Source organism: Ambystoma mexicanum, chromosome 8 (genome assembly GCF_040938575.1).
Source record: "Ambystoma mexicanum isolate Mex_15411 chromosome 8, UKY_AmexF1_1, whole genome shotgun sequence".
NCBI classification, from domain to species: Eukaryota; Metazoa; Chordata; class Amphibia; order Caudata; family Ambystomatidae; genus Ambystoma; species Ambystoma mexicanum.
This window is the reverse complement of record NC_090929.1, coordinates 1063723464-1063795552: the sequence shown is the minus strand read 5'-3', so window position 1 is coordinate 1063795552 and position 72089 is coordinate 1063723464.

Below are 72089 nucleotides of genomic sequence, written 5' to 3'. Positions count from 1 at the left end.
GAGTTGCGCTCAGAATGATACAAATAACTTCCTGAGCAATCCTTGAGGCCACAGGTTTTTTGAGTGCCGAAGAATGCCAGGAACCAGGAACACCGGTGACCCATCGACCGCTGTAAAGCAAGCAATGGGTCAGTACAATGGCAAACAATATACTGAATAGTGAGATAACAAATATCAAGGGGCTTACCAAGGGTCTGGGGACAGGAAGAACAAAGATGAAAATGGAGGTGTTCCGTGTGGCTGCAGACTGTAGCAAGTGGCAGCGATGAGGCGTAGATTGTTGTAGAAATAGGCACTGCAAAACCTGTATGGAGAGGGTACTCCAAAAGGTAACAGAAGAGGAAAATCCGAAAACAGTCCGTTATGAGTTCCAAGTTCAAAAGCCAGCCAAGTTTGTCGTAACCAGGGGGTAATCCAAAGGAATCCAAGAATACAGTTCAAAGGTCCTGAAGCAGCAGAGCAAAACAATATCCAAGGGCTTGACAGAGGAATCCAAGAACAGTCCATAGTCCAGGTTCAAGATGCGGAGACAGGAAGACGCCGAACAGTGCCTGATTGGGTCAGCTGTGAAGCACTGAATGAGCGTTCCCTCTCCGGTTTTAAAGGGGAATAGGAGTGTCACATGACCCATCATGTGACCGATGGTGTAGCACGTTTCTTCGTCACATGACCCAAGTTTCCAAAACGCTGCTGCCGGGTCTTCCTGAGGGCGTGACGAAGCAAAGGAAAAAGCCGGCGTCTCCGTCGACTGTCTCCAAGACGCCAGGGCAGCTGCCAACGTTGCAATGGGTGAATATAACCATAGCGCGTTAAATGCCCTTATGTGCGCCGCTGTCGTGCTGCTTGAGGGAGTGAGGACATGAGATCAGAAGAGGAAGGCAGAACAGGAACTGAGATGGAGGGCTTAGTGACTGCACGGGTATTCGTGTGCGTAAGGTGACCAGTGGATGGTGTAACAACATAATAATCCCCAGCATCCAACACACACTCACTGCCCCTCTAAACACGGCCATCAGTCACCACATGACATGAAAAAAGACATAAGAAAAGAGTCTCAAAGAACATAGTTTACCAGAATGTTCAAAAGCATAATGCAGAAAACATGGACAAAATTATGCACTGATGAACACACACTAACAACACAACAGACAACATATTCATTCTCTTATGGTAAAACATGGAGTTGTATTGGACAGTTAAATGAACTCCATTTCCACAGAAAGAATGGTAGTTATTGCTGCAGATGTTGAAGTGCCAGGCGTCCTATACTATGTCACCATATATGAAGTGGCACTGGCATTTGGTCTTATTGCAGTGAACCTGGTTAATCTGTGATGTACCCAAGTCCCCTGTCGCCCAAAAAAATGAACAGCATTTCATGACAAAATAATGTGGCACAACGGAACCTGCACCAACAAACACTCCAGATCAGCCCTCATTTGCCAATAAAGGTCCACTCCCTTGGTGTAACCAATGTCCTGGCCACCAAAATGAAGAACACGCACCAGGACTCTAGTTTTAACATAACTTTACTTTACAACTATGTATGCTATGATTTACACCTTACTAAGACTCCTCCTAGCCTTCTTTGACCACAGTACTCTTGCATTTGGTGCATATACCCCTCTTCCAGAGAACTGGCCTGTTCTCTGCAAGCTGCGGGCTCCTATTAAGTACCGCTAGCCCATCATGGCCCCGTTACCACTGGACCCCTTTGGGTCAAACCTACTAAATTCCTGCCTCCCCTTAGACTAACGACTCAGGCCCAGATCATTAAACCTACCATATCCCTGCCCCCATTAAATTTGGAAACTAATTTCTGCAATATAGGTGCATTGGGGCCCACTGTACCTTATCTCCAAAACAATGGATTCAGCGCTTTGTTATTAAACCTGTACAGAGCCTACCCTGCTCTACTCTAGCAAGAAATGCCAGGCTTGGTTCGAGACTCAACATAACCGATTCCCTCTCTGCTAGCAACTGTCACTTATCCAACCCAAAAAAACACTCCCAGAAAGGGCCTAAACCTAAGATTAACAAACTAAAGAAAAATTGCCCCGTCCAGAGGAATATCACTCCTGATTCTAACCCTAGCAGTAACAAACCCCCGCTGATCAAAAGTGTTTTGATCAACACAAGATCTATGGTAGCCCATGCTGTTGAGATTGCCGACCTGATCATTTCTAAACAACTTGATTTCCTAGCTATAACAGAGACGTGGCTCCATGCGGCTGCTGGTCCCTCTCTATCTTTAGCTGTCTCTGATGTATAGACTATCTTGAGGCTTGATAGAAAATTCTCCAAAGGAAGCGGCATTGCCTTCATTGCCAGATAAAGCTTGGGGCTCAGAGTCTCCTCTGATCACCTTGTTACGTCATGCGAAGTGTTGTCTCTGAAAATTCCACTCACCAACTCTCGCACCCTAATTACCCACCTGCTTTATAGACCTCCTGGCCCTGCCGGGTCTTTCGAGGAAGACATCATAACTCTACTATCAGAAAACACCAAACCCACATCAAAACTACTAGTGCTAGGAGATTTCAAACTCGGTCTCTACGACCCAAAAGATCATCACGCTCTGACACTGATGAACTCCCTCATTGACCTAGGCTTCACGCAAAGGGTCAACCTACCCACTCATGTCAAAGGCAGAACCCTTGACTGGGTAGCTGACCTTAATTGCGAGACAGTGCGCCTCATTACAAGATTGGATGTAGCCTGCCTGTAGTACAGGCAGGCTACCTCCAAACTTGCGAAAAAATCTGGCACCCACGAATGGGCAATTACCGGGTCATGCCGAGTTTGGCAGACACGGTAATTGCCCATTTGTGGGTGCCGGTAATAAGGGACTCCCCATCCCCATTCAACCTCATAGGGCTGCACCAGCGTGGGTGCCGCACTGCCCACCATGTCTGATCTGGCGGGCAGAGCAAGACCCACGAGCACAACTTGTAGTATGGTGGTATTGTAGCAACGGTGCTGGTAGCACTACAGGCGCAGCTGTTACTGTACCACCATACTTATAATGAGGCCCAGTATATTGAACCTTATGCATGGATAGACCATTATTTACTGACCTTCGACATCCAAGACAGCCCACCTCCATGCAGGTCAAACCTGATAGCCTCGCCCATCCTCACTAGTAATAAGCATTATATCACAGCAGACAAACTAAGACCCCACCTCTTCCCCATCTTAAATTCCCTACCTGCTACCTCTGACCCAGCTTCACTAGTAGAGCTTTACAATTCTACTATTACCGCTGCCTTAGACAACATTGCACCTCTCAAGATTTGTAAAAACAAACCTAGATCCCAGCTTAACTCTTGGTTTACACCGAAAGTCAAATCCCTCCGGGCAGAAAAAATGGAAAGTTGAAGCCCAGTGGAAAAATTATCCTACAGTAGCCAATAAAACGGAACTACTAAAAATTACAGCTAAATACAAACAAGAACTCCTTCAATCCAAACGTGAGACCTATAAGGATCAGATTAATAAAGCTAGTTCGAGCACCAGAGAACTGTTTGTTATCCTAAGAGAATGGAAGTCTCCCACCCCTTCCTCGGATGCTTGCAACAAAGATAAACTATACTGCACTAACATCCAAAAAGCACTGTCCAATAAAATATCTCTCCTCCAAAACACAATAGCAGCCAAAAAACTCAAACTCCCGTATCCTACCACCCTGCAGAGTATGGGCGCTAATGCTGCTAAAGCTCCTCAGCAATTTAAATTTTCCCCAGTCTCCATTAAAGAAGTGGAAAACATCATAGCTGCGCTGATACCCTCTAGAAGCCAGGGAGATACCTGCCCTGCATCGGTAATTCAAGACGCTGACGGTGACCTAGCCCTGAAAGGGGTCCCTAGGGGTCCCTAACGTCTACATCAGTTGCTATCAAAACACCCTTGTCAGTCCTTTGACTCTAGTTCTGGATAGTCTGGCCATGTCTGCTGTTTCTAAGAGGAATACTCCTGGGAACAGTAGACCTAGGTAACATGTACCTCCCCAGTTTCTGGGCAACCAATGATATGCTTTCTCTCCACATATAAAATAAACTGGATCTCCCACATATACTGGTTCTATTTCCCATTTCAATACCACTGTATTCATGCACCCAGTATATGTTCCGACTGAAAAGGAGCCTTTCTTTTTTAGACAAAAAGGGACCGTTCTTGGGCTATAATTCACTGTGTAATATGGGGGGGATTGCATCTTTGTCCCCTTCTGTTCTTACACAAAACGTCATTACAGATGTTTTTTTTTGGTGGGGACAATCTATCTCGTCTATTTTGTCGTGTTATCTTTCGCGTACTTTTCCTCGTGGGCTCTGGGGCCATTACTTGTGCTTTATGGAATATGGAACAACCCACAGGCTTCATTATTATTTCCTCAAACTCATTCACGTTGGTTCTGTCTAATTGACCCGTTCTACTCTCATTCCATTTCCTATAGAACATTGCACCTAAAGATGCACTACATGCAAACTTAATGATAATGGCTGTACATACCACCCTATTCCTTTCCCAGCATGCCGTGGTAAATGTGCACATACGCAGCAATTTGTTTTCTTCAGAATTGCATGTGTCATGTTCATTATTAATAACAACGTGTTGTTCCCAAAACCTTCCCTGTGTCTTTCTTCCATTGGGGACAGGATATAAGTAATCACCTGAACCGGGCTTTCAGTAGTGGATATATTAACTATTGGTAAAAACATTTCTAATGGGTGTATCGATTCCACATACCATAATATTAGGGCTGTCGTTATTGGTGCTACCACTCTCATAAAGCACATCATTATTGTCAGTGCCAGCATACAATTCGTTTTACCATGCGTTTTTCTTAAGCTTACAGTCTTTATAATTGACTCATTCTCAACAGTGGTGCAGGAGGAGGCTGGAGCCGGTCACGACATGTTTCTCATCATCCTTCTTCTTCCTTATTACAGTTCGTCGTGGATATCTCTCTTCGTCGCGCTTGCTCTGATGTCAATAAGTTCAACGGAATTGTCACAGTTCAATTCTGCCAGTCCTTTATAGCCTTGATTTGCTTATTTATTTTTAGGCAAGATCACTTGTCCTTTCTCATACTGCTCAGAGGACTCTTGATCAGTTTATCTTTTGCCTTAGTACCATGTGCGCCCAGCTTGTCCGCTCTGGTCCCTGACACATGTACTTTTTATGATCGCACCGAGGAGCCACGAGTCTAGAATTGTCCGACTTGCACAATTCTCACGCTTCTCTCCTCTACACCTCTAGTTCCTTCTCCGTCCATGAGCAGAACCAGAGGTTGACATAAACACCAAAAAGAACTGTGGATCACTTTGTCTTTCGAGGCTGCAAGTTGTATCGCCTCACTCTTGGTATCGTGTGATCCGTGAACAGTGCCGGTGCACTTTCAGATTCAGGCTCAACGTCAGCCTGTAGCGCTACTGCAGGCACTGGTGTGCATCGCGCCAGTGATGCAAATTCAGTCTTTGGCGTGCTGGCAAGTGCTGGTGGGTGCCAAAGGGGTACACGGTTTGTTTCTGCTGGTATTTGCAAGGCAGATTTTGTGTCGGCCAACAGTGATGTCGATTCTGATGGGCAACGTTGGGGCACTCTTTACCCTTCCCCCTTTTTGGCAATCGTCTCAGGCTTTGTTTCGAGTTTCACTTCTCGTTTTGGAAGATTTGGTGGCTGCTTACTGGCAACAGTTTCTTCCGTTTCTGGGACCGCTGTCTCCTTCCGGTCATCTGGGTCAGGCAAGTCTTTCAGTGAAGTTGGAATCTTTTTGGCATGAGTGGCATGGATCCACGACTTCCGTCCATCCACCCATATCGCCGTCTGCGTTGCCAAGAGTACTTGATAGGGCCCGCGCCACCTGGGTGCTAACGATGACTTTCTTTCAAAATTCTTTAGCAGCACCCAGTCTCCTGGCTCCAGCGCGTGCCCCGGACCAGTGTATCTCACTGGTAATGCCTCCTGCACCTGCTGATGAATCAAACGCAATTTCTGCATTAAAAGGCCACAAAAAGTACTAAGCACAGGATGTTCTACCTCACTAAGTCGTTTTGGCTGTGGTGCGCACCATACATTTGCCGGCATCCCCATTACGATCTCGTACGGGGAGAGCCCAGTTTTAGCCTGTACAGACGTACGCATGCATAACAGTGCTATTGGTAATGCATCCACCCAACTCAACTTGCTTACCGTACATATTTTACTAATTTTTTATTTGAGAATCCCGTTGTGCCTCTCAACAAGTCCGGCTGAACTTGGATGCCTTGAACTATGGAATCTCTTATCGATCTGAAGGCCTGCACATATCTGTAACACCACTGCGCCCACAAAATGTGGTCCATTATTGGACCATAAGACACGGGGCAAGCCAAATCTGGAAAAGTATTCCTTAGCATTACTTTTTCCGTGCTCATTGCTGTGCAGTCCTTCAAGGGATATGCCTCCACCCACTTACTGAATGCACAGATCACCACTAAGACATATTTTAAGTTTTGGCATCTCTCCATCTCTATGAAATCAAAATGGATCACCTCAAATGGCATAGAGGGCGGGCCAAAACTGCCTATTGGAGTCACTGTTCCCTTTCCTACATTGTGTTGCAAACACATGATACAGTTCTGCACCAATCTCTCTGCATTCTTCTTTATCTTTACATTCTGTTTCCCTCTCCTACTTTGCATGTTACCTTTTTATGTGCCTCGCATTTCACTATTGCCAGGCGTTTTGGAAGTGTGAGTGCAGACAGCAATCGTACAATCAAAGGGCCATTTTGAATTCTGGCACCAAGTGATGTCAAGAAACCTCTCTCAGCCCAGAGTCGACCAAAGTTATGAACCACCCCAAAAGCATACTGGCTATCAGTATATATATTCACATTCAAATTTTCAGAAATCTTGCAGGCTCTTGTTAATCCTATTATCTCTGCGGCTTGTGCCGAATTGTAGGGGATTCTTTTGCTTACTACAACGCTCTCTAGGGTAGTCATAGCATATGCGGCAGTTGTCGTGCCATCTGGTAATTTAAAACATGAGCCGTCACAAAATAACTCTCCATCTGGCTCTATCTGTGGGTATCACTTAAATCAACTCTCCCCTTGGTTTCTTCCTCGGTGACCATTAAGCAATCATGGGGGGGTGATTCATCCTCCGATTCATCCTCCCCAATTTCTTTTATGGGTAGTGGCATTAATTCTGCAGGATTCAAAGCGCTACACCTCATAATTTGGATATGGGGCACGAACAAGATAATCTCATATCTTGTCAATCTAGCAGAGGTGAGGTGTTGCGTCTGTGTCCTATTTAATAGATGTCTATGGCATGTGGCACCATCAGAATTAAAGTGTGCCCCAATACCATCCCTTCCGTTTGTTTCACTGACGCAGCAGCCGCCGTGACAGATCGCAAACATCGTGGTAGTGCGCGCTACAGGGTCCAGCGCAGAAGAAAAATAGCTGCATGGACTACTTCTTCCACCTTGTTCCAAGTGTCAAAACGGCCAATGCACATCCTTCACTTTCACACACAAACAGCCTAAAAACCTTCTCATAATTCGGCGTGCCCAAAACTGGAGCCGAGCATAATGCAGTTTTCAATTGATCAAATGCTTTCTGACATTCCTCATCCCACTGTAACGGCATAACTGCATCTTTTTTAGTCAAATTCACCATCGGTTTCACAATTAACGCAAAATTACCAATCCATTGTCGGCAATATGAAGCCATGCCTATTATGGCTCTGACTCCTTTTTGTGTCTTTGGAATAGGCATACAAGAAATACTTTCTATGCGTTCTGGCGTTAGCCTTCTCCCTTCTTTCGAAAGTAAGTAGCCCAAATAGCCACCTCCTTTCGATTATATTGAAATGTCTTCAAACTAGCTTTATGGCCATGTGCTGCTAGGTGTGACAGTAGTAATACAGTGCTTTCTTTACAAATCTCCTCAGTGTCTGCAGCTAACAATAGATAGTCTATGTATTGCAAGAGTACACACCCACTGGTAATTCTAGCATGTCTAGCTGCTCTTTTAATGCTCTACTGTAAATACTTGGACTTTCTGTGTAACCTTGCGGAATCCGCGTGTATGTAAATGATTGTCCTCCTAATGTGAACGCGAACAAATATCTGCTGTCCTTGTCCACTGGAATGCTGAAGAACGCGTTTTTCAAATCCACTACACTAAAATATTCTGCTGAAACAGGTATCATTGTCAATATTGTAGTGACATCTGGCACTAAAGGAAATTGTGGATCTACTACCTTGTTTAATGCGCGCAAATCAAATATAAAACGGTATGGTACTTCATTGCCTCCTTTTTTATAAACTGGAAGAATCGGGCTGTTGCATGTACTGCCTGTAATTTCTTCAATTACCCCTAATTTCACCAAATCTGTAACAATACTCTTCAATCCTTTCTCACCTTCAGCTGAAATTCTGTATTAGGGAATTCGCGGTAGGGTAACCCCTTCTTTCAAAATGATCTTTACTGGCTCTATTTTCAAGCATCCTACATCATTGTCATGCATTGCCCATATACAGGTTGGCAATTTACTTAGTTCTCCTGGTAAACATTCGGACATGAATTCTGACACAGGGGCATCGTGTGGCCAAATCGTTAGGAACAGCCCATCTGCCATGCAATGTATAACGGAACCTAATTTTTTCAACAAATTTAATCCCAACAGGTTCTCCCCACAATTTTCTGTTAAAAGGAAAGGACAAGTTCAGTAAATGGTCCTATAGTAACTGGGACTGGTCTGGACACTGGGTTTATGACTGGTGTACCTGCGAACCCTACAGAAACATTCTTTTGCCCTGACAGTGGTATATCCGGAACCAAGTGGTGGTCTATTGAACACTTCTGCGCTCCTGTGTCTACAAGAAAGTGGTGCTCCTCATTCCCGACTCTCATTTCTACGTAGGGTCCTCTCTGATTCATGGGAATAGACACTGGTTCCGACCCTTGTCCTGGGCTGTCCTATTGGGGAAATAACACATCGTCCGATGTGTAATCATTGCTGTTACTGTAATACGTGTTTGGCTGTGTATCGAAAACGTTCCCACTCTTTCCTCTATTTTCCCCACTCTGGTTTTCATACTGTTGGTTTTGCTGTCCCTGGCTCTGGTTAGGGGCATTTTGGTTTTGGCTTTGGTTTTGATTACCTCCGTTATTGTGGTGCTGCTGCATACTATTCCTATTTGGTCCATTCGCTCCTTGGGGTCCTCTATGCTGTCTCCTCTGACCAGACCCATTTCTATTCTGTAGATGCGGACATTGCGCTCGCCAATGTCCTTCCTCCTTACAATACGCACACTGATTTGGTCCGACTGTTCCCCCATGCATATTCGAATTACTCCTTCCTTGTGCGTTCTATCTCCCTCTATTGTGTCCTACAACTTGCTGCAGTAGTACCCGTGTTTTCAAATTTACCCTATCCTTCTCCTCTTTCTCTTTCGCCGCAGTCACTCTGTGCTCATAATATTGGGCCATGTGCAGTACTTCGCCCAGCGTTTTGCTTTCAATGCACTCTCTGATGTCATTATTAGATCCTGGATTGGAAGTTTTAACCCCCTCACATATTTGTCAACAAATAATCTTTTTCCCGCTTCCGAGCCCACATCCTGCCCACTGAAGTCTGTGAATACTTCTTCAAATCTGTTAAAATAATCTGTAGCTAACTCATCCTTGCCTTGTACACATGCAGTCAATTTGTCCCATTGAATTTTTTTCTCTGGGACAATTTCTTTTAATTTCTGCACTATACGTGTTGGTAATGCTACCAGGTTCGGTCCCAGTGTTCCTCCAAACGCTTTATTCCTGTCTTCTATTATCAAGCCCGCCCATGTGGCGCCAAAGGCCGTTGCGTCATCCACCTTTCTTATTTGTTTCCATATGTCTGCTGGCAGGATCACTGGGAATATTAGGTCTATGTCACCCATGGTAAGCACGGATGATTGCAGGCAGGACTCTACTTCCTTGTAAAACCCTGCAGGATTCTTTCTTATATCAGGAATCGTCTGCTTTATGTTGTTCACCTCCCGTCTGGAAAAGGGGACATGCACATATTGGGCGGTATAATGGGCTGGTGTTACATGTGCCGCCATATTACCCGCTGTGGGAACCTCTACTTTGGGCACAAAGGTAGGTGGGACCTCTCTCATTGGAAATGCCCCACTTACTGTCCCTCCCCCTTCTCTCAGGTGTAACAATATTCCCAGATCTAGTGATAGGGCTGTTTCTCCTGTCCTCTAGTTCTCGTCTATATACTGCCATTATTTCAGGTGGGCTAGCCTTATTGTTTTTTTATATATGTGTCTAATAAATGTTCAGCCATCGACTGCAGTGCTTTTCTTTTCATGGGCATGGAATATTCATCATATATATCATGTATCTCCATTGTGGGGATACTGGGATCCGACATCCATCTAAACGCTTCTCGTATACATACTTTTAACTTGTCGCCCTCTGTACCGATGACATTGAATGTCGTCGTTGTATGTACGGCTCTACAGTTTCCTTCCTATGTCTCCCGATATCCCTACTTACCCAGGTGTAGTAAACATTTCGGCATAATCATTATCTAATTCATTTTTAAGTTCAAAAAGTCCATATACATGTTCTCTCACTTCTTCATCCGTCTCCCTACAGCGTGCTAATGCATTCAAATCTAACAATCGCTGCGATGGTAATTTCCCGATTAACTGTTTCCATTTCTCCACCAAATATTCATCCATGCTTTCCAACACTACCTGTCTTTCGTTGCTTCTTCGGAAGTCATACATCGAGGCCAATGCTGCCGTCCCATCATTCCCATCTATATACATCTCTGCCTGTTGCTTCAATTCCACCTTTCTTTCTTTGCTGATCACGCTGCGAGTTACCCCCGTGCATCCCCGTTGTTCAGTCCCGCCTCTTGCCCCCGTGGTTTCAACTTCAACCGCGGGAGGAACAGACGGTACCGAGTCTGTGTCTGAGGCAGGAGGTGCGGATGGGACAATGGGAACAGGTAGTGTCTGTTGTGGGCCTCGTTGGCTAATAGGAAGTGTTACGTGCGCGGTCTGTGGCTGTGGGAGGGCTTGAGCTACCGGAGGGAGAGCTTGGGCTACGGGCGGGGTTTGGGCAATAGCTACTGACGTGTCTGGCCTCACTTCTGATCTTGGGCCTTGTTTTGCATGGGTCAATATGTTTTCTATCAATTCATTCACTATGTTTAATTCTCGTTGTGGATATATTTTTTCTATATTCAATTGGACACATCTACCTTCCCTTCTTAGACTCTCAGTCCACTCCTCCACTTCTTTCTCTTCCGCTACTTCACCTTTCGAATTATGCCTGCACGCATGCTTCGCTCTACTTCTAAATCGGAGCATTGCTTCCCTTCTCCAGTCTTTAATAGTCTCAAATGCTGCAGGACGTGCTTTCTTTCTTATCAACACCCTTTCCAAGTTATCTATTCTCGCTACCTCAAAACTACCATTAATCGGCCACTGATGGTCTTGTTTCTTTCTGGTTTGCCTAAGTGAAGTCTCACAGAATATTATCGCACTCACTCCATACTTCACCTACATCTCATACGCTGGCGTTCCCCCAGGTGGTAAAATTTGGCCATCTTCCAAAGATTGTCTACCACAGCGGAAAAACCCTGCTAGGGTGGACAATACCCCAGGCATGTTTCAAACTTCCCCCTGGTTAATCAACCTTATCTAGGGCGTTTAATTTTGCAAAGACAACTCTCAACCAATATCAGGATTACTTTGAATCGGGGAATGACTCATCTGATAAATCAAGTCGTCCGTATACTGACGCACCAAATGACGTTGTGTCTGCGTTTCTTGGCTTCCACCTCGTTTCGGGACCTTGCCTCCTTGTTCTCTAGCCAGGCACGTCGATCAGGGATCAGATGTGTGCAGATCTGCAAAGGAGTCTCTCATCACTTCTACAGGGTTCCCCGAACACCTCTTGATCCCGGCTTGATCGTCCCGTCCTCGCCGTTCTCCGACTTACTCAATTACAACGTTATGCTATGGAACAAGTGAGGGAGGGTCCCTGTTCTGGCGCCATCTTGAAAGGTGCCCCTAGGGGTCCCTATCGTCTATGGAAACAAGGCGAGTCACCACACATGATAGATACGCCAGACACGAAGTTGTATTCCCAAAGCTAGGGTTTATTGCAAAGCAAAAGTCTCAGTTGGCCAACTCGGTCTCACGCCCCGCGACGTGTATCTCTAGACCTCGAGGGACGCAAGAGAGTGAATTATGTACATCAGTTATATATATACAAAATGCATATCAAACAATCAGCTATGACATGTTTAACACCCCCCTTTATTGGGTTTCTTTGAACTTGGTGCTGATGGACATTTTCGACAACTCTGACACCTTCAAACATCTATTCTAGTAACAATTTGCAATTTGTGAGTGCGGAGGCATCTTTCAGTTGTTGAACAGAACACAGCGCTTCTGTTCTTGGAAGCGAGCTATATACGGGTGAGAGAGTTGCATTCCAGACCTTGCTATCTATGAGGTGCTATTCGTGTCCTGGGAGCCAGCACGCTCTAACGGGGCTCAGCAAAGGGGGCCCGTAAGAAGAGCATAATTCAAGCCTTTAGCTGCTTTATTCTAACATATTCTACCATATAACGAGACTGGCTGGCAGCTGCGAAATGATTAAATGCCCTGCAGCTCTGCTTCAAGGCTACATTCGGGAGGGAGCCGGGCATTCTTCCTGGCGCTGCCTACGTTGTGTTTCAACAAACTCTTGTTATCCTCGCGGCCCTGCGGCCTTGTCCTTTTACGTGCAGACAACAATGTTTTACAGTCGAGCAGTGTAAGCGGAAAATAAACTGCGAAGCAATAAGAACAGAAAGCAATGAGCAATGGTTAGAAAACAAAATGGCGATTCTTGTTACATCAAAATGGCCGTTCATTGGCAAACTCGAAAACCTATATTCTGTCATATCGTGCATGAGACGGTTGGCCCACGGCCACCAAAATATGTTTGCGGTCACAAAGTAGAGGTATCCATTTTTCTAGACTGACAGCCCTTATCATCACAACCCTAATCAATTCATCATTCACAACTTGCACTGTCCCCACCAACCTTAAGGATGCCTGGGTTTTACCACTCCTAAAAAAGAACTCTTTGGACCCAAACATACCGTAAACTATAGGCCGATTACAACAGTCCCCTTACTAATGATTATTGACAGAGCAGCCTACCTCTAGATACAATCGTATCTTGAGCTTAACAACCTACTGGGGCTCCGCCAGTCTTGCTTCAGACCCCAACATGGCACAGAAACAGCTTTGATTGATCTGAAGAACCAAATTGATGAATGCAAGGATAATGGGAAACTAGCCCTCCTCCTCCTTTTAGACTTGTTGGCTGCTTTTGATTTGCTACACCATAAAGTCCTTTGTAAGCACCTATCCACCTCAGCCCATTTCTCCCCTGATGCAACAGCCTGGATTCATTCCTTCCTGAACAACAGGTCTATGAGAGTGTTCTCACCCTTGGTCTCGCAGACCCTACACCTATGACATGTGGAGTACAGCAAGGCTCTAGTGTATCGCCCACTATCTACAACATCTTCACTAAGCCTCTGTTTGATAATCTGGACCACCTGGGTGTCACCTACACTAATTATGCAGATGACACCCAGATCCTCATACCATTGACTGGTGACTATGACACAGATTTGGCTTCAGTGAACAAAATCTATCTCATCATTCAGGCCTGGATGGCCACTCATGGACTATGCCTAAATGATGAGAAGACTGAGCTACTGATCCTGGGAGCTTCTACCAGTCTCAACAAAAACTCAGTAATCACTACCTCTCTTTTAACATTGACGGCATCAACATCAAAGTGGCAAAGGAGGTAAAAACCTTGTGTTTTTACCTAGACTCTGCCCCCAGCGACAGCGTATACTTGTAAAATTATCCACGCCTGTAAACCCTTTCTATCTACAGACAGTTGTATTACCCTAGCGAGAGCCTTGATTCTTTCGAAAAATGATTATTGTAATGCCCTCTACCTAGGTGCCAACCAATACATCGTCAGCAAACTCCAAATCCTACAAAACAACACACTTAGAACTGCATTAAATATTCCTAGGAGACAGAACATAACTGAGGCCAGACAAAACAACTGGCTCTCAAGAACAGAATACATCTCAAGGCTGTCTCCCTCACCTATAAATGCTTAAACAATTGAGCAGCTAAATACTTAAAGGCAAAATTCATCAAAAACACATCAACATGCCCCATGAGGACAGAAAACTCCTTTTGCCTCAAAATCCCGAGATACAAACTATGGAACTCCCTGCCTACAATCTAAGAATTGACCAATCCTTCTTTAGTTTTAAAAAAAATACTAAGAACTGGCTTTTTGACAAAGATTCTCAAACCTGCCTCAGACTGCCTCTGTTGGCACCCACGTATATTGCCTATTGTATATATCCTTTGTATAATATTTGTTAAATTCTTCTTTATGCAAACAATGTAACCATTGTACTATGTATGTATCCTTTATGTAACTTATATTCAAAAACATTTGCAAAATTCAACCAGAAACCTCAGGGTGGGGAGCGCTCTATAAATAAATAAATAAACCAATAAACAAACAGGAACACCATCACACATGGCTTTACCAGACCTCACATAGGTTGGTATATCAGCCCATTTAGTCCCACAATGTCAGATCCAATGGAAACTGCAGCTGAGTCTTTTATCCAATGTCACTTCTATATCCTGAAGAAAATACCCCGAGCTGCATGACATATCAACAGCCTAAAAAAGGAACGATGAAACATTATAACTCATTTGAAGACACTCTTTACAAACACCTAAGGAGACCAATAATTGAAACCAGATGTCACCACAACCATTCAAAGGTATCCTTGGAGGCATGTAAATTTTTATGCTCACCACAAGCAACTTAAGAAACAATACCATGTGGTAATCACTGAATGTCTACCTTATGGATTCCCACTCTCAAAACCCGCCGGGTGGGTCCAATGGATGTGCCAAGCATCATGCAACAACAATGGTGAACCCTTCCATAAAACGTACACACCATAAAAAAAACACACGCCCACACCTAGATCCCAAAAGTAACACACACCCCCTATCACAAATAAACCTCTCAAAAGAAAAACTATTCCTGCAAAACCACTCTCGGCACCTCATAAATAGATTGTATGCATAATAAAAAGTCACTTTAATGCTTACTAAATTGAATTCCTCATAACCACCGAGAGCACTTTTAACACACCCAACGCCAACACATCACAAAATCAATATGTAGAAAAAAGAGGGAGGGTGAGGCGTGCACACTAGTTCCCAGCTTTGAATACCTACTGCATTTCAGTTGCTGTTCTCCTCCAAGCGCTTTCATGTCTCTAACAATCTTCAGGTAGGCAGTCTTTTCAGGTGTTACAGATTAGTCTCAATTGGTCTCTAGGAATTCTGGTAGCTGTAATCTATTTTGGTAACCATCATGGGTCTTTCCACCCTACCCCCACCATGGGAAAATATTGTGCTAGGGAGCATGTATAGAGTGTGGAGTATAATTGGAGTGATCATCATTTTGACAGATTCAAGCCTGCCCCTCCAAGATAGATAAAGAAGTAGTGAGATCCTTAACTCTAGCAAGGATATTTGCGGTATTTAATTTTGTAATATCTTTAATGGAGGGAGCTATATGAATGCCAAGATGTTTAATACCAGTGGGCCACCTTTCATTCCTAAACTAGAGCAGTGATGCTTGGTACAGTGTAAATTTAATGGCAACATTTCTTCATTTCTGATATATCTATGTTGAGTTTGTATCCAGAAGCTAAAGATAATTGAGTGATAAGGTAAAGTAGGTGTTGCAGACATGAGTTGGTAATGTTCAGAAGCAGTAAAACACATCTGCATATGCAGCAGTCTATTAATAGCATTAATAACCCCGTAGTGAATACCAGTTATATTTTCTTCTAGTCTGATAGCCTCTAGGAATGGTTCCAAAGTAAGGATAAAAAGGAGGGGGGAAAGGGGACAACCTTGGCAGGTGCCTATGCAAAGAGAGAAGGAGGAGGACATATAACCATTTATAAAAAAAAACTGCTGTCTTGAGGTATGAGTGCAGTATTTTAACCATAGAAATAAAAGACTCAGGCATGCTATGCCATTTAAGAGCCTTAAACATATAACTCCACTCCACCCTATCAAATGCTTTTTTCTGCATCAAGTGCTATAGCTACGTATGGATTAATAGATTTCTGGATAATGTTTAGGATATTAGTGAAGAGTCTGATATTAGCGGAGGACAACCGCCCTTTGAAATAACCCACCTGATCGTTTTTAATTAGATTTGGAAGAAGGGGATTAAGTCTATTAGCATGGATTTTAGCAAAGGCTTTACAATCCGTATTGTCAGGGATATGGGTCTATAGTTTTGGACCAGTTCAGGATCTTTGTTGGGTTTAGGGAACACAATAAGCATAACTTCTGAAGAGGACCCTAGGGCTTTCCCATTGGAGATAAAAGAAGCATAAAGTTCATTGAGCTTGGGTACCAATAGATCATTAAAATGAGTAAAGAAGTCAATTGAAAATCCATCTGGGTCGGGAGCTTTGCATTTTGTAAGGTCTTTCATAGCTTTATATATTTCACTTGCATGCAAGGGGGCATTTAGTGTTTGAAAATCAGTGTTGACATATGAGTCATGATGTATATGTCTAAGGACACTTACGTACTTTCCCTTTCTCTGCTTCCTTCTTCACCCCTTCGCTGCTGCCCTTCGGTCCGCTTCTCTGCTCCTTCCCTGGCATTTCAGCCTTCTCTTTCGCTGCCTCTCTCGGCGCTTACCTTGCTCCGCGATCCTCGTGGTTGTTTATGTTCTGCCTCTCTCGGCGCTTACCTTGCTCCGCGCTCCTCGCAGTTGTTTACATCCTGCCTGCCTCTCCTATTTACCTTCTTCTCAGTACTTTGTGGTCCACTGCTTTCTCGCCATTGGACTCCTGTTACTTCCCCTTTCTTCCTGGGCCGGACGCCTCACCCTCCTTTGGAGCCCACGTTCCACTCGGAATCTACACTGCGGACCTCTGCAGCTGCTATTTTGCCATTGGGGTTTTTTGTGCCGAAAGGCTTTTTCCCCACATTGTCCCTCTCGGAAGAGGGGCCACAGGTAGTGCTTTTCATAGCAGTACACTGTGGCTTCCTTCCGCGAGAAAGACGTTTGCCTAGAAAAACCTCAGATATCTTCAATTGAAGACCGATCTTCAGGTGAGGAGGAGGAAAAGTGGGAAAGGTCGGATTTGGAGGAGGTTCATTCTTCAAAGGCTGACACTCTGTTCCCATTCTGGTCTTTAATCACTGCAATCTTGGCTTTATCCCTTTTCAGTTTGAGATATGAGGCTAGTGATTTGCTAGATTTATTAGAGAACTGGTACATTTTTTATTTATACTTTAGGAGATTAGTGCATGAATATTGTGTAGCCAAGTTATTGTACTGCATCCTAAGTTTAGTTATTTTTGGAAGAATTAAAGAAGAGTTGGTGCGCATCTAATCAGATTCGAAAAGTTTAATTGTTCTAAGGATGTCTTCTGCTTCTTGTCTAAGTATTTTCTTTTTAGTAGCACTGTAAGAAATGGTGTGTAGCGTGTAGTGTCCATTTCACCTTCCGACCAAATACTTTTCACACCGGTCATACCCGGGTGGGATTCCTGATCTTTAACCTATCCGGAAATGCCCTGGCCTGGGCCACTTCACTAGTGTTGGGAACGGATCCGATACTTCAAGATTACGAGGCATTTGTCACCCAACTGAAACAAGAGTTCGAGAGGCCTGAAATTACTTTTGCTGCAGGTGAAGACATGTTAGACATATGTCAAGGCCAGACGGATGTACTCACATATATTACCACTTTCAAACGCTTAGCCACAGAGGCTGGTTGGCAAGAGCAAACACAGTATGTCATATTCAGAAGAGGATTGCGGGAAGAAATCAAAGATGAGTTAGCTAGATCCCCCCGACCCGCATCATTTCTGGAATTGATGGCCGCAACTTTACAGATCGAACATCGACTCCACGAGCGCAGAACAGAAAGGCGACAGAATCGGAATCCGACCTTCCCCGTCAGTTTTCCTCCTGCTTCAGCTTCAGTGTCGACACGAACAGAAGAGCCTATGCAGATCAGAACCACTCGTTCGTCCTTGACCCCAGAAGAGAGAAAGAGAAGAAGAGACTTGGGGTTATGTGCATATTGTGGTTCTGACCAACACCAAATAAAGAATTGTTCAGAGATTCCTTCCCGGCGAGCGGGAAACGAGAACCCTCGGTCCTAGGAGGAACGGGAATCCGAGGGGAAACAGCCAGTCCCTATGTGTCATTATCGGTGGGTCGAGCAAACCCGCTGGAAGATTCGAGACTAATGGTACTAAAGGTTCTATTGATAATAGATCATCGCAAGATTGAAGCACTGGCCTTATTGGATTGTGGGGCCGCAGGTAACTTTGTTGATACCATCTGGGCGATACAGTAGGCTTACGCCGCATGGACCGCAAAGAAGATTCGAAGGTGGAAGGGGTGGATGGAAGTCCCCTCAGTTCGGGCCCCATCACACAGACTACTGAGTTTCTTAAAATGTCCATACAACAACATTCTGAATCAATCTAGTTCGATATTATCCGTGCGGCCCACTTTCTGCTCATTATGGGCATTACCTGGCTGCGCAAACACAACCCGCAGATTAATTTGTCCACCAACAGTATTAACTTTGATTCAGGGTTTTATCGACAGGCTTGTTTAAAGAATGTCATGTTATGTGATTGCCTATTACGCGCCGGTAGCCCGCAGGCATCAGGGCGCGGCAACCAAGAAAAGTCAAAAACACAACGTTCTCCTCATTGAGCTAGATTGAAATCCTGGGGAGGAAGACTCTAATTACTCATTGAAACAAAGAGGTTTTAAGCTGTTTCCTAAAACTCTGATAGTTTACTTCTAACCGTAAGGTCATCGGCAGCTTGTTCCGGAGGTCTACTGCTTTTCGGGAAGGATTTACCTTGCCTAGATATGCTCTTGGCCGCGGGAACATTCACAGTGCCCCTGTCAGCTGATGTTAGGCATCTCCCAGGTGAGTAAAAACAAAAAGTGTTTTTTAAAATAGCTGGGGGCCTCTCCATAAAGGCATCTATGATTTATTGTCATGGCCTTGAACTTGACTCTATCCTCCACTCTTAACCAATGTAGTTCTCTTCTCCTTGTTGACACATGTTCTCGATTTTTTAAATTCTTGACTATCCAAACTGTGTCATTTTGTATGACTTGGCACTTTCGAATTTCTGTTTTTGTGACTCCTAACAAGAGAGCATTGCCATAGTCAAGCCGCGACAGGATGATGGCTCTAGCAATTGTTGCAGCATTAATTTCATTGATATGGGTCTTATTGCTCTCAAAAGATGTAGGTAGTAGGCGTTATTTTACTGCAAGGAACCTACTTGTGCCTCCGAGCCCACCAAAGCTTCCACCATCATCCCGAGAATTTTGACATGCGACATCACCGGGATGATGGCGTCTTTGATAGTGAAGGACTTATATTCGTTCCCCAGCTTGCATCTAGCCTGTCGAGTACCAAATATCAACAGTTCCGTTTTGGTATTGTTTAAACACATCCAATGATGTTGCTTCCAGTGATCTATGATGTGATAGACCTCTGAAATGTTCGCACTGTCAATGGTGTAATCGCCTGTGAGTTCAAAAACGAGCTGCGTATCATTGGCGTAGTTCGTGAAGAATACGCTGATGTGTTCTAAGAGTTTGCAGAGGCTTCTCAGATATAAATTAAACAAAAGAGGTGACAAGCTAGCTCCCTGCGGAACTCCGTAAAGAATTGGAGCAGACTTGGAGAAATTGTCACCCCAATGTATTCTGGCGCTTTGGTCTTTAAGGAAGGATGCTAACCAGGCCAACGCCTTGGGGGAATCTACTGTATATGGAAGCCAAGGCCCAGACTGTACCTCAAGCCAGTACCGTTGGGATCCATTCCCTTGCCATGGACCTCTCATCTTTTGAGGACATTTTTGCAGAAAAGAACCCTTTGGAACTACCTCCCCACAGGCCAGAGGATTGTGCAATCAATCTCCTTCCTAATACCCTGGTCCCTTTTGGCCGTATGTTCTCTTTATCACAAACCGAAAAGAAGGCTCTCAGGACTTATTTGGACGACAACTTACAGAACGGACTCATCCGGCCATCCAAGTCCCCAGCGGGAGACCCCCTTGTTCTTCATACCGAAAAAAGATTCTCTTGACCTTCGACCATGTATCGATTATTGCGGTTTGAACAAAGTTACGGTCCGGGATCGATATCCTATGCCTCTAATATCTGATATTCTAGAGGCGGTTCAAGGAGCCACTATCTTTACCAAATTGGATCTGCGCAGTGCCTACCATGTTTTACGCATCCAGTCGGGGGACGAATGGAAGACGGCATTCCGTACTCCATTTGGGCTATTTGAATACCATGTAATGCCTTTTGGATTGATCAATGTGCCAGCAGTGTTTCAGAGATTTATTGACCGGGTATTTTTGGATCTTATGTTTGTTTCAGTCATCGTCTATTTAGACGATATACTCATATACTCCAAGGATCCCGAGCAGCATCAGAAACACCTCACTGAAGTTTTACTTCGCCTAAAGAAACACAAGCTTTTGGTAAAAAAGGAGAAATGCCAGTTTGGAGTGAGCACAGTACCCTACCTGGGATACGTTCTCTCACCCCAGGGGGTCCTGATGGATCAAGGAAAGGTGGATGCCATTCTTAGCTGGCATTCTCCCAGATCGGTCAAAGAGGTACATTAATTTCTGGGAGGAGCAAATTTCTATAGGCTTTTCATACCCTCTTTTTCTGAGGTGGTGTTACCCATTACTCGGTTGTTGAAAAAGTCCTCTTTACCATTTTGTTGGGATGACCAAGCAGAAAAGAATTTCAAACACTTGAAGGAACTGTTTTGCCAAGCTCCCATATTGCGTTACTTAGATCAAGCAAAACCATTTATACTAGAGATAGATGCCTCTGCGGCCGCGGTGGGAGCCGTCTTACTTCAAGAATATGACGGAAAGGAACATCCCATTGCCTATCTCTCGCGCACTCTTACTCCAAGTCAGCAGAATTATTCGGTCATTGAGAGAGAACTCCTAGCCAGGAAATTAGCGTGTGAAGAATGGAGGTGCTTGCTGCAAGGAAGTAGCTGTCCATTCACCATTCGAACAGTCCATAAGAATTTGCAAGTCCTTCAGACTATGCACTGTGTCAACTCTCGTCATGTCTGATGGGCACATTTTTTTGCCCAGTACGACTTTTGTATTACTTAAATACCTGGAAGTCAGAATCGTCTTGCTGACGCTTTATCATGGAAATGCGGATTGGAAGCTTCCCTTTTACCAACTAGAGAAAGACTTTTTCCCAGAAATCGGGTTTTTTCTCCATGTTACCAATTTTCTCCAGCAAGTAAAAGAGGCCACTATTTTGTCTACCCCCAAGAAGGAAAAGGAAGCTTTAATTGATAAAGAGGGGATTTTGTTTCATGATCGTCGGCTGTTTATACCTTTGGCCCCCCTCCAACCATGGGTCATTCAGTGGTGCCATGATCACAAAACTGCCGGGCATCGAGGACAAACAGGCACACCTGACCTGGTCAAGAGATATTTCTATTGGCCCAGAATGCGGTCCGGGGTCAGACAATATGTCCAATCCTGCAAAATCTGCAACAACAGTAAGAATCGCACAACAAAACCCTTGGGGTTACTCGAACAGAGTGAGGTACCCTTACGTCCATGGAGTCACATCTCCGCTGATTTCATTGTGGATCTGCCGGTTCCTTGTGCTTGTACCTGTATCATTGTAACTGTAGACTATATGTCCAAGATGGCTCATTTCACTCCCCTTCCCGGATTGCCCACTGCATCAGAAATGGCAGAAGTTTTTCTCAAGGATGTTTTCCGTCTTCATGGTCTCCCAGACAAGATTACATTGGATAGAGGTAGCCAATATGTCTCCAAGTTCTGGACAGCCTTATGTCATCAGTTGGGCATCGAAAGGGCATTGTCATCTGGTTTCCACCCTCAGACAAATGGACACACCGAGCGATTGAATGGCATTCTCGAACAATACTTACGCTGTTACAGTGGAATTTGCTTACAATAATACTCGTCATTCTGCTTCTGGTCTCACTCCGTTGTTCTGTACCTATGGGTTTCATCCTCGCACAATTTTCCCCATTCTATCAGCTGAGTCTAACTTGCCGGCCATGGAAGGTGTTTTGTCCAAAATACAAGAGGCTCACAAGACTGCCAGGCGCAGTCTTTCAGAAAGTCAAAGGGCAAATAAAGCACAAGCGGACCGTCACCGGTTGGCGGTGCCGGAGTGCAAAGTGGCCACCCGGGTATGGCTCTCCACCAAATATTTACCCCGGTGGACCCGTCCATCTAATCTCTCCCCCCATTTCATTGGTCCTTATCCGATTGTAGCTAGAGTCAACCCGGTGGCTTTCCGTCTGAAGTTGCCTCCTTGCTTATACAGGGTCCACCCGGTTTTTCATTCCTCTCTTCTGAGGGAGGCTCCCCTGGGTTCCTCCAACCAACCGGTTCCCCTATGTCCACCGTCTCGGGCCGAGGCGGAGTTTGAGGTGTCTCAAATTTGTGATTCCCGCTACAGGCGGGGTCGCCTGGAATATTTGATACACTAGAAGGGATACTCTAGGGCGGAGGATTCGTGGGAGCCCTCTTCTTTTGTTAATGCTCTTGTATTGCTGCGAAAGTTTCATAGGGCTCACCCCGGTAAGCCAGGGGGATGCAGCATTGGCAGGGGGCATACTGCCATGCGCTGCCTTCCTTGGACATTGTGGTCCCGATTGTGGCTGACGGGCCGACATTGCGGCGTCCCATCACATTTCCGGACGTCGCGGTAGTGGCCTAGTTGTTTCAGACGCTGTGAACCGGGAGGCTTATCAGCCACGCCCTCCCTATTCGCAGTGCGTTGCAACGCGCTTGGTCAGCTATCTCGGCTGTGTTTTCTTCCAGTTGCTGTACGCTTACGTACTTTCCCTTTCTCCGCTTCCTTCTTCCCCCCTTCGCTGCTGCCCTTCGGGCCGCTTCTCTGCTTCCGCTGCTCCTTCCCTGGCTCTTTACAGCCTTCTCTTTCGCTGCCTCTCTCGGCGCTTACCTTGCTCGGCGATCCTCACAGTTGTTTATGTTCTGTCTCTCTCAGCGCTTACCTTGCTCCGCGCTCCTCGCAGTTGTTTACATCCTGCCTGTCTCTCCTATTTACCTTCTTCTCAGTACTTTGTGGTCCACTGCTTTCTCGCCATTGGACTCCTGTTACTTCCCCTTTCTTCCTGGGCCAGACACCTCACCCTCCTTCGGAGCCCACCTTCCACTCGGCATCTAAACTGCGGACCTCTGCTGCTGCTAATTTGCCATTGGGGTTTTTTGTGGCAAAAGGCTTTTTCCCCACATTGTCCCTCTCGGGAGAGGGGCCACAGGTAGTGCTTTTCATAGCAGTACACTGTGGCTTCCTTCGGCGAGAAAGACATTTGCCTAGAAAAAAAAAGAAAGAAGAAAAAAGGAAAAGGATTACTGCGCTAGAAGACCTCAGATATATTCAATTCAAGACCAATCTTCAGGTGAGGAGGAGGAAAAGGGGGAAAGGTCGGATTTGGGGGAGGATCATTCTTCAAAGGCTGACACTCTGTTCCCATTCTGGTCTTTAATCACTGCAATCTTGGCTTTATCCCTTTTCAGTTTGAGATATGAGGCTAGTGATTTGCTAGATTTATTAGAGAACTGGTACATTTTTTATTTATACTTTAGGAGATTAGTGCATGAATATTGTGTAGCCAAGTTATTGTACTGCATCCTAAGTTTAGTTATTTTTGGAAGAATTAAAGAAGAGTTGGTGCGCATCTAATCAGATTCGAAAAGTTTAATTGTTCTAAGGATGTCTTCTGCTTCTTGTCTAAGTATTTTCTTTTTAATAGCACTGTAGAAATGGTGTGACCTCTTAATACTGCTTTATAACAACCCCAGTTGTTATTAATGGATGTGTCTTCATTAAGATTTTTGGAGAAGAAATTGGCATGCTGTTGTTCAATACATTTGGTAAATTGTTTATCTTTCAAGAGGGTAGAGTTAAATCTTCATCTATTATGTTGGTGTTATTGTGTGGATTGGAAAGTTGAATGTGTACTGGAGCATGGTCTGATAAAGTTATGGGTTCTATCTTAGCATTAAGCAAGCGATTGGTCATGGATTTGGAAATAGAAACATAATCATTTCTTGAAAAAAGAGTTATGAGGAGGGGAGTAAAAGGTATATTCCATATCGGCAGGATGAACCAACCGCCATGTATCGATAAGGCCTAATTCGGAAACAAAGTTGGTAAATTGAACATGAGAAGAAGTTTTCTTAAAACCTACATTTGATTTCTTATCACGGATGGGATCCATGATCTCATTACAGTGACCACACACAATGAGGTTCTTAGGACTAGATCTGAAGATATGATTTTTTAATTGAATCCAAAAAGTAGAGTCAGCATTGGTAGGACCAAATACATTTAAAATAGTGTATTCAGTAGAATCAATAAGGAGCTTAACATGGACCCATATTCCAACCTCATCAGATTCTGTGGATATAACCTTGTATTGGAGATGCTTATTGATAAGGCTAATAACTTAATTTGTCTTACCAGATGCTGCACTCGAAAAAACTTGTCCTACCCAAAGACATTTCAATTTAGCAGCTTCTGCTTGTGATAGGTGAGATTCTTGCAAACAGGCTATGGACTGCTTGGCTTTGTTAAGATGAGAGAGAATCTTCTGTCATTTTATAGGATTATGAAGTCCTTTAACGTTCCATGAAGTTATGTTAAATGACATTGTGAGCCGTTAAAAAGATAAGCTTATAGTTAATGTTAACACAATGTTGCATGAATAGCCAAAACAGGAAGGAGACAAGGGGAAATGGGGATGTCAAACAAGGTTGACATGGAATTTTGTATTATACATGAATATCCAATAAAAAAGAAACGTGTACTGGCTTACTGGAAACAGCCACTTCAAACCATGTCAGAGTTGAAACAGTGAGAAGTAGGGGTGGAGAGCTAGATCTGGAATGGCACACTGAATGCCCCCTTCGGCGAGAGAATCATGAGTTGAAAGACATTTCTAATAAGCAACCCTCTTCATGTAGGTTGTCCTGATGTGTCCATTTCTTCTCTTCTGTGGCTTTGGATGAATCTACGCAGATCACCCAGATCCTGAAATGTGAACATATGGCCATTGAGAGTGCCTAGCCTGAACATCAAAAGTTCTTTCCTCCTTGCTGCAGTGGCATTAGAATCATCTAGAGATATGAAACTCTTGGTTCCTTCCCACACCAATTGTTTTCTTTGCTTTGCTTTGTCCAAGATGAGAAGGGCATGAGTGTAATCCAATAAAGCAAAACTCATAGTTCTTGGGGCATTGCGAGACTGGGTTCTGGGACCCACAAGATGTGCCCTTTGGAAATTGAGTTCGAGAGGGGTTGGGAAATCTAGAAGCACGGGACGCATATGATATAGAAATTGAGAGGGGTCATCATTTTCAATATTTACCGGAAGACCTACAATACCAAGGTTATCCCTCCTATTCATATTTTCTAGATTTTCAGTTTGTTTCTGGAGGACATAACCAAATGTTGTAGAGTGCCACTCTTCCTGTGACGTCTTCCGCATTGCTGACCCTTCTTTCAACTTCATTTATTCTTGTCTCGAACGTGGACAATTTGTCGTCCAGCATTTGCAATTTGGCAGTTGTAGCTTCCATAAAAGGCTTGAGGGCTTTGATCTCCGCCAAAATGACTTGCATGACAGGGTCTTGTATGCCCTCTGTGGGTGTGGGAGAGTCACTTTTCTGTCTCTTAGGAGCATTGTTAGTCTATGATGAGGAGCCGTCCTTGGGTTGTCCTTTTTTCAAGGTCATGTTAATGCTGGTTATGCACTGCTCAATTAACACAAACATTCTGCCAAAAGATGATTTGATGAATCAGCGGTTACCAATATGGTGCCCCTTATTAAGAGTTATGGTACAAGATAAGACTTGCTGTTATCTTGGTAAATAGTGAGCTAGTTGCTTCAAGAGCAAAGTGTTAGTTGATACACAGTGAGCCACGTTGTAATCCCCTAATATACCATTGCCATTATGCATTTGCAGTTCATTGTACAATTTGTGCAATTATTTGCCAAAAGAGTTATATTATTTTTCTTTCTGTATCCAGGAATCCCTAATAGATGAACTTTCAAAAGGCCAATAGCCTCACATTGCAAACTGCCCCATATCATAATATTCAGATTTCATGGCAAGGAAAGCATCATGACAGAGCAGCATGTTGATAAATAGCACCAAGCAACTATATGCTGAATGAAGTTTTCCCAATATTGTAGCTAATAATCAGCAATATTCCAGGTGGTGTTGTTTTAGTCAGGAAATGTATAAAAATTATCAATAAAATTCTCCAAAAGTGCAAAATATGCAATTTGTAGTTTAATATTGGCAACCTGTGTGTTTAAAAAAGGCTTCTATCCTTATGAATGTGCTTTATTTTACTCACGGGCCTTTGTAGTGAAGGAAATCTGATCCCTTATAGTGAGCGGGTTATCTCACTCGCATAAGCCACATCAGCTGACAGAACACGTCAGCTGTTTTCTTTACGCGATGGCGCTGCTGATGCCGCAGGCCACGCCCACCATATCAGCCGAGCAGTCTGCTTACAGTTCACAGCCAGAGTCAGCCATGAACAAACCACGTCAGAGGCAATAAAAAGCTATTTGTGGCACCGGCTACGCATTAGAGGGAATTTATTTGATCAGAAGAACATCATTTTATATATAATGATTCTTGGATGCTGCCGCATTTGCAATTGAGAAATCCACAAGTAATGCCATGGGCTGTTTCATGACTCTCTACGTGGAGCATGCCTTATTTGCCATTTTAGAGAAACCCAAGTGTACATTGACATCACAAAGAGCTCCAGCTTATGAGGTGATGATTTCTAACCCAGCAATTAAGGTAGTGAGGTGTAAAATAGTGAACCTAGCCACATTTGTAGCTGAACCTGTAGAAGAAGGTGATCATGTGCATGACTGCTCAAATGATGTCGAATTCTATGATGATACACCATGTAAAAGGAAATGTTCTAGCTGGAGGAGAGATTATCTTTATTAATGTTTCTTTAGAAATTGATCAAACAGGTGGGGCGAGACATTCAGACTCCGCAGTTGTAAGACACAGATTAAATGGTGAATTTGAGGTATAGCGAGTGCAAGACTACTGTCTAATTTTTTTGCACTAGCGGTAGCATTAGTTGTGCTTAGTATTGCGCTTGAAAAACATGAAGTGCAGGCAGTGACGTCAACTGTACACGCATGGCTGTCACACTGGAAAAGGAGGTGTTATCTCAATGCAGACGGCACTCCAGTGCAACATGCGTCTTTACTGGACAGGCTCATTAAGGCACTACAGCTCCCATTAGCCATAGCAGTTGTAAAATATGCAGCAAATACTAAATTTACAGACTTTATTTCTTGCGGAAATGAAGCCGCAGAATTGGAAGCCAAAAGAGTTCTGTATTCTTCAGAAATTTCAAGTTTTGATATTGAAAATACTCAAGAAGTATTGAATAGAAGCATGCTAGTATGGGAAGGGTTTAATATGCTGTCAATTACACAACTAATAGAGATTCAGGGTAGAGCCCCACAAGAGGAGCAAGAGCTATGATAACATAGAGGTTGTTCTTTATCCCCCAATGAAGCATTACAGAGACAGGACAGCACTGGAAAGTCAGTTATGACTTGAGCAGCTGCATTACCCCGCACATATAACCAGAGAAAGTCTTGCTGCCACCATTGCAGAAGACTGGTTTGTTCCCAATCTATTGGAACACGTTGCACAGTTCACTGTGAATAGCATCATGTGTCAGACGTTTACTGCTGGGCATACACTGAGAACAATTAGAGGAGTAATACCTCCACCAAATGGTCTGTTTCAACATTTGCATATTGATTATGTTGATATGCTGCAGACATGTAATGGTTACAGGTATCCATTAGTGGTGGTTTGTCCCTTCTCTAGGTGTATCGAAGCTGGTCAATGTACACACCCTGTTGCCACTTGTACTACAAAGTTTCTAGTGTGCAAAGTATTTCCAAGATGGGGTCTGTGTGAAGTACTAAGGTCCAATAATGGGCCACATTTTGACAATGAGCTATTTGAACAAATAGGACCTCTATTGAGTATAAAATGTATGTTTTCTTCTGCGTATCATCCACAAGCCAACGGATATGTGAGAGAATCAACATCCTCCTAAAAGCATGGATAGCTAGATCAAATTAACTTTAAAGAAGGGATTGCAATATTGCCTACCCCTAGCCTTACATGCCCTTCTAAATTAGCCAGGTTCAAACCACCACCTTATGCCCCACAAGTTAGTGACAGGGCATCGCATGAGGACCCCTCTTACACCTCCATCTAGAGTCAGGAGTAATGCCCACAGTGTAGCACAGACTCTATGCAATGAAATGCACGATTATTGGACATGTATGAGAATTAGTGTTTCTTTCATTGCAGATCAAGTCAAGCATCAGAGGGAGGGATCAAGGAACCCAGAAGAGGACAGCCAAATAACCAACCCGAGTCAATTATTGCCACCACTGAAGTTTTATGTTGCTGACCAAATCCTTATTAGAAATGTTACCCGTAGATGGCACAAACCTAGGTTTAATGGTCCCTTTTGTGTTGAGGAGGTCTCCCATAATGCAGTTAAGGTATCGGGAAGAAGAGCTTGCTTGCACTTAGGAAACATAAAAATCTACAAAGGCGAGACTCTCCCTCGAGCACTTGTTAATCAGAAAGCAAGATGAGAAGAAGAGTTTCCGCATGTGCAGGCTTGATCAATGACCAAGAAGAAGGACAACAAAACTGCATCTGGTTAGCACACAGTTCATCTGGACTGAAATTCAATGGACAGGCCTTACACATTTTAGAAGGAAGTGCATGGACTTGCAGAGAATTCCAGAGTCTAAAACATACTTTCTAGAAATTCTTTGAAGGAATAAACATTGCATCAGTACTATGCGAAAACATCAGTTTCTGATTAGAAATTGGAAAAGAGATCAATATCCAGATTCATTTTTAGGAGCATATCTGTTTCAACGATAATATATGATACCCGTCTACAGTGACACACATCGGCTTGTAATTGCTTTCTTTGTGTTTATACTTCAGTCTTACCCTGCTCTTGTTAGGAGTGATGTTAACATTCACACCTTTCTTCATGACACAAAAAATGGTCCAGTCATAAGAAGACTCTTGATTGTTATAATTCAGCAGATTGTGCAACTATGAATGTAAATTGAGCACCTGTATTAAAATGATTCATGAAGAGGTTAATGTGATTATAGACAGAGCACAAGTTCAAAAGGTATTGGGATGGCACACCAAATGTTTCTCCAGACTTCTATGCCTGATCTATATATGCATATGTATTTTATTTTTCTTTGTGTAGCTTACATTTTGAAATCTCTATTATCCAAATGGTCCCATTGAAAAAGCAACACCTATGATTTGTCCTAGTATGAGTACAAATGATGGTAATTTCTTTAACCTCTATGGGCATGTCAGGCGACATAAGAGGGAGTCAGATGAATATAACCAGGGGATAAATACCTATCTTGATAATTCAGCTCTCCTAGGGTATAATATGTGGTACCAACACATGGAAAAGCAGGGTGAGAGAATATCTGATGAGAATGGCTACTCTATCATCCCCTATGCCATGACAACCTTAAGAACCTTTGTTTCAAAAGAGATGTTGGCGCAAGATGCGAAGTGCCTCAGTCATCTAGCAGCATGTACTTCTAGAGCACAGTTTCAAGGGAACAGGGCAACCTTGCGATGGAGATCTTTTCCATACCAGGATGATTATATCAAGAAAACACACATGGATAAAGATCCTTGATGGACAGACGAGATGCTAGTGTATCGTACTGCAGGACAATACAAGGTGATTGTTATTAAGAAATGAAGAGAATGAACTGTTCTGACATGATGGAAAAGACTGGAATGCCTGGATGCTGGGAAACCTCACAGACGCTAATCTATGGATCAGCAAGTACGAAGAAAGGATGGGAACATGGAATGATGTCCCGTGCAGCTCATCTGCTGAGGAAGAAAGTAGTGAAAGACGTACAGAAGGTGAATGATGAGTGCTTAAAATCATTGGGCAAGTACTCTAAACTGCTGACCTGGGTGGTAGACGAAGCAGGCCCAGTAGCTGTAGTCCCATTGGTTAATGAAACACTATGCTTTCGGGGCAAGGGAAAAAATCCTGTTGAATATAATAAAGGGTGCAAGAACATAATTGATAATCCAGGAATGAGGAGAGGGACGGCTGTCTTAATGGATCGATATTGGGCCTGCGGATCTAGAGCATATATAAAACTGCCCAGGAACTGGGGTGTAGTGTGTTCCTTGGTACATATCCATGTTCCAGCATTGGTGATTCCACAAAGTGACCTGAAATTTGAAGAATTTCCAAAAGTGGACAATCACCTAAGAAAAAGGAGGTCACTAGAAGCCCGGCAGATGAAGAGAGGGCATTATTTCTCACAAAAATCACTAATGGTTTATGAAAACATTACTTATGAGCACACATTGTTCAGCAGAACTGCAGTGATGTTCATATCTATGTTCATGCCTGGAATTCAAACAGCAGTGAATACCAAATGGCTACAGATTACCAGGTGGGAGTTGCTGCAAGCAATCAATGGCACTATAAATGGATTTAACGCCATAAAAGAAGAATTGAAGGCCATAAAGTTGATGACCCTCCAGAATACATATATCCTGGACATGATTACAGCGATGGAAGTTGGTGTTTGCACCAAGATCGTGCCATCATGTGGTACATTCACACCATCTCATGACGGCGAGAAACGGCATGTAAAAATAGTGAATGAGATAGTTGTGTCTTCTGTACCTCGAATGGACAATGCAATCATATGACCTGGAGTGTTGACAAACACATTAAAACAGCGGGCACCCTGAGGGGGGTGACGAAGATAAGGACACCCAAGAAACACTTCTTCAAGAGAAGATACAAAAAAGCAGGAAAACTCGAGGACTTGACCTGAGGGGGAAATGTACAGTAGAGGAGACCGCCTTTGTATTGGAGACATGAGACAATACCTTGCCTGACACCAGCTATTGTGCCAATACCGCAGCGGGTATTTGGAAGGAGATATCTGTTGAGACAACCCTATTGAATGTACCTTTGAAGTGATGACAACCTACAGGAGGAACTCCCTGAAGGAACATGAGAAAGAACAAATAAAATTAACTGATGACATCATAGGAAAGTGTGCAGGACGTCCCAAGATACTAACTGAAGACAATGTATGGCTCCTAGAAGACCAATGACGAAGTGACAAATCGAGTGAATTATCAATGTGGAAAAGAAGATTACATGTTAACAAAGTGCTGCAGAAAACAGAAGTTCAATAAATGTACAGACGTTGAAACGGAAGGTTGATCAAATCATCGTATAGGCTAGCTATGAGTAGTGAATAGAATTCAGGCAAAGCCGCCATTGTACAAAAACTGGAAATTGGTATCATGAAATAAATTATCCAGAAACCATGAAGGGGGAAAGAAAAGCTATGTTGCAGCAGAATAGCAGGCTAGTGGAGCTGCGCGGCCAGGCTGTCTGGCCTGTAGTTAAGATCCTAGAAATCGAGGCCAGCGATCTACTCTAAAGAAGAACGAGTGTGCGGAGGTTGAATCTTCTCACATTAAGGTGCAAGAAAGAACACAAAGGGTGCCAAGTTTGAATTAATTTAGAGCATTTAAAAGCTGCAAAATGGACCAGATCGTGATCTCTTGTCACGTGAGGCAAGAATGGAAAAAGAGTTTGAACTTGGAGTTTCAGACACGATAGCGAGTGCCCACACTCGCGTGCATTCCCAAGACAAGAATACACTGCAAGGCCAAGTACAAAAACTATTTCATGGCAGAAGGCATGGGTGATGAGAGATGCTAGGCCAATTGGGTAGTGAGGTAGCTTCAAGTTCTATCTCCCTGCACCTGGGTCTGGGCTTACATGCTGCTAAATGAACCGAATGTTCCAGACATGGCACAAGCATGCAAACCAATTGTATTAGTCCATATAATAAAGGACCTTATAGTTTAGAAGACCAACGAAATACAATGTCACTTTTTTTTCTAAAATGACACATTTGAAGAGGTAGACATAAGTTGTCCACCTGATAAAAGTCAGCCAATATCAATCCTAGTTCCTATATGATTGTATATCTAGATGTTTCCTTTACCCAATCCCGACCCGTGATAGGTTTTTCACTATTGCCACGTAGTATGACATCACTCTGACGTATAATGAAGTATAAGAATTGTATTTTTTGTGGAAATCATTGAGAGACTGAGCGTATGTCCGTTGATGTTTGTTGTAACCTTCCTGTTTTAGATATTTGTTAATAAAAGAGTAACTTGCCATCTTCTTGAGTTTGTCTGGTTATTTGGAGTCAGAATTTTCTGGTGTAATCCCATACATTACATATGCACATTCCAAAGGGCCTTAAGCTCTGAAAGGACTGGGATAGTATCATCCAGTGGGCCTTATTTGCAGTGAGGAAAGCCCCTGAGGCATCCACCAGTTTTTCTCCCTTTAAACTACTTTACCGTACAGAACCAAGAGATGTCCTCGATGTGCTCCGAGAGACCTGGGAAGAAAGGGAAGGGGCACCTATTCCCCTTTCACAAACAACTACCATATTACGAGAGCATATGAACCTTGTTCAAAATTTATTTCACATTCATATGGAAAAAGCTGAGGCCCAACAAAAGTCCACCTATGACAAGAAAGTACATATAAGGATCTTTTCAGTAGGACAAAAGGTATTAGTCCTCTTACCCATGTCTGAAAATAAACTTGTCTCAAAGTGGCATGGGCCCTACGAAGTACTAGAGCAAACGGGGACCATTACTTATAAAATAGCCTAACCTGATAAAAAAGCACAAGACCAACCTACACCATGTAAATCTCTTAAAGGAGTGGAAAGAAAATCCTTCCACTGCCTCCACCTCGATATTGGCTTATTTAATACTGGAGGAGATAGAAAACTCAGAATTTATTCCCCAAGAGCTATCTAGACAGAAGCAAGAAGACTTAAATGATCTAGTCATGACCTTCTCTGATGTATTTCGTGAAAAACCATGGAGAGTACAAGGTACTTATTATTATATCAGAACTCCAAAGGGAAAAGTGGTCCATTTAAAACCTTACAGACTCACAGAAGACTGAAAAAAAATAGTAGTAGAGAAAGTTAAAAAGATGCTGATGGCAAATATTATAGGAACTTATTCTAGCCCATGGTCCTTCCCTATTGTATTGGTAACCACAGTGGATCATTCTTTCTTGGGGGTTTTGCATAGACTTTAGGCAGGTTAAATCCATCTCCGCCTTCAATGCTTATCCCATGCCGCACATCAATTAATCAATTGATAAACTAGGAAGTGCCGTCTTTTAATCAACCCTAGACTTGACCAAGGGATTTTGGCAGGTCCCCGTACATTGACCTGATAAAGAAAAGACAGCCTTCTCAACGCCCCTAGGACTAATCCAGTTTAATGTCCTCCCTTTTAGCATGCATGGGGCCCCAGACACTTTCCAACTGATTATGGACAGGATATTAAAGCCCAATTCCGTTTCTGTGGGGCTTATATTGACGACATAGTTATTTACTGCAAAACTAGGGAAGGCCATCTCTTCCACCTGTATACCATCATGAGAACCCTCAGAGAAGCCGGCTTAACTGCCATTACATCCAAATGTAATCTGCCCCAATCAGCTGTGAAATACCTTGGCTTCTTTGTAGGGAAAGGCAGTGTCCAGCCCCAATGAGAAAAAGTTAAAGCTGTCCTAGATACCCCCACACCTAAGACTAAAAGAGAACTCAGGGCGTTCCTAGGATTGATTGGTTTTTACTGTAGGTTCATTCCTAATTTTTTGGATGAAACAGTTAGATTAACCGACAAATTAAAGAACGCTGGACCCCAGAAACTTCATTGTACTGATGCGGATGACATATGCTACAATCACTGAAAACAAACCTTGTGCCAGAACCCAATCCTAAAGGTGGTAGATTTTTCAAAGGAGTTTGTATTACAAACTGACGCCTCTGTCACATGACTAGGAGCAGTTTTATCACACATTTGTGATGGATTAGAACATCCTATCCTATTCACTAGTCGAAAACTCTTCCCTCCTGAAAACAACTACTCTATATTGGAGTTAGAGGCCCTTGACATCAAATGGGCAATCACTCATCTAAGATACTACCTTTTTGGGAGAAAGTTTACACTTGTCACAGACCATTCACCGTTAGTATTGATAAGCCAACAAAAGGATTCTAACCCTCGCGTCATGCGATTGTTCTCAGACCTGCAACCCTACATTTTCACTGTGGAACACCAAAAAGGCAAAGACCAAGGGAACATCGATTTCATTTCCCAGTTTCCCTGTGAAACAGATGCAGCTGCACCGCATTGGGGTAAGGTGTGTCAGAAATCCGAAGGTGTCTCACCCACTAGTCCCCGTGGATCTCGCTCTCAGGTGTCCAGGGCACAGCCATCTCCTTTGGATTCAGACCCTGGGGGTGGACCAGTGTTGGAGGATCACCTGGGTCAGGGGTCCTCGGGAGTGGGAATGGGACAAAGGATGGTGAGACGCAGTATCCCTCTCTTCCCTCTAACACCTTTATCCCATCTTACCGAATGGGATATTTAGGAAGTCAACCTCTCTGCTCTCTTTTACTGTACAAACAGTTTCCCAGAAACTGCCGCTCTGTGATTTCCATGGAACTTTACAACACGGATAAAAGGCGTAGCATGAGAGCAAGCTCTGATTGAGGCAAAACACATGAAGGTACTGCAGTTTCGAGTACAAGCAGCAACCTTGTAAATTGAGCGCTGGAAGTAACATTGTTAAATGCGTGTGATGGAAGACGGGAGTGCAACTAAATTGCTGATAAATATTTGAACATTAAAAGAAAAGATACAATACTGTTGATAGAGTGGTCCGGCACTGTGAATGTGCTCTATCAAAGTTATTTGTACGGTATCTTGATGAATGGAAACAAAAGCAGAAGTGAAGTGTAAACTGGGTAAAGTGAATCGAGTTGGTCCTACGACAGTTTAAGCAAAACCACTCGCACATTCGAAGATCTTCGATTCTGGTATCAAAAGAGGATCTGAGTCCGGACGAGGGGGATCCATGGTCCGAGTCCGAGCCTGAACGAGGGAGACCACGTTTTGAATCTTGTGGAAACAGGGCTCTGAGCTTGGACGACAGGGATCCAAGTCCTGAGCCGAACTAGGGATAAAAAAATTGTGAACATTGTAGAAAATGGGTCTGAATCCAGGTGATGGAGACCCGTGGTCCGAGCCCAAAGGAGGGAGACTCATTTTGAACTTGTGAAAGTGAAACCTACACAAAGGAAAGGAACTTTTGTGTTTTGTTTGCTGCATCAGGCCCTCTGCATTGAGAGACTGTCATTGCGAGAGAAACTTTTGCGGAAGGCCCTGATGCCTATGTGTTGAACTGTTACCTCGTGGTCAAGAAGCTAGAGTGTGTGTGAAGCCCGCACATGCCGCCTTGTCCCATGTGGAAAACATGGGGAAAGGAAGCTAATTGCACACCTATCCTGTCATATCATTTCTTGAACACTTCTCATTTGCATACATTGTTTTCCCTCACCATTGTGTATTTAGAAGTTAGAATTGACAATAGGTTAATTTGTGTAGGCCCTTTTATTTTGACAGACTCCACTGGGACTGCGTTATTATTATTTGATGGTTGTAGGTTCCTCCCATCCTTAGATTTAGTTTTAGATAGGCTTTTGACCAACCCATTGAAATTCAATAAACACCCTTGAACTGTGATCACTTATGTCTTCACTTAGATTAGGTACAAATCAACATGATGCCAGAGAAATGTAATTTCCACCCAGAAATCTATGCTACGTGTGTTCCACTTTGAAATCTGAATGCACATGTGCAAACCTAGGAAAATATCAACATCGAAGATCCTGTGTTTCTCATTTGTTTCATCATCTCTAACACATTGGGGCTTTTGCACAATCTACGATTCCGCAGTTAAATTGCAAGTTGGTGATGCAGTCCCAATACTTCTCTAGTTGGCACCAAATGTAGTCTAAATCTCAATTACAATTTAAGAAAATTCCTGGATGTGAACCTAATTAAATATGTTGATGAAGACTTTCCAACCTTATGAATTAAAGAAAATGGACTACGTATAGAATAGGTGCTCACTAACTCCATAGTATTAATCCAAATCCATGCAGATAGTTTCTTTTTCATAGCTAATGGGTTACAAAATTGGGAAAACTTGAAAGGACAGTATTATTAGAATCCACAAACATATTCATGATTGGCATGGATTTAACCTGAAGAATTGTTCTTAAATCCTCAAACGTTTCGCAGAGGATCAATTATTTTTGCATAAAGTGTAAGTCTTTTTTTTGCCAAAAAATCTGCATGGACACAATCCCTAGTCCTTATTGCATAGCTAGGCACTGAAAAAAGTAGTCCTAAATGTTTTTCCATATAATACCTTCTCATCACTTCCAAATCTTCCCAATGTTCTCCTGGCTTAATTCCAAGACACTAGCACACTAGGGCTACATGTATGAGCTAGCATGGACTGACCCAAGCTGAATTTATAACACACAAGAATTGGGCAAGTAACCCTGTTCAAATGAAATTGATTACACATACATTCACCCAGTACTAAGCGCTTTGAAACACATTGTGTGGCGTTATATAAATAAACTATCATATCATATCATATAATATCAAATTAGACCTCTCAAAGGATGGAGCGAAGACTAACTGCCCCTCACAACATCACCCTCTATCCATAGGAGTCGATGATGCACTGCCTATCTATGTTAGTGGATATGGAATGAAGGTACACCAACTGTGGATCTTTGGCCTACCTGCAAATAGCTCTCTATCTGTAAAACATGTTTTATACCAAAACAATAGGTGACAAATACACAACATTGCAATACAAACAACACTTTATAACCAGACCACTGTGTTACTCATAAACAATACAATGGTTAAAAACAGAGAACACTCTAGGGGACTCACTCTTTATTTACCATTGATTATAGTTCCCTGCCAGGGTATACAAAGACCCTAATTAAAAGACAATATTCATCATCCACTCAATTTAGAATGATGGGACTTGTTAGGGTACTGGTTATGGAATAATGTATGCCTTTACAGTGTGTTGACCACTTTGGCGACATTTAGTAAATGGGGATCGCTTTCTTCAGGAGTGTCAAACCTAATAATTAAATCAAGCATTTTACTGTCTAGGTCTCAATCGGAATGATTGAGTATTGACACTCCTAACTCATCCGCTGGTGAGTTTTAAGATCTAGTATTACCTGGCAGGTTCCCATGTGGTGACTTACTTTAGTCATTTTTGTATTATTATTATTATTAAATCTGTCCGTCCCTTACCTGGGTGGAATTGTAAAAGGCACAACTAGTTACTCAGTCGCAGATGAATGATTAACACACATAGAAAAACATGAACAACTTAAAGTTAACATCAGTAGATAATGGATTCATACCAAATTGAACATATCCTTACAGTGCAAACAAATGCTTACTTTCATTGTTGAAAACTGTCTCACTTATATTTCCACATGTGTAATTCCAGGCCATACATCAAGACCAGAATAATGTTCATATCATAATCTCTAATTGTGGGAATCAAGGGAAATTTAGAGAATTTAAAATACGTGCTGTAATTGTGCTTGTAATGGCTTCCTCTTAGTTCTATAATTAGGTTCAAATGTCAACACAGATTGATCATGTGTCAACGAAAAACCCAAGTAGTTTAGTTTTTAACTACCTCCATCCTACCAAACACCAATGCCCAGCATATCACGTTGGGATTCCTTATTTTAGAGTATATGCATATTTTTGATGTACTTTAGTTTATCATTAAGTTGATATCCTTTGAATACTCTGCAAATGCTGATAATTTTCTTTGCATACCAATGGGACACTGGTCAAAGAACAGAAAATCCTCTGAGTACGCCAGCCAATTTATACAAAGATGGTCTAGCCTCACAGGAAATGAGCTAATTTTGTTAAAGAGATCTTGAATATCCGCAATGCCTAAATTAAATAAGACTGGTGCCATTAGACAGTCCTTTCGTAAATCAACATCTGTCACAAGCGGCTTTGAAGGCTATCTTTCTGAGACAAACCCAACTTGGATTTTGGTGTCTGTGTGTAGCAACGTTATCCATTTTAATAGTCCTTCAGGCATACTTCAATTCTTTAATTGCACCCACAGTGCTTCTCGTTGCACCCTGTGAAAATCATTTAATACATCAATGCTTGCATAGGCTTACCTTTTTTCCAAAGAGCCTGAGATTTGAGTAAGGTGAGTTTCATCCTACTTAACAGAGTGCCCTTTTTCTTCCTAAATCCCACTTGGAATTTAGAAATAATCCTCCCCTCTCTCAGCTGGTCAAGTGGCACACATCCGTGCAGAGCCTGCTAACGCAGGTTCGAATCCCGGCAGGGCCAAACTCAGCCTTTCATCCTTCCGAGGTCGATAAATGAGCACCACACACCGTGGGTAATAATAAGCAGCGCTCAGATACCTGAGGGTTCGTAGCGCTATATAAATGTGAAATTATTATTATTATCCCACTGTTCGAGTTTCATTAAAAGGACAGAGTGAAAATTGTACACAATACACCCATCAGAGATATAGGCCTATGACTACAAGGATTAGTGTTGTCTCATTTTTTTTAAAAAAATGGACTCCACATAAGCAGTCTGCCAAGGGTGAGGCAATCCAATGGTTTCCAGGATGTTATCAAAGAGAAACTTTAGACACTGGGCCCAAATATTAGTAATGTATTTCCACACCACAGGTAAACCTGTTCCTGGCCCAGCTGCTCCTGAGTTCTTAATCCTAATAATTATTTAGAAAATGTCCTCTCCAGTAATTGATCCTTGCCACTGTTTTAAGACCTTCCAATCTGCCGTGCGGTAAGAGGTTTTCTCAGTAGAAATATACACATTCGTACAACATGTGCAAGATACCTCTCCTCATGGATAATACACAATAAAGAATCACCCCAATTTTTCAGCATCAAACTATTGAGCAGATCCCAGAACATTGCTAGGTTCCTTTCAGACCTTGTTTCTATTACTGGTTGGTTATCCTTAAAAGTGCATGTGAAATGTATACATTTTAATCCAAAGTATGGGCGTCTGTGATATTCTTAATGTTTCTTTCTCAAAACAAGACACATCGTCTTCAAAGATCTAAATGTCTTTTCTCTGTGGTCAATAGCTGCACTTCACACACCCATTCTCTCTGACGACCACTGCATGTGTGTCTTAAAAAAAGGAGTTGGTGTGGGACTGCAAGTGCTAATGAGGCTATGTTGGGGCCAGTCAAATATAGTCTTTTCATCTGAGATATTACGATGGTTGGTGAGTACAGCAGATGTGTTGGTTGTAATGCAGTAGACCTGTCCATTCCTTCATAAGGAAGACTTCTGTGTGGTTAGTGGATATTTCATTGCAGAGCTTCAGAATCAAGTATGTCCTGCATTTATTGAAATTTTATGACAGCTTCATCAAAATCTCATGGATATAGCCTGAAGACTCTCATTTTCTAACCAGTAGCTTGGGAGAGAACTTCCAAAATTGCCTTTGACAGGTGTTATTTTTGGTATGCCATGGTTAAAACAACCTCTATTTGGTGGTTGTAAATTTGGTTCACACCTTTTTGATCAAATCAACAGGGTTTGGCGGGGGCCGAGTGGCGGACAAGCCCGCAAGAGCGATTCCCCAATAAGAGAAAATAATTGAGGCGGTTGACCATGGTCAATCAAAAAATGTCGACCAGATTTACAACAACCACACAGAGGTCATTGTAAACATGTAACACCATTGTTTTTACCACAATAATTTGTATTCATTTTCTAAAATGTACCAATATCCTCCAAGAAAGTTTAATTTTTTTTCATAGCCAGTCTTGACGAATGCATTGTGTGATCCTGGTCAACAATGTCCACAAGATGCTTGAAAAACTCAACGTGGGTGTAGTGATGCCCTTGCTAAGAGAACAACCAGTTCAGTACTGTCCACATGCAGGTCGGCCCTCATGGCCCTTGTGACAACAGGTGATGAAACTTTTTCTGCTTCTGGTACTCCCTTTATCACATCCTTCAGTCAAAGACGACGCCATCTTTTGAAGCACCTTGTAGATATTGCAGTTTCCCAGTAAGTCTTGAGCACCAGCATTTTAGGGAAACATTACGTAAGGGTTATAGGTGCCCTGTCTACACACACACACTGCGAAAAGTTCACGGTCTCCCCTAATTTCTTTAAAGCAACGGTTGCCTGCTTGAATATTTTTCACCCGCTAATAATTCCCCTTCAGAGTGTATGTCAGCTGTGCAGCTTTCTTGTGGAGACAGCCCTGCTGCAAGCTTTCCTTTTAGACTTCTCTTTGGGACCCTTGCCAGCATCCCGTGCCAGCTCACTGATGCAAGCTGAGCCGCCCAATCTCCCCCATCTGGGGCCATATCACTGCTGCGCCCAGGGGGCTAATGTGTCGAGCAGTACGCGCTCTCCGTGGCTCAGCGGCACGCAAATGATATGTATTCTGTAATAGCTGTGGCAGATTTAGCATTTAAAGTTGCTGCTCTATATAAATCCCTTGTCTCAGCAAGCCTACAGCTCCCTCCCTGCCACATGCGTGCATAGACTTAATTGCCTTCCAGAATAGATTGCCACTTGCTATTTAGTGTGGTCTGCCCTGGTCCAGGGTTGGAAGCCCACCTACAATATTTGTAGCTGCCAAGACACATGACTTACAAAGCGTTTTTCAATGGGATTGCACCACTGTAATACACAGTTGGCCTGATTAACAAAAACACTTTTGAATGGGAATAGCCTGTTGAAAAATATTTGGCAATGAGGCCCTTTAAATTCATTAGGTTTCTTCATAAGTTATCCCCTCCATTTGGGTATCCACGTATAATAACAACAATATTAGTATTGATAATTGGTGCTGTGGTGTCCCATTGGTTGATCACAAAAGGACACCCAGGGGTTTGCTCCATCTGCAGCCTGCATGTCAAACAGACATGTCCATCAGCAGCAGGTAGATGATACGATTGTTTCATCTTCTTCTGTACACAAATGACCGTATTCAGGATTTAAAAAAAGAAAGATGTAAATCAGAAACAAGGCTTTAAAATACATGTTCATGTGGCTGCCATCTGATATCTCACGCGGTTAGGGGGCAGAGTTTACACCAGGTGCCAAACAGCCAGGAACATCTCTTTTTTGACACTGTAAAAAAAAATTATAAAAAAAAGATGCCAATTGAGATGGCAGAAACGATATATATATATATTTTTTATTCATGTTTATTGCCATTTTCTTGTACATCAATTTATTGAATAAAAGTACATATTCTGAAATGCAAAGAAGAGCAAAACAGATACACTCAATGATCCAACTCTAAGAAGTACTGCTAAATTGCTTTAAATCATCGTCTTTGTTCATGAGCAGCCGAGAAATCCTTCCCGTATTAGCTGCAGTCCACATTACAGCCAGCCAATCATCTTTTCACATTTGGACATCGATTAACATCCTTGTATAACTAAACCTTTTGGAAACTATCATGCTTTTCAAAAGTCAAAAAAAATCCTGGTTGATGTAGAGTGACCTAAGAATTGATGGCTCCTAAACGTGGAGATTCTACAAGGTAAAATAACATTTCGAAACCCAGCAGGTGGAACCGTCTGTTTTCTATGTCAGAACAAAGTTCTTCTGCCCAGGTGCACTTGATGAGCTGTGCATATCACCAATACCTTAATTTTCTGAATGCAATTGCAAAAGACCCTAATAAGGTGCTTGTCCTGACTTTGATGTATTGCATGATATCATTAGTCTCGAGCTCTGCTCCAACACATGGGAACCCAAAGATCAGGGGTGTGCAACCTGCCGTATTCTGGATGTTATGAACTATGACTCTCATGACCCCGCCACATTGACTATGCAGGGTAGTGCTGTTGGGAGCTATAGTCCAAGACATCTGAAAAGTTCAAAGTTACCAAACCCCAGACATAGACCAAGCGTCGAAGAAAATGGACCCATTGAGGGGAACCTCTGACAGGCGACTGTGTCTATCTACTATGCCTTCTGAACGTTTCACAGTAATGATGTTTGTCTGACAATAAAAATAAATTCCTAACATTTCCTAAGATTATGCACAGTGCCCTTTTCTGACCTGGTTAGAAGTTCGAAAATTAACAAAACCTGCTTTTTTTGGTATTAGTGCTGTGAAATAAAATGATGTTTTTCGTGGCTCAGTCGTAGCCCATAGTTGTTGTCTGCCCTTGTTCTTTGACATCTGTGTCAGAGTATATCGGTTCTTGGTATGGGAGTGCGGGAGCGGGAGAAGGACATGTATGTGTAAACATGTAGGCATTTCTGAACATTGGAATACAATACCAAAATGTATTCCTATGAAAATAAAGATATCGAAACAAATTAATTGTTTTGAGTAAAAAAAAAAAATGTTCTGTGAACTCAAATTGTACTGCTTTTGTATTTGTGCACTTCCTTCTTCATCATGCATACACACATTTCCTACTGTTGGCTCAACACAACTCACTAATTGCTGTCAGTAATAGCTTCGCAAATATCAGTATCCAAGTTAGTGAACATGCATTCCCATCCACTGAGAAAAAGCACATCTCACAAAAGCAGACGCATGGATGCATCTCACTATTTTAGAAGACCCAGAGGGACAGTTGTACATGGGAAGACTTTGAATTCGATCTGATGAATGTTAGGGAGGGCAGAGAAGATCTCATAAGTTGGCGATACTGGCATCGCTTTTGCTGTGTGGGCATACAATTCTTTGTTTAAAAAAAAATAATAATATCTGCACTCCAGGAGGTGAAGTGCTCATAATTTTAGTTGTTTATATTTTCTTTATTTTGGGCATTTACAGGGTCTGATTCACTAAGGTTTCCACTGGAGAAAATAAGGAGGTGCATGTGAGCATCTCATACGTGCACCTGCTACCGTACACCTGATTCACAGACCATACATCTGGAGTCTATCTGGAAATGCATGCACCATCTGGGAGATGCCTTGTGGCAATCTTTATGAGTCACATTTGCCCCTGAACCTCTGCAAGGAAGGTCTTTATCAGACTTGAGATACACCTGGTTTTTGTGTTTTGAATTCCAAGAGAAATTTCAGATTCAGCTTAGATTTCTGAACGGGCAGGTCTTGGGAGATCTTGACATTTCTGATGTTTCTGAATATTAACTCCTCAATATCGTTATTGTTTATTATGCCATTTCTAGGAAAGATTTTCTGGAAATTGTATTTTTGGGCTGCAGCTCAAGAAACGTGTAGTGATCATGTCCCCACCTAATTTAAATCTAACAAATTCTCTCTGTCGTTATCTCCCTGTGAGGTTTCCCATGGAATGTTCTAATGATTAAGGTATTATGCTCAATTAAATCTGGAAAGCCTCGTGTAGAGAACCAGATGAAATCGCTGTGAACTTAATACAAGACACTATTCAGGCCTGGTTCACAATTTTATTTCCCTATTATCTACACAGATCCAAATGTGCTCCATCCCATAAACATGGCTAGGAAGCATTGCTATTCCCATTTATAAAAAAGACCATAAAAATGTGCCTGGAAACTATCACTTTAGATGCATTTATTTATTTATTTATGTTTACATTCATTAAGCAGGACAAACTAAGGAATCTAGGAGGCGCTGTTACAACCAGTTTCTTTCACTTATGTGAGAGGTACGGAGTGGGTGGGCAAACAGGTAAGGAAGCATGTCAAGATTTTAGTGGCTGAGTGTCATAGGAGTGAGGCGAAGAGTCAGGTTTTGTGTGCTCTTCTGAGAGACCAGTGTGATTGTTCTTCTCATAGGTGTAGTGGGAGCGGTTCCATTGGCTGGCAGCTACGGCAGGGAAGCCGGCTCCTCCATTTTTGGCACGCTTGGATAAAGGCACGACTAGCCTGTGGGCGTAAACTCTTCTGGTCGGTCTGGATCATATTTTAACATTCATGCGTTCAAATATGTGCACTATATGTTCCCAAAGCTGTAATGGGTTGCGGCAAGTCTAATAATATTACTCCATGAACAATGTGGCTTTCGTAAAAAAAAGCATTCCATGGTGGACATCTGTCTCACAATTAAGTGCAAAGTGAATACATATTATAAGAATGGAAATGGCAAACTGTACATTAAGTTTTGTGATTTGTCACTTGCTTTCAATCTCATAGACCAAAATTCATTTGGGAATAGATTGGGCAATATCTGGTGATCCGCTTTATACAATTTTTATACTGCATTCAAATACCAGGATCAATACTAAATGGGTTATTCCAGCCAACTCTCAAAGCTAATTCATCCAACAATGGTCTTAAACTAGGCTCCCTTCCGGCACCTTTACTTTGTTCCTCCTGTTTAGAAGATCTTCTGGAGACCTTGAATAAAGCTAGATGTTTTTCTTCCTAAATTGGTTAAACAAATTGATTCAGGTTTTGCTGTATGCGGTTCACATGGTCATTTGTGACCACGCCCCAACTGGTCCCCATAGTGTCATATGTGTGCTTCAGGGATACTGTAGCAGTAACTTCCTAATGATCAATCGGGATACGACTAAGACAATGCTATTTGCCACGTTGTTTCCAGTGTTCTCCTTCTACCTCATACTTGTCCCCCAGAAAGATAGAACAAGCCAATGATTTTAAATATGAAGTCATTAAATTTCCAAACAATTTGTTCTGGAAAAAAACACTTGAAATTAGAGCATACATTGTAGGTAATTTATTCAGGCTCTATATAAGGGCTGGGAAATAATAAGAGCATGGACGATTGAGCAAACTCTCAATTCTGGTATTTTTATTGTTTAATCAGGCTAATGTATAACAAGCTGCTGTTTTTGTTTAATGGGAATTTCAACTACGGATACTGATGCAGACCCCAAGAGATGTGGCACAAACTGGCAACTGAATGACGCATAATGACAAGGTAATCTGGTTAGGGGTATATTTGTGTAGTTGCATTTTAGCTAATGCCCTGCGTGACTGTTTTAATTAGGGTTTTGTTTTAGCTTGCAACCTCTGCATTTCTGTTTTGACAATAGTTTGCTTTGTTTCTTCGCTTTCGGCAACTGGTGTGTAGAGATTTCAGCAGTGTCTGGTCACTGCTGGTGTGAGGTTCAAGGTTTCTTCTGTCTGTGGATGATTCCTATTTTCTTTTTTTTTTAAATTTGATTTTATTCAAGGTTTTCATGAAACAGATTAAACAAAATACATGCTTTATTTAGAACATGCCATCTCTGCTAACAACCAACCTATTCATCCCACCCTCTTACAAACCTTAAGTTTTGTCCGAACCTAGAATTCTCATCCCCATACCTCCCAGGAACAGCGTTTCATCTGAGTTACCTCCTCATAGATCGTGGTTTCAGTTGTGATACATCGGTCCTGCTCACCTGTAAGTTTCGTTCAGGCGTGTTGATTTTCTTCACCAGGGTACTATCAACAATATTCTCTTGATCTCATTGGGTGAGCAATTACTACAACGACTCTACATTGCACTTGGGATGGCTATGCGTTCTCTGACAGTTCCACCTTAAGACTTCTTGCATCATAATTCGTCAGGTATTCGTTGCATGCATGCTTACAAAATTACCCCATACCAATTCATACTGCGTGGATTTCCCATGTAAGGCGGCAGTGATTCTTTCCATTATGCAAATGTTGGTTGCTACGTTTAGCCATTCTTTCTTACCCGGAAGCATCAGCGCCTTCCAATGGGTCACAAGGCAGTCTTGTGCAGCCAGGAGGAGAGGCGCCACTATTCAAGTTACCTTTTGGAACTCATCTTCGCATTCTTCCAGGCCAAATAATATGAGAAGGGGTGCAGCCACCCGATGGATCCCGTCAACCTCTTTAATCTATCCAGGTACCTCATTCCAAAATATCTCTATACAGGGGCAATCCCAATACATATGCCAATAGTCGGCACTCTCACCACATTGTCGCCAGCATATGGGACTCGTGGACTGAAACATCTTTGACAGTCTACGGGGGTCGTATTGCCATCTGTGGAGGAGTTTGATGGCATGTAGTTTGTACTGGCTTGCTATCGATGTTTGTGAGGCCCCTTTACAAATTTTCCCCCACAACGCAGGGTCTAATTTTAGATTCAGGTCTTTTTCCCACCTGCTTTTCAATGTAAACGTAGACCCTTACCCAGCGTTTATCAGCGCTTTGTACGTAGTTGAGATCAGTCCCTTGGTCTCTCTTATGGTGTTTAGGAGTGTTTCAAAGGGCATAAGATCTCTCTGTAACTTCTCCTTCCATTTTGCCCTCGTAAGAATGCCCTTGAATTGAAGAATGGGAAAGACAGGTAGGGATCAGATTCCCAATGCGCCCTCTAGCTCTGTGATCGTGAGGAAGTTGCCTCCCTCCAGAATTGTCGCGCCCTCTCTAAACCAGCCTCAAACCAGAGTTGGAATCTTCTGTAATCGTGAATCTCTTCGTAATTCCTGGCACCCAAATGTGGCTGAAAGGAGACGGCCATGTGGTGATCCCCCAAATGTTTGTACCCTCTTTCCATATCTCCAAAATGGTGTCCAGTATTGGGTGATTTATAATTCTGCGGGTTAGTTTGCCTATTGGGACCCATAGCCATTCCGAGACGGTGGCCGGGGCAAGGGTATGATTATCGAGGTCTATCCACTGCAGTTCTTTCTGATCAAGCATGTGGGGGACTAAGATCCTTTGCTGCATAATATATTTAAACCCACCACCCCCCTTTGTCTTTGGGTAGGGTCAAAACCTTGTATGCTATCTTTGCTTTTTTCCCCTGCCACAAGAATCTCAAAATGGCCCTCTTTACCTCTCCAAGGAATGTTTCGGGTAGCCTAATTGGGAGCATCTGGAATGGGTATAGGAATCTAGGAATACAAACCATCTTAACAGCATTGAGTCTCCCCATCCAAGAGATTGTAAGCTTTTGCCATTTTTCTAGGTCAGCATGGAAGTTGGATAGCAGGGGGGGAATATTGACATCATATAGAGTTTCTAAATTTCGTGTAAGATTTATCCCCAAGTACCTTAGGGTGGTGTCCCCAATAGTAAGGCCTAATGTAGAGAATCTATCGGTGTCCTCCTGAGTGGGTTTGTTCAGTGGAAATAGTATCAACTTGGTCCTGTTGATTTTAAAGCCAGAAAGTATGCTGTGTCGTTCAATCAATTGTATTGCTCTTGGTACGGATGACAAGGGGTTCACTACGTGTAGTAATAGATTGTCTACGTACAGGGCTATCTTGTATTCTTCCCCGTTTACTTTCAGCCCCTCTACCAATTGGTCAGCTCCAAGTGTCAAGGGAGAGGGTGAACAATATTGCGGACAGAGGGCAACCATGCCTTGTTCCCCTTCCTAGATCAAACCATCTCGAGTAGTCAGAGTTAACTGAGACTGAAGCCTTGGGGGACATAGACACTGCCTTCACCCCTCTTCTAAATCTCTCACCCAGTCAGACCTTCCCAAGGACCGCCTCCAGAAATCCCCATTCTAACCTATTGAACGCTTTCTCTGTGACAACTGACAGAAGAGCAGGGTCTCCTGTCATTTTCTTCGCTTCGTAGATCAAGTGTAGGGTCTTGCACATCGTATCTGCCTCCTGTCTCACTAGGATAAAACCTACTTCGCCTGAATGTATCAGGCGAGGCATATGTATCTCCAATCTAGCTGCTATGACTCTAGTGTATATTTTTGCATCACTATTGAGCAACAATATTGGGCGATACGATCCGCAGTGTCTAGGATAGCTACCTTCTTTGGGAATCACTGTAATCATTGCCTCTGAAAAGGACTCTGGAGCTATTCCCATCTCTAATATGTCATTGAACAGTTCTACCATAAATGGGATGAGGGATTACTGGAAGGTCTTATAGAAGCCTGCTGTATAACCGTCATTTCCAGGGGCCTTCCCTTACGGGAGCCTCTTTATCGCTCGCTCCACCTCTTCTGCAGTGATCGGGGCATCCATAGTGTCTGCCTCTTCACGGGAGAGCTTTGACATCTCCACACTTCCCAATTATCCTTCTATTTCTGTTCTGTTTTAGGCTGGTTCAGATTTATATACCTGCTCATAGAACTTAGTGAATGCTTCTGGTATGCCCCCTAAGTGTGTGTTCTGGGTGTCAGTTACTCCCCGTCTATGATGGTGACCCATATCTCCTCATGTTGACCTCTTAGTCTTGCCACAAGCAGGGCATCGGCCTTGCCCCCCTTCTCATACTGCTTCTGTTTAAGAAACTGTAGTTTGCAGACATCCTGCCCTTTCTCGAGAAGACGGAGCTCTTCTCTTTTCTGTCTGGCTTCTCTGCCCTCCCCTCGGTGGCGGTCCACGCAGCCCAATCCAGGTGGGCAATCTGGGTCCTCACTCTATTTTCTATGAGAGCCCTTTCTCTCTTTTTATTGGCCTCTTCCCTGATCAGGATCGCCCGCCACCTAACCTTCCCCGCTTCCCACACCGTTCTCCTTGATACTTCACCCGTATTGTTTACCTTGAAGTATTCCTGTATCTCGGAGTCCATTTCTGCTCGAAAGTCAGGGTCTTTCCACAGTGTCTCATTCCACTGCCACTTTGACTCTCTGTGTGGGATGACTGCTATGTTTTTGGCAGCCGTGACCATATTGTGATCCGACCAGGAAATTGGGGTGTTATGTTATGTTATGTTATGCCATTTAAACTTATAGAGTGCACGGTCGCCCAAGGGTATCATGGCGCTGAGAGAGAGAGCTGATCAAGCAGAGGAAAGCCCAGACAAGAGAGAGCTAAAAGAGAATGGTCTTCAGGGCTCTTCTAAAGCTAAGATGGTTGGAAGTGTTTCTTAGTGCCGGGGGGAGGTTGCTCCAGAGTCTAGCATTGTTCCAGAGTCTAGCCGCAGCGATCAAAAAAGATCTACCGCCGACCCTTTGACGGTTGAACCTAGGAACAACAAGAAGATTGGTGGTCGAGGAGTGTAAATCCTGTATAGGGACATAGCGAGTGAATTTTAATTGCAAGAACTCAGCTCCTTGGCCATGAACCGCCCGGTGCACTATACACAAAGACTTAAAGAGGACCCGCTGGCTGACCGGAAGCCAGTGGAGTCGCCGGAGTACTGGAGAGATGTGGGCACCATAAGAAGTGCCGGTAGCCAGTCTAGCCGCCAAATTTTGCATGCGCTGAAGCTGCTGTATTAGGCCAATTGGCTGTGACAGATACAAAAAATGTCAATAGTCTAGTCGCGAAAGCACTAACGCAGCCACTACAGGTAGGCGGAAGGCTTTAGGTATCATGGGTAGAGCCCTCCTAAGAAGCCTAATCTGGTGGTGGGCGGCTTGGCACACAGCCGACAATTGGTTGGACATGGAGAGGGTAGCAGAGAAAATAATGCCCAGGTTTTTCACTTTATTGACGGGGCTGGGAAGAGGACCTAAAGAGGTGGACCAGAAGGCTGGGGTCCACAGTGAGGAGTCGGGAGGACAGCCTACCACCAGAACCTCTGTTTTGTTGCCATTAAGTTTAAGCCAATTCTGGTCCATCCAGTCCCTTACAGCTTCAAGCAATCATGAAGGCACGACGACACCTCAGCCTGATCTTGATCTAAACGGATCCGGATTTGGGTATCGTCGGCATAGGAATAGCAATTGAGGCCGTAAGAGCGGATGAGGCAGACCAGTGCCCAGATGTAAATGTTAAACAAAATCGGGGAAAGTGAGGATCCCTGTGGGACACCGCAAGTGAGGGGACAGGAGGAGGAAAGAAAGGGGGGCAAAGCCAGGGTTTGGGTGCGATCTGAAAGAAAGGAAGTAAACCAGGCAAGGACTTGGCCAGATATCCTGATCTGGGCCAAACGAGAATAAGGTGATCAACCGTGTCGAACGCGGCTGATAAGTCCAACAGAATCAAAGCACCAAATCCACCTGTGTCAACTAGTCTGGACATGTCGTCTTGAACAGACACCAGCACACTTTCAGTGCCTCTCCCTGGCCTGAAGCCAGCCTGAGCAGGGTTGAAGATTTTAGAGGATTCCAAAAAAGAAGACAGGAGGGGAGTGATGAGAGATTCCAGAAGTTTGGACAGAAAAGGAAGTAAAGAAATTGGACGGAAATTAGCGGGAACCGCAGGATCAAGTGTGGGCTTCTTGAGAAGTGGAATAACCCTTGCAGATTTCAGCTCCGAAGAGACCAAGCCTGACTGACATGAGTCATTAATAGCCATGGTGATATTAGCTAGTAGATCTGGGGCGATCTGCTTCAAGATGGTGGCAGGAATAGCATCCTCAGAAGAGGATGATTTGATTCTCTGAGCGAGTCGCAAACCTCTGCCAATGCCACAGAGACGTATAAATAATCAATCCTAGTGAATGTGGCGTGGGCTGCTGAGTAAAAGGTGTAGCCTGTTTCAGTTCTGTGAAACCCCAGCCAAATGTCCCGTAGCCCATAGGTCTCCATCATCTCGATTACGGCAGCTCGACCACCGTCCACTGATTCAGTCGAGCCAGGGTCGCCTGCCTGTCTGTCCAGTCTAGCGTCTGCTCAGAGGTTGAAGTGTCCCCCCAGTATTACATGTCCGGCGGCTTCTAGCATGATATTCGGGATGATTTGCTGTAGGAATCTAGCTTCACCAGTGTTAGGGGCGTACAGTGTCACTAATGTGAATCTTATTTTCTGTGCAGTACCCAGTACCATGAGCGCCCTCCCGTCCATATCCGCCCACACTTTGTTGATTTCTATAATCAACCCCTTTCTGATGATTATACCTACACCTGCCTTCCAGAGAGGACCTGAGCCCCAGTATTCCATGCCCATCTTGGAATGCAAAACCCTGCATTATTTCTTTTTTAAATTATTTTATACGGTTTTTACAAACCTTTAAAAGATTTCTTACATACATCATCATTCCTCAAAATACTTCATTCAGGATTGTCATCGCCATCTAACTTTCCCCCAATTCATCAGCTTTCAAGATGGACAATGGCCCTTTATATATTTCCAAATCATCAACAACCATATTCAGCCGGTGTTCAATTATTGCTAGAAATGGTGTCAGCGGAAATAACAGTTTTAGGTCCGTACCGTTAAACATACGAACAACACAGGAATATCCCCTGAATCATGGAAATCAGCGGTCATAGACCGATCGAACCCAGGTAATTATCGACCAGTAGCTCTTTTGGATGTCCTGGGCAAGATTTACGCTACTGTCTTGCAACAAAAATTGGTAGCATGGGCGGTTGAAACAGGACACGTTGATGCCCACCAGGCTGGATTTGTAAAACAGGTGGGCTGTTCTCTAAATCTACTACTGCTCAACCTGTTAAAAATGGAGGCCTTGAGATCAAATATTGTCATCTACTTGCCCTTTATTGACTTTTCTAGTGCATTTGACAATGTTGACCGCGACTTGCTATGGTCAAAATTGTGCCGGTGGGGTTGTCCAGAAGATCTAGTAGCGGCAATACAGGAGCTCCACACGAACACCTCAATCAAAAATCGACTTGAACAAAATGGGTCTTTGTCAACCACAATCAAGACGCACAAGGGAGTCAAGCAAGGGTGCCCGCTTGCCGCTGCAATATTCAGTCTGTACATATCAGACTTGGGATACTCATTAGACGCAGTGACCTCTTATCCACCAAAAGTGAACAATGTGCGCGTAAGCTGGCTTCTATATGGCGACGATCTGGTGATCGTAGATCTAACACCGGTCAGCTTGCAACGTAAATTAGACGCAATCCAAGTTTATGTTGGTGAGAATCGCTTGTTGATCAATGCAAAGAAAAGCAAAGTCCTAATATTCAAAACCCTAAAAGGGGCAACATCAATGAAAGTAAAAAATCTTAAATGGTACATGAGTGGGATTCCAATGATGATATCACACAAAGTCAAATATTTGGGAATGGTGTTAAGTTCCTGCATTAATGATGCCCCGTGGGTGGCAGACACGAAAAGGAAATGCACCCAGTTAGCAAATCAAGCTCTGCTAATGAAAAAGAAATATGGGAAATTCTCTTTGGAACCGGTGCGGATGTTCTATGAGCAAAAAGTCGTGCCGGCACTGATCTAAGGAGCGGAAAATGCTCTGGGATGCTCCCATGAATTGTGGTCCTCCCTGGAGAACCAATTCTGGTCAAAGGTGTTGGGTCTCCCTAGAGGGATTTTGTCCTCGTGTATCAGATACGAGTTATCGCTGATTTCACTGCATGCAAGGATTGTTTGGAGCTTGCTGGCCCTATATCGAAAGACTCGAGTGCAGGAAAACATCCTGCAATTTGAACTTCTTCAAAGTGCAACGTCGCAAGGTCTGAACCTGGTGGCTTTATGGATGCACAGATGCGAAAGCTTACTAGTAGAATTTGACATCAAGCCCAATTTACTCCATGAAAATCCAGTCGCTGCTAAAACGAAAATTTGGCGCTTGGACTGGGAGAAAACTTGTTCTGAAAGATTGACGGCAAAGCTGATGTCGAATGCTCCTTTGGAAGTCCGCCCCTTTGACACGCCTCAAGGTTACATCAATTTGTTCCCGGAACCAAATGCACGAAGACGTTTTATATTATTTCGTTTAAATCTGTTTAAAACGAAAGAGCGGCTACAAAAATGGAAATGCAACAAAAGTTTAAACCTCAGATGTAGATTTTGTACCAAAGTACCAGAGACGCTGAAACATCTAGTGTTGTTTTGTAATAGCTTTCGGGACAACAGAACATTGCTTTTGGGACCTTGGGGGGCCAATCACCCTTCGTTGTGTGCAAAAGAATGGTGGGATCATATGTTTAACGGTACGGACCTAAAACTGTTATTTCCGCTGACACAATTTCTAGCAATAATTGAACACCGGCTGAATTTGGTTGTTGATGATTTGGAAATATATAAAGGGCCATTGTCCATCTTGAAAGCTGATGAATTGGGGGAAAGTTAGATGTCGATCCCGAATTAAGTATTTTGAGGAATGATGATGTATGTAAGAAATCTTTTAAAGGTTTGTAAAAACCGTATAAAAAAAAACCCCTGCATTCTTCCCCATGTGAATATTTAGTCTCTTGGAGAAAGAGCACGTCAATCCCTGATCTCTTAAATTCCCTGCACACTAGATTCGTACGTGAGTTCAGTCCCTGGACGTTGAGTGTAAATGCCCTAAGCGAATTACCGCTCTGTAAGTCAAATTTTACTGCCGTTTCTCCCTCTGTGCATATCATCTTCGTAAAACGGGCCTTGACAACCCTGACCCCCATACAGAACACCACAGATCACGTGATTCATATTTGTCTAGAAGCCTGTTCCTACCCATCCCCCTTTACCACTCCCCCCTGCCCCATTCCATGGCGGCATCCGATCCAGCTCGGTTAACATCACCAGTGAAAACCAGACCTATCACGGTCCCTTCACAAAAACTTTCCAAATAACCATTGAGCACCCTTGCCCTCCCCCTCCCTCTCCAATGTTTCTCAAATCTGTACAATCCCCCTTCAAATCTTGTTGTGTGTGCCCCTCTAGCAGATACCACACCTGGCTCATCAGGGTTCTATTTGTAGGGGAGTCCATGCACCCCATTTCTAGAACAATGTTGGGGTCGCTCCAGCAAACGTTGTGAAGTCCACTCGACAGCCAGCTGTTAAATATCAGTGTAGTGGTTGATCCATCGGTCACCTTTAGACTGACCCTCAATTACCTCACATATGTCTCTCTTTTTTGTAAATTCATGTCAATAGCGGTGATGCCTCACCCCGCTCTCAGGGTTGATTCGAAATAGTGGTAGTGCGAAGCATTATACTTCTCAGGAGTCCGCCCTCGGGGAGGCCTTCATCCATCTATAGTTCCTTGACCCAGGAATCCTCCTTCATTTCGGGCCTTGGATGCACCATTGCCTGTCGTCCTCCCAACTTTCTCCCTGGTTCGCTTCACTTTCTTGATTACCTAGAAGGTCAGTTGTACAGTTATGTATATCTTTTTCCGATCTCAGCTTCACCGTGGTCCCTTCCCATTCAAACGTAAGGGAGAATGGATAGCCCCAATGATATCTGACACCTTTTTCTTTAAGCCATTTAGTAAGCAGCATACACATCCTTCACATGGCTAAAGTCAGTGATGATAGATCTTGAAGAAAGATCGTCACTCTTGCCTTGTCGAGGGCAATTTGTGGGCTGTGCTTAGTTGTCTCCAAAATTCTGGCCTTATAAGCATAGTTGTGAAACCATGAAAGGACTATTTTTGGGCCCCCTATGGTGCCCCTTGCTCTATGTATATGATCAACCTTTGGCTCGTCGATGGAGTCATCCTCAAATAGGATTTTCATGATCGTTTGCATGGTCCTCTTCAAATCCTGTTCAGATTCCCCCTCTCTATCCGGAATTCCAAATTTTTGTAGGTTGTTCCGTCGTTCACGGTTTTTCAGGTCATCCATTTTCAGGCAGAACTCTTCTTCCCGAGCCTCCATCTCTGAGATCCTCTGGTCCATTTGAGACTCCAGGGTGCCAAGAGAGGTTTGATTGTGTTCGACCCCTTCGAGTCTTTCCTCCATTTTGCTGATTCTTTGTGTTATCTTGTCAACCTTCCCTCCAATGTCCACTCTCATGCTTTTCATTTCGTTGAGTAAGGCTACCACATCAGCCTTAGTTGCAGCCGCGTCCACCCCTGATGTTGCCATATTGGATTCCTGTAGGGGGCCTGAGACAGTGCCTTGTGGAGTAAACCAGTATGGTGCGAGTTTCTGACATATACCATGCACTTCTCTCGTGACACTTCGTCAGTGGGTTGTTCACTGCTGCACCAGGTCTTTTACCACGCCAGTATCCTTTCACTCGTATCACTCTTTCTTAGTGGAATCGATGGTGGTATTATGTTCTAATTGATTGCCTCGATGTGGCGTGATTTCACGATTCGCTCTCAGAGACGTGAGCTTCAGAGGAGGGCACACGCCCCATAGGTGGGGACCTAACCCTCGAAATGATAGATGTGGTTGGTTTGTTTTTCATGTAAATGTGTTGGCCAAGTTGAATCAATCTATTTATGATATATCTTACAAAGGTTTCCATTGTCATATTTGAGTGTTGGCTTAACCTTGCATTAATTGGGACAAGCATATCAACCCCTTTCATACATTCAACATGACCTTTTAAATTCTGGCACATATTGTGATGCCCTGTACGCAGGGAAAGGAGGGTGACAACTGTGGGAACATTGGCACAAAGTATTAGATTGCTTAGAACTCTCTGGTGTTAGTGGTACAGTCTTCAAATGGCTATCCTATTTTCTGTCAGGTGGAATTCGTTTTTACAGGTTGGCCACTCAGCTCATCCTAGATCACTTGTATATGACATACCTAAGGCTATTTATGACCCTTTGCATTGGTGATTAGAGAGGTGGGTCTCCCTTTTCTCTGTTATGTAGACGACACACACACCCTTGTGAATTTATCTGGAGATAGAGAAATGTTGTCTCTTAAAGTGAGGAATTACTTTACTACATAAAGAGGTGAAAGGATTGTAATAATGTACACATTAATACAAGCAAAACGGAAGTGTTGGATTTAAATGCAGCAGTAGACACCATGATGCTCTGTCTTTAGTCTTACATCCATAGACACATGCCTAGATCACTGAACTGTTGTGAGGAATCTAGTCATTCGAATCAAATGTATCCTCACATACTCTGGCCTTACTCTTGACCAACAGGTATCCCTGGTGTCTAAATCATGTTATTCCCAATTGAGGAGAGTGAGACATTTAGTGCCTTTTCTATCTTCTCCCCATAGGATCATGGTGGTAGATGTCTTTGTCGCCTGATGTATTATTTTTGGAAATACCATCTACCTTTGCCTATCAGAGAAACTAATGATGCTATTGCAGAAAACCAAAATATGGTGGCCAGACTGTCCCTAAATACTAGAAAGTATTATCAGATTTCATCTAACCCACCCTCCTAGCACTGGCTGCTGGTCTGGAAGAGGGTACAGTTCAAGGTGATGTGTCTGGCTTAAAGCCATTTTAAAAGAAAAACAAACATACAATTCTCAAGCATTGCTTTAATCGCTCAATTTCCAGAAGAGAGTTCGGATCCAACAGTAGAAACCTCTTGGACATTTCCAACATCAATAAAGACAGAAATGGTGGACAAGTCTTCATGTCTTTTCAAATCAGGTTGCAAGGCAATAGAATTCGCTGGCACTTGGTCTGAGGAAAGAAAACAAAGTCCTCCACTTTGGTAAAATGTTCAAGACATTACTTTTAAAAGATACATAATGCTGCCTGTTAATTCCAGGATAGCTTGGCTTCGACTTTACTCAAACATCTAAAGTGCAATGGTGCCTTTTAGGTAAATATGTGTGGTTTACAAAACCCCCTAAAAAAACAAAAAGTAAAAAAGAAAAGTAGTACATTAGACCCATGAGAATCACAATCGATCTTCCTTTGGGCCAGCGAACATTTTTCCTATTTGAAGTTTAGTTATGCTACTACCCCAAATGAACTTATTGATTCCTTTTTCAGTGTTGTGCATAATATTCTAGGATATCTATAGATATCTATAGAGGGGGCATAATGAAAATGTTCTTCACTGTATGTAGAGCCATTCAGAGATGTTTCCATTTTCATTATGTTTCACTGTATTTGTAACCTGTTTCTTATTTGTTTAGACATTTTTGGACGTTCTTTACCCACTGTCAAATGTCCAGGCAGCACAATTGAACTGTTCCTTGTATTTATTTAAAAGTGCATTTCAACAGTGGTACCACTTCACATTTGCTCCAGCTTATCTCGAATGGACATTCTGGGCTTGATGTGGTCCTACAGATATCATCCATGTACAGCATAGTTTTATTTTCTGCTTGGACAATTGGTATTCATTTGATTTCTTTCCTGAAAGCAATAGTTAATGGTACAAAAACAGGATGATTTGCAGCAGGGATAATGGGTAGCCTTCTTGTGGGCCCCCTGATTTTGATTCACAGCCAGTGATTTTCTGTGCTAATTCCTTGAGGGTTCGTTGTTGACTCAAAAACTCTCCTCAACGAATTTGAGACCTAATTGAGATGTTTCCACCATGATAGTTTTTCACAATTCACTGCTTAGCATCAGTAATCCTTGCACCTTCTCTTTGTGCTAGAGGTATGCCACAAGTAGCCACTACGGTTTCTTTCCTTGTTCAGAACATCTGTTAAAATGCACCCCTGTGTCGGGGAGGCTGGGGGCCAAACATGGGCGGTAACTACTCACCAGCCAGAGCCTAGGCAGGCCTGTCATCATGGAATCCTTGATTTGTAATGCTTGGAAAGGTATACTGAACAAAGGAAAATACATGTGTCGATGGGATAAGAAAGCCTGAATCAATAAATGTGTGTATAATATTGAAGCCACATGGATATGAACGTGTGGTTCTTTAGCAACGTGCATGCAATGGATGGGGTTCACATAATAACTATGAGTCCAAATAATCAAACCAATTTAGGAAGATAACAAAGGTTGCTGTTGTAGTAACAATTATATTGACCAAGGAGGTTACAACGTACGTCTACAGACATTTTCTCAGTTCTCGACAAATCTTTCAGAAAACAAACACTTTATACTAAAAATACATCAGAAGTGATGTCATACTACATGCCAAATAAGAAACCTACATACAATTATAATTGGTTCAAGGGGACCAACTAAGTATACTTTCTATAAGGACTGGGAATGTGATTGTCTACTGTCAGGTGGACAAGTTATGCCTACCTCTAAAATATGTCATCTTCAATACTCTTAAGTACACGGTTTATAGTTGGTTCTCAAACAATAAGGCCCTTTGTTATATGGCCCTCTACAATTGGTTGGCTTGCTTGTGCTGTGTTTGGAACATTTGGTTCACTTAGTAGCACTTAAGCTCATACCAAGGTGCCAGGAGGTGGACTTGACTTTATCTACCCACCCAATTAGCCCAATATCTCGCATATCTTGCATCGCCCATGCCTTCTGCCATGCAGATTATCTTTGAACTTGGCCATGCAGAGTATCCTTGTCTGTTGGAATATACGGGAGTACAGGCCCTCACTATAGTTTTTCTAGGACTCCAAGCTCAACTCTATTTCCATCCTCATCTCACATGACAGGAGACCATGATTCTGTAGTATTCTAATGTATTAAATGAATAAAACTTCTAGGTTTTCTTTCTTTGCCCCTTAATAAGGGATGATTCATCCTAACATGTATTGCTTTCAAGAATAGATAACTGACCTTGGCTACTTCTGTTTTGATGGTGGACCAGACAGCCCTGCCAGGCTCTTTTGGGATTTCAGCTTATTTGTGCTGTGACAGAATGTTCTTCCTTTCCTATTCATGGGATTCAGTTTACTAACATTCATGACACCGATATCTAGCTTCGATACAAGGGTGGCTTTGCCTGCAGTCTATTCACTATATATAGCAGGCTTATGTGATAATTTAGTTTACTTGTGTTTCAGCGTCTGTACAATCATTGAACGTCTCATTTCTATAGCACTTCGCATGCGTGCAATCTTCTTTTCTGCATCTTAAAGTTTACTCGATTTTTAACTTCGTCATCAGTTTCCGCAAGATCCATACATTCTCTACAGCCAGCATTCTCAGTGCGTAATGCTTGTCTCTTGTGACTTCACTGGCTTCTCTTTCACTTTTGTTCACATTCTTTCAGGGAGTTCCTCCTTTAGATTGTCTCTCTTCAAACTGAGGGAGTTATAGAGGTTTTAGTAAGAGTCGTTTTTGCAAAATAGGCGCGAGAAGGGAAAACAGAAATTCGGGTTAAAAATGACAGATAGGTTTTCTTATACTACGTTAAGGACTACAAAAAGGAGAATGCCACACAGGAATCAGTTATTCACGACCGCTCATAACCATTCATGCGTGATACTCTAGTTTCCGTTCGGTTGGGAATTACTTTTCTTAATCAAATCAATAAGAAGTTAGGGTTTAGTAACACAGATGAGAGAAAAGTCAGTGCAAGGATAGTTCTAGCAATACTATGGTTCTGAGTTAAAGAGGGGATGGGTTTGAGATTGATATCATACAATGCAGATATATTATGGGTCACTGTTCTTCCTAATAATACTTACAGTCCTTTGTAATTAAATTGGACCGTCAGTTCTGGTAATTTGATTGGGTCTATCAAGAAAAGGACAGCACATCAGGCGCGGGACTGGATCAGCTAGGCAGGTCACTGGATTTGCACAGGATCTGCCCTCCTTGTTTCCGGGTATTTCAAATCAGCTGGATAGCGAGTTCACCAGGCAAGTCTTATGGTAGCAAGCCAGATAGTTTCAGGATACTGGTTCAGAAGGCCTTCCCACACCACAGCGCTCCACTGGGTTGTGAGAATAAGTTTGCGGATTTAGGCCTTGCTGAAAATCAATAATTCTCTACTGCTTCAAAAGGTTCTGGGCATCTGGATCTGGAAGGATGTTAAAGTTGGATGTTGAATTCTGGAACAAAGTGCTTCGCCAGAATCAGGAAAGTGAGTGAATCAGTGAGTCCCTATGTGTTGTCAGCTGTCTCTATTTATCCTTTTAAATGACATCACAAAATGGGTGTATGGGCCGGCTTAACTAAGCTTGCCCCTGTGAGCTGGGATTGGATCAGGACCTAATCTCCGTCTTGCATCTGAGTGATTGGATCAAGGCCGGATGATGTCACATTTATGGTTTAGCTTTACAGTCCTTAGAAACCTCCCCTCAGCCACTGGTGTCAAAATCGGATTTTATCCTAAATACATATTTCTACATTGGTCACCTCTGCACAAATCACACACAAAGATTCCATATTTTATGTAGCATCTGTTCATAAAAATCCCACAGCTGTGGGATCTTTGTTAAGGTTTTGTGGAAACAAGGTCTCCTAGGTGGGTATGTACATGTCAAGAGGGAAATGGAGTCTAATACACACATAAAATGGGGGCTGGCTGCAGTCGTGTGGTGAGTTAGGCGATTTTCCACTACCGCCTATGCATTAAACAAGTAAGAGAAAATACTGACCACATGGGCTGCGCTCTGCCATCCAGTTATCTTTATGCATTTAGCCATTCAATTGGTTCTTAATATGTAATCAGCTCAATAGAATACTGAAATAACTACTTGACTCAAGGTACATTTTTACACTTCAGTATTATTTTTCATACAGGTTGTCATTAAGTACTTGCTGTATTTTCAATCATACAGGTTACCATTGTATATTTCAAAATAGAATTTAACATACAAATTGGTGGATGTAAGTAGCACAAACGTTACGCCGCCAACACGTGTTTCAACCCAACAAAAGATCGTCCTCAGAGCATATGACAAAATAATAATCATGCAATATCCATGTAAATTGTGTCACAGTCATTAATCAATCACTTGTTTGCGAAAATTTTGAGAGTTATTTTTCCTATGAGAGTGATTGGTTTCGCAAAATTTATAGTGATTCTTCAGATTTCGAGACTATGGTTATTTGTTGGTTTGGCAACTGAGTAGTATTTTGGGCGTATAGTAACTGGTGACTGCTTTACTTGTTCGGTAGTATGAGGCAGGTTACCCTCTTGGGATTTTGTGGCCGTAATCGGCAGATATCTCAAAAGCACACGCCATTGAGCTCATGCTCCTGATTCAAGCCAAGCGAAAGACAACGTAATTTGCAAATTAGTCTAGCTTCTTGTTGTCGTAGCATTAGCTCTCTGTCATCACCTCTCAGATGTGGTTTAATCTGTTGAGGTCCAATAAATTTGATGTCTTTGGTGTTGTCCAGCTGGTGAAGTTTTTGCCAATGGACGGCTAGTGGAAGTCTGATATCTTCACTGCTGAGATTGCTCAAATGTTCGCGAATCTGGAACAGTACTTCCCGGATTGTACTACCAATGTACATTTTCTTACACACACACTGAATGCCGTAAATTACAAATTTAGACCAACAATTAATGAAATCTCGGATTGTAACTTTAAGTCCTCCATGACAAATAAACTCCTTGGTTGGTGACAATGCATACTGGCAGAAGTTACATGAGCCACATTTGTGAAACCCTGAAGGTTTGGCACTAGCAGTGAGCCAATTATCCTGTCTAATTGGCTCAGGTTTCAGAAAAGAGGGACTCAAGAGGTTCTTGAAGGTAGTAGCTTTTGTGAATATAATATTTTGTCGTTCCGCAAGATAGTTAGTCAGGTCCGGATCTAGAAGTAATATGTGCCAGTGTTTTTGTAATATATATAGTACAAATATTTGCTGTTTTGAGAATATTTAGTAATAAAACTCACGTTCGTAGGATAAGTAGTTTGGTCCGATTTAGCCTTGTCTTCCAATAAATTGGTTCTATCAACTGTTTTCAGAGATTTAGTGGTTTGTCTAATAAGTTTATTTGGGTACCCTCTTTCTCGAAATCTGTTGCCAATTGACTTACATTCTGTGTTATATGTGGTTTCTTGGCTGCAATTTCTTTTGGATCTGAGGAATTCACCTCTTGGTATATTTCGTATGACACTTCGTCTGTGGCTACTGGTAGCATGAAGAATAGAGTTGACTGCAGTTGCCTTTCTATGTGTGCAAGTCTGGATGGTGTTCAACAAAATATTTATTTGTAAATCTAGGAACATGATTTCATCTGCATCCATATGTGCTGTGAAGTGAATGCCACAGGTATTATCATTAACTTAGAGAATTAATTTCTCGAAGTCCTCCCTACTTCCTTCCCAGATTGATAAAACATCATCAATATACATTTTCCAGGTAATAATGTGATGTTTGAAAGGGTTATTGGTGAAGATATATTTGTCTTCAAAGTGCGCCATAAAAAGGTGTGCCAAAGAAGGGGCATATTTTTCCCCCATGGCTATACCCTTGGTCTGGGAATAGTAATCACTGTTAAAAATTAACTGATTGTGCGCTAGGGTAAAGTCTAGAAAGTTTTTAAGCAATTGCACATGTGTGTAGTGAGAAGCTGAAAAAGTTCTTAAGCTAAAATCCAGTGTTTCCAGATTATGAGGGATAGATGTATAGAAGGCTGTAACATCAAGTGTGACCAAATAATAAGTTGGTTTCCAAGTAACATCTGATAAAATCCGTAGAGTATGACTAGTGTCTTTTAGGTACGCAGGAATGATAGGTACTAGGTTTTTTATACTGCTGTCAATAAAATCAGCTAGTGCTTCCGTGGCCCCTCCTGGTCCACTCATTATTGGTCTAACAGCTGGTAGGTTAAGAAACGGTTTACACACTTTCAGCAGAAAGTAAATTGTAGGCATTAGTGGTTTAGATACCATTAGAAAAGCCTTTTCATCATTGGATAATAGCCCCTGATTTTACCAATATTGTAACATCGACTAGACATCCTGCAATGTTTGAACTGTCGGATTGCTTGCCAGGTTCCTGTAACAGCCAGGGGTTGATAAGTGTTCCATAGCCATTTTAATATAATCAGTTTTGTTTAGGATGACAATATTGCCCCCTTTGTCTGCTTCTTTGATTATAATAGTACTGTCTTCACATATTTCTTGTAGTGCACATCGTTCCATTTTGGTAAGGTTGTTGTTTTTGCTGTGGGATCTTGTTTCACCTTTCTACAGATTTTTGTCCTTTTCACCATGAACACATTTTCCAAACTGTCTGTACATTTTCAAAAATGTATGTGTTTAACATAAGGATGTGTGTGTAAATTTTCACAATTCTAGCATTAACACAGTTCACATAAAACCACATATATTGCCATTCCTGTCCAGAATATGTTACACAGTTCTTCCACCTCTTAAAACGTGCAGCCAAAAATTCGACTAACAACCCTGTCCTTTTTATATTTTTTACCACTTTGAATAACAAGTTATGAGTCTCTAGAAATTGTTCATTGTTCATTCTTAACAGCAAATGGTCCGCCCCTCCGTCTCTCCATGGAGTCCAGAAGTAGCCCCCTCCTTTGGGGAATTCCTTCCAGGAGCAGTTTACAACCCTTTCACACTTCCATTTCCTGGGCTGGAGGATCTGCCATTGTTCATTCTCTTTTTGTAGACAAAAGTCTGGCCTAACCCACAATTATCATCTACCAGTGAGTTTCTGCTGAGAGGATTTCCCTGCCCTTGGAAGATACCTGTTTGCCACTTCTTGCAACTCAGCCAGGCTAATTTATTCTTAACTTCTTTAATCCAGCAGAAACCAAACTTGTTGCATCAAACATAAACACATTACTTTCTTAGCTTTAAATCTGTGGGATCAAAAACACAACTGAGATCTATATTCCTTGTAGCAAAAATCCTGTTGTGTTTGCTAATCTGGCAGAATTTTAATTTAGATACTTTGCAGTTTCATCAGGAGTTTATCTGACAGCTGTCATTCACAGGTAGTCTGGTGTACTGCACATCGATTTTGACAGGAGCTGTCAGTTTACAGACTATCCAGTTTGTCTGTGGAAATGTTTTGCTCTTTACACTTTAGGACTTTGTATATTCGCCATGCTTCATTAGATTGCATGAATTTTAGCACCAAGCAAGATTTTGAATGTTGAGAAGTGTTGTCTATAGGCATTTTGGAGTTTCTAGCAACAAAATAACTGACATTTGTAGTCACATTTTAGAGTTTCATTTGCAAAGCACTACTTCTCTCTCTGTACTCTGTTTGCTGGTCATGGAGCCCACTGGCACATTTTCTGCAGTGTGTGCTCTATGTCACCACATATCCGCCATGGGTGACAGGTTGTGCCTCCGTCTTTTTGTGCATTTAAGCACACGGTTTTGGAGGTTTTGGGTGCGCACCAGAGTTTATCTGCCATTGTTGCTGTTCCTTGCACCATATCTATCAGAGTGATGCCACATCAGATAGCGGGATGGGTCAATGCATCCCACAGAACCGATCCTCCCAACTTGGTTTTGAACTCCCGTCAAGGGGAAGTCGGGAGATTGGGATGTTCTTTTCTGTCTATTGTGAAGAACTTCAGTTGCTTCTCCTGTCAGTGATTGAGGCGACCCGCTCTCCTTGCTGGTTCTGGTTGGGAGTATGGAGCGACACTCCGGGCTCCTTGGATTTTTCCTCCCAGTCCCCGAGTGGTCCTCCTTGGTGATTCTTGGGATGATTCTTAGTTCCAATGCTAGAAAATAGAACACAGCATGGTTACGGAAATGTTCCCACTACTGAGTCCACACATTTTCTAGGGATGTCAGCAGTGGGAAAGACACTTGCATTCCTGAACAATTGGCAGTATTCCCCATCTATTCTTCAGTAATCCTTTGCTCATTTTCTTAGGTGCAATCAATGAAGATTTAATACATTTTCTAGGTTTCTGGAATTTCCCCCTCTGGGTTTCCGGTAAGCTCTTCTATCTGCCGCAAAGTATGCCTGGGTGGCAACTTTTTTTGTTGGTTTATGTGGACCCACTTGGCTTCCCCTTCTGTCAAACTGCCCTTGGGGATGCAGATTCTGTAGGTGACTGGTGAGATTCTGTCCACAATTTCAAAAGGACCCTGCCAACTAGGCAAAAATGTGCGCTCTTTGTCTTGGTTCCTTTGGAAATTGTACAAGTAGACCCGGTCTCCTACTTGAAATTCCTTTTTAGTTGTTTTAAGGTCATAGTGGGTCTTCATACTGTCTGCAGATCTTTCTAGATTCCACTGAGCATAGGCAAAAGCATGTTGAAGGTGTTTTCTCAAATTCCCAACATATTCATGAGTTGTGGAGGCATTTATCAAGGTCTGCTCTTGGGTTCTGTAGAGCAGAGGCTGGGGTAGCACCATCCTTTGTCCAGTCATCAGCTCAAATGGAGACATTTTTGTTGCAGAAGAAGGGGTAAATTTGACGACCATCGGGACAAGGGGTAATCGAATGTCCCAACTTGGCCCAGAATCTGCCACAAACATTTTTAATATGCTCACATCAGTTTTATTGTACCTCTCAACTCCTTCACTAGAGGACGCCAGTGGGCAATGTGTAGTTTCCTTTTTACCCCAAGTATCTTCCACATCTTTGTCATCACTTCGCTAGTGAAGTGGCTACCTCGGTCTGACTCAATCCTTTGGGGTATTCCAAAACACGAGAAGATGTGATTGATCATCAGGGCAGCTGCTGTTTCTGCCTTGCAATTTGGGGCTAGGAGACATTCCACCCATTTAGTAAACAAGTATGTTACGGTCAACATGTACTTGTTCCCCCTAGAGGAGCAAATCACAGGTCCGATAAAATAGACTTGCAAATCTGACCAATTCAGTGTCATCCCCCTCTTTTGGAGGGAGCACGGTGGAGGGAGGTTGGATGAAATTGTGCACACACAAGACACCCCTTCAAGTAATGGCTGAGGTCCTGCCCAATGTGTGGCCATTATGAAACCTCTCGCAAGATTTCTAATGTTGTATGAAACCCCCGATGACCGGCTGTGGCCGCATCATGGGTGTGATTTAGCATCAGGATTCAGAATGAGATAGGGACCACCCACTAGTCATGGCCAGATATGGATCTCCTCACAACCAAACCGTCTTGGATTCAGAAAATTTTTGGACATTTCATCAACACTCTGAGGTCCTCTTTCCCAATGTAATCGGTATCCGTCAGGGGAAAGTTCTCAGGGTCCTCAATGTGTTGATAAAACTAACCAATTATTGGCTCCCCTTTTGAGCCGCAATCAAATCAGCACAAGACACCCCTTCAAGTAATGGCCGAGGTCCTGCCCAATGTGTGGCCAGTATGCAACCTCTTACAATATTTCTAATGTCGTATGAAACCCCCGATGACCAGCTGTGGCTGCATCATGGGCGTGACTTAGCATCAGGATTCGGAATGAGATAGGGACCACCCACTGGTCATGGCCAGATATGGATCTCCTCACAACCAAACCGTCTTGAATTCAGACCATTTTTGGACATTTCATCAACACTCTGAGGTCCTCTTTCCCAATGTAATCGGTATCCGTCAGGGGAAAGTTCTCAGGGTCCTCAATGTGTTGATAAAACTAACCAATTATTGGATCCTCTTTTGAGCCGCAATCAAATCAGCATCTGGGGTCTCCTTACTCCATTGGGCACTTGAGAGTTCATTGTGAGCATTTGTCTGGGACCTAGTGATAGCAGTGACCTGGATTTCCCCCAACAAGGACTCGATCTCAAGTAGATCCCCTTTGATGGCTCCGGTTTTGACCAGCTGATCAGCTAGGTTATTCCTAGTTTTTTCTGGTCCCTCTACTTTAGAATGACCCTTGATCTTTTTCCAGTAGATGGTCATCCCATTCAAGGTGACCAGATCATCAATATTTTATATTCATTTTCCATGCTTTAATGGTTTATTATTAGCACATAGCATGCCTCTGGTTTTCCAGTTAACCAGGTGCTCCACGAACCCGTTCTGAATCAGTGATTATGACCAGTTCAGTGTTGGACAGCAGTGAGGATGGCTTGATGCACAGCCATCAGCTCTGCCACTTGACTACTTTGGGGACCAATTTTATACCCAGCAGAGGGGCATCATTCACCCATGCATTCCCCACGCCGGCCACAAGTTGCTTTTCCCCGTTGTTGTCAACAGGTTAGGAGTACCCATCCACATAAATAGTGGGCATTCCCTCACACATGTCTTCTTCATTGACTGTGTGTGGTGAATTAAGGTATGCATCCATTTTGTCCTTGATTTTAACACTTTTGTCCTCGAGATAGTTTTCTCTGGCACAATCATGCAAGTCAGCCAGACCTTGCACGAGGAGACTCTTCTTGTTTTGGCCATATCTGACCACCACAGGAAAGCCTTGCATTGACAGAATCCAGAAAGTAATTCGGGAATTACTCACATTTCCCACCCGGATTCTATCACTTTGAAGATATTATAGAAGCTGGTGTGGAGTCTCCACTATGATGTGTTCCCCCTGGATAAACGGGCGGTAATTCTTCAATGCCCACACCGTTGCTAGGAGTGCCTTCTCACAGTTGAATTTTTTCTCCACAGAGGATAAAGGGCCTCATTCCGAGTACGGCGCTAACCAATGGCACTATTAACGCCTTGGTTGACGCCGTACCAGCACCGGCAGCGCCTTGGTGGATGGCGGAATTACCGCCCCATTCCAAGGTTGGCGGGGCGGTAATTCCCCATTCAACAAGGCTCTTCCCCATTCCCAAATGAGCCCCCATAGGGCTCAATGGGAATGGGGAAGATGCAAATAACGGTGACCGTTCATTACGGTCACCGTTATTGGCTTGGAGACCCCTTTGCGCCCTCGACTTTAACACCTGCTCAAAGCAGGCGTTAAGGGCGAGGGCGCAAAGGGAACTCGGAGTATGGCGGTAAGGGATCACCGCCACCGGTCTCGTTACCGGTGGCCGATATCCCTTACCGCCATACTCGGAATGAGGCCCAAAGTCTTACTCGCATAGGAGATTACTTTATTGACCTTGTCATACTTTTGATATAATACCGCAGTCAAGGGTGTATTTGAGAACCCTATCTCCAAGAAGAACTCCTTCTTTTTGACAGAGTAAGCTAGGCAAGGCGCTTGTGAGAGGCTTCTTTTGAGTTGTTTTACTGCCTCGGCTTGTTCTGGACCCCACTCACACTAACCCCTCCCTTCAACAGATGGATCAGGGGTCTCATGATCTCTGCGTAATCCTCAGCGAACTTTCTACTGCATTTAGTCAGTCCAAGAGGCTCCAGAATTGTGGGGTCTTTTAGTTTCTGGAGTGCTTCTACTTTTTTTCCTGGGGACAGAGATCCTGAGGAGTTATCACATGCCCCAAGAAGTTGACATCGGTCCTGCACCACTGTGCCTTCTGGAAAGAGAGTTTTGCTCTGGCAGCCCTCAACTGTGTCAGAACATAACAGACCTCCGCTATCTGTTCCTCCTCAGTTGAGCTTTTGATTAGAACATCATCTTCATAGGCCAGGTTACCCCTTTCACCCAAGTCGGGCATGGCCCTATGTAGAAAGATGCTAAATTCATTGCCGGAGTTTATGTATCCGAAGGGAGTCCGGGTCCAAGTGTACTGCTGCCCCCCGAAGGTAAAGGCCAGCTTGTATTGGTCTTCCCTACTGACAGGTACAGTCCAGTGCCCATTGGCCAGGTCAATTGCAGTGTACACCTTTGACCCCTGGATCTGGGCCAGCCCTTGGTCAATGTAGGGAGGAGGCCATCGGGAAGTAGGGACCCATTTGTTGAGCTCCCTTAAGTCAGCACAGAGTCTCCACTGGCCATTTGGTTTCAAAATCCCCAGCACCGGATTATTGAAGGTGCTGTGGACTGGACGAATTATCCCACGGGACTCAAGGTTCTTAATTATTTCAGTAAGGGACACTTTGATGCGAGAGGCAAGCAAACACTGGAGTCATGCCAGGATCTGTGGGAATTGTTGTTGTGTGGATGTCGTGTGTGTGGATGTCGGTGCGACCACAGTCATATGAGTCCACCGCAAAGAGATCTTGAAAATCTAAGAAAACTTGTTTCAATTTGTGCCTTTGCTCCAGAGTCCCACAGGCATCAGCTAGGTTGACTCTCTATTCAAACATCTGCCGGAAGCCCGGAAAGACTTCTGGTTTGGCTATCTCACCGGCCTCCTCCAGCTGGGTGGAGAAGTCCATGTTCAAAGTACTGACTTGGACTGATGGCTTCAGGTGGGGTAGACAGTCCTGGTGGACTTGAAAGATCACCTCATCCCTCCTGAAGTCATAGGTCACCTCTTCCTTACCATAAGGGCAGGAAGAGTACACCAGGAAATTCCCGCCAGGTCGGGTGAAGATCTTGTCTGGTGTTGTGTCATTGTCGCTGTCACTGTCAAAACAGTCATAGGGGATTGGGCATAACAGTTTGTTACCTAAATATATGGAAAAATGTCGGTCATCAACCGCCATTCCAATAATGGTGCCTGCGCCCAGAGTGATACTCCTTAGGTCGCTGTTATCCACCTCTATTGGAATGGTGTTGTGTTCTGTGTTAACTAGTGGTGTTGGGTTTAACCCCAACCCTTGCTGTTGGAAATGGGCATTGAGGTGAACATAGGCGTCAGGAGTTTTCAGTTTCTGTCCTCTTTTAATTTTTACTTCAAGGTAGAATTGTCGGGTCCGTTCTGGGATGGTGACCTCCTCTCCGATCTGAATTTCAACTGCATATGGCAGCAGTTGAGCTGACCAAAATGCTTTCTCTGGGTCATCAAAGTACATGGGATTATCCGCTAATCGGGACCAGGCTTTGAGGTTTATTAGGTCCAAACTAATGGCAAAGCGATTGAGAATGTCACTGCCTAAATAAAATGCAACAGGGACATCACGCGACCCATCAATTATGGACTATGCTCTTGTTGCCTATGGAAATTGTGAGCATGCACCTGCTAGGCAGGAAATGTTTGGAATTGGGTGTTTCCAGGTCCATTTCCCATTTGTCTATCAATTTAAATGTGGGAATGGCTGGATGTTTTGGGAGTTTTCGGAACATGGCTTCGCTGATGAAGCTCTTACCATTGTTCACACACACTTGGGCGAGAACAGAGTCCATTCCCTCATTTAACTAAATAGGGATGAATAACTGCTCTCCAATTTTCTGAATGTCAGCCAAGTTTTGAGCTGGTTTCTCGTCATTTTGGACTATAGGAGTGGGATTTTCTGATTGTGAATTTGTATAGAATTTCAGAGTGTTCCCTTCCAGTGTAGAATGCCACTTAAGACGGGAAGGAAGGTTGATTTTTAGAAATAGAGAGGACTTCCCACTACCAGTTGGTTGTCCTACTGCAATTACTGTTACATCAGATATTTGGTTATTTTGGAACTGGAATTCAATTTGGTCAGGTTTTTGTTCAACCATGTGGCATGTGCCATTTAAACTAAGATGGTTGACACTATGTTTTAATTTTATTGGTTGTTTAGTCTGAGTCCAGAGGACCTTGTTTACACAATCTATTAGGGGAGACAATCTACGCAGGATGTCATTCCCTAGTAAACATGATGTGCCCTCTGGAGTCAAAACTATGACCGGGTGCTTCACCTTGTGTCACCCAATTTTAATGTCTAAATCCGCAGTCCCCTCGACAGGAATCTCCTTCCCATCGAAGTTCTGAAGTTGTCCAGGAAGAGGGGTGAGAGGGATTTGGTATTTCTCCCCCCTTCCCGAAATTCAGATGATCAAAGGCCCTTTTTGACAGAAGGGTGGCTTGGGATCCAGTGTCTACCAGTGCCAAAAATGTACATTGCCCCTGTATTTGGACCGGGGCATACAATATTCCCTCTTTTTCCTCACGGGGTAAAGATAATGCACAGTTTTGGCCAATTGGTGGGTTAATTTCTTTGCTCTGGATTCTGACAGAGGGGTGATTTGGGCAGGATTTTGTTTGGGATCTTGGGAACCTGTAAGAAAAAGGTGACTGTTGGATATGAGGGGAGTTTTGGGCTCCCCTAGTTCTGATTCGGGCTGAACCCCCTTTTTGGAGGCAGTCAACAGAATTAGTTTGGGGCAGGTGATTTTCTTGCTGGTCATTCTGGGTCTCAATGATGGGCGGTTTTAACTCAGTCCCCATGTTTACCCAGTCTTGATCAGAATCTCTTGGACCCATTTTTCTTTGGGAGGAGTTCCCCCATCCCTGAAGGAGAAGATCCTTTTGCCAGAATCCTCTGAGGACCCCTCTCCTTTAAATTGGAAGATTCAAACCTCCTCCACAAAATGGGTCTTTTTAGGCTCTTTATTTCTCCTACCCGCCCTCTGTTCTTTAGGTTGCAGACTTTCGGGGGCAGGAGATTCTGGTTCTGGTTCCTGGGTTTCCAAGGGCTTTTCACAAGTGGGGAAGGAAGCTTCCTCTAAGGCTTTACACCCTCCTTGCCCCTGTGCCTCTTCCTTGGGAACCTGTGGGTTGTCGGGGTTCTCTCCCCGTCATTGTTCTGGAGTACCAGACCTTTGATTTGAGGGGTTCTGAGTCGCCATGTTCATCTGAGGGTTCTGCTGATCCCTCAATATGTGACCCAGATCCTGTGCCAAGTTCTGGACCTGGCGCTCCAGTTGGGACACCTGCTCTGGCTGGTATGGGGTTCTCTGGTCTACCTGGGGTTGATCATGGGAAGGGTAACTGTCCCTTCTCCCATAATACCCTTGGTTGGGATAGTATTGGTACCCTTTCACCATTGGCCTCCCCTCTCCCGGATTGGGCTGTCTTTGCTCAGGAAATTAGGGAAAGAAAGACAGGTTGCTTTGGGGGTTGGTATTTGGTGGGTACCGGGGAAAGAAACTCAACCCGAAATTTGGGGGATTACTGCCCTCCTGGGCAAAGTGAGGAGGGAAGTTTCCTGGGTTGGCGGCTGCCTGGTTGGATCCCCCCTTGGGCTGGGGGAGTCCACACATAGCCCAGGATGGGTCTGCTGCCTTTGTAACTGGGGCTGATGTAGTCAGGGGAGTTACTGGTCCCATTTGTGGGGTTACCTCCCTGACTCCCTGTTTGGGATTGGCCCACGGGCCTTCTGGGTCTTTAGTTAGTAGGATTTTGTACAGGAATGTTCTTAGCCCCCCCCCATCTCCAGATCTAAAATGGGGGCAACCTTCACCTCCGCCACATTAGCAGTAGCAGGAGTGTAGGTTGGTTTTGGGCTTTTATTGGCACTTTTATTTTCTACTGGTTTTTGCACTTCGCAAATTCGAGTTGTTTGTTCAATGACCCAGTCTAGTGATCTTTTCTGATGAAAGTCCCTCACCAGCTGGGTCATAATGTATTTAGGGAGTGCATGAAAGAAGGCATTGATGAATTCCCTACTGTCTGTGTCACCCTCCTGGTGGTCTGTGCAAAGGCACATTTCAGCTCTTGGACAAATTCTTGTGGGGCCTGGTCTTCCCCACATTGCAGATTGTAGGCCGCCTTGCGGGCCTCTTGAGGGTTTCTGTGTATTGAGAAAGGCTTTAGGATGGCCA